This window comes from Dendronephthya gigantea, unplaced genomic scaffold, assembly GCF_004324835.1.
Source record: "Dendronephthya gigantea isolate DGI-Jeju-01 unplaced genomic scaffold, DenGig_1.0 000007F, whole genome shotgun sequence".
Taxonomy (NCBI): Eukaryota; Metazoa; Cnidaria; class Anthozoa; order Malacalcyonacea; family Nephtheidae; genus Dendronephthya; species Dendronephthya gigantea.
In genome coordinates this window covers 3,395,089-3,453,180 of record NW_021163017.1, presented here as the reverse complement: position 1 = coordinate 3,453,180, position 58,092 = coordinate 3,395,089, and the positions used below count along the sequence as shown (strand labels likewise).

Genomic DNA, 58,092 nt, shown 5'->3' with positions numbered 1-58,092 from the left:
GATCTGCCAAGAAACACTAACAAAAAACCTTATTTTGAAATAATATAGAGCCGATCGCGCGTAGAAAAGACAACATACCTATTAAAGCTCGAGTAGCCAGACTTCAGCGAGTAAATTTTCTCTTCGCGTGTTTATATTTCGTCACATTCCAAGCGCATTTTCGCTGTTAACAATACACTAATCGGCGTTAAATTTTCTTTACCAGCAGAAAATAATCTAATCTGTCAAGCGATGTCAAAGAAAGTTTCGACCAATGTCGACAATAGAAGCAAAGCGAGAATATCTTTTCCAAAACGGAACAGTTGCCACACACGGGCATCCATTTCGTTCGAAAGCAACTTACAGCCTCCTACCGTCATACATCACAGCCATGCACTCATGCACGTGACGTCATAATGCAAGTGAATTTTGAAATTTCATTACACCGGGGGGGGGCAATTTACCACCTCCCCGGTTTCACTTCCGATAATTTTCAGTAACGTGCAAAAAATCCTAGATCCGCCCCTGGCACTTTATAGAAAGAACGGCAACTTTAAATTCGTCATTATATAACAAGAAGAGACGCGGGTGAAGTTTACAGTTTATATTGTATTTCCAAAACATTAATGAAACAGGTTTTATGATACTAATTAGCTAAAAAGAATCATGCGTTTATGAACTAAACTTAACTTTGCTATACACACAAAAAGATGCGCTTGTGTCACAATTAGCCCTTCTCACGATTACGAATATGCCGCCATTTCAGTTGGGTTACTTTTCCTCAAAACTGCAAGCGTGAGACCTCATAACGGCCACAGTCCTCATTTTAGACTGGAGTTATTCTCCCAATGGTGTGTTGATTCTTTTTTAAATAACCCTAAATACCACTAAAAATGCTTTTCATGTTATTATAACTTTTGAAACCCCTTTCAAAAATTTGAAAAAAGTACCCCAAAAACGTCATCGTAAGAAAGGCTAATACAACTGCTTTTTTACTATGTTAATTGCCAACTGGCTAGAAAAAATCAACTTTATCAACTAAACTTAACTTTGCAATACACACGACAAGAGACTCTCTATTCATCATCGTTCCCCTCACAAACGTTTACCAGAACACTAGAATTTGAATCACGTCGCAAACGCCTTTTGCGACAAAGTCTGGAAAAACATTTAAGACAAGCCCTGCTGCAAACGAAAAGAAAACGAGCGAATATCGAAATAATTGCAAAGCATACAAGAAGAACAAGAATTGCAGGAAACATCCCTAAAATAAGAACCTCCAGCCATTTGAAAGCTTTGAAAACTGGGACCAAAGGTCCCTCGATGCTTTGACGAGAACTAGAAAACACGGACCTAAACAGGTTGATCTGACCTAAAACTATCAAAGATATTAATGAAACGGATTCTAGGTTGTTCAAGAAAGAATTTTGAAATGGTTTAATTTTGAGATGAAGACAAAGGATGAAAAGGCAAGCAATCGTCATGCAGAATAATCTGATGGATGGCTCGGTCACCACGCAAAAGATTACAACCAAAATAAATCGACGAGCAATCAAAATGCTCTGCCAATACAAAGCTCCTCGCTTGCTCGTTTCATTTGGCTGTGCATATGGACCTAGAAGCAACTCTTTCAAGGCATTCAAATTTTCGCTTTCCTCGGCATGTTCGTCTTCAGATCGACAAACGATGCGGACAAGCCTTTGAAACAAGAACAACAAAGGACAAACAACAGCTAGGAGGAAATTTCTGACGGTTATTTCATCTTTGTAAAGCTTGAATGGAATCCAAGCAAGAGCGAATATGAATGGGACGACAAAGATGGCATTGAAAATGAACGATGCATATTGCCACCATTCGTAGCATACGACGTTTCCGTTGTAAAACCATCTTAGCTTGCCTTCAACGGGCACACAGCGAATTAGCGAAATACTGACAGTGGCCAGGGTGACGTAGCCAAGGAACACTGTTTTGACACTGGCTTGAAGGTAGGGAGAAATGTCAGGTCGAAGAGAACCTCTTTTGCAACGTATGAGGACGTGAAAGGCATAGAGAAGAAAGATTGCAGCGAGCGTCCCGAAGACCGGAGCAACTTTAAAAAGAAGCTTTGTCTTTGGTGTCAGACCTGGAATGGGGCAGACAAAACCACGGTTTGTTACACCTGGTTGGAAGTTGAAAAAGCCAAGGATGGGCATGAGAAATTCAGTTTCAAAGAATTCGGTCAGTGAAGTCGACCAGAGAAGCAGTTGTGATATTTGGTAGAAATAAAAGATGATCTCCAATAAACCCGAAAATTGTCTTTTATCTTGTTTTGTTTGCTCTGATGAAGACAGCGATGGATTGTTTTGTTCAGTGTCGTCCTCAGGAACCAAAGCCGTTTGCCTGTTTGCGAAGCGACTGCCATCTATAAACGTTTTAAACCAAAAAATCTGTCGTAAAGAACATTTTATGATTGGAGGTTTGAAGACGAAGAGAGCTGCCATTAAGAAGACATACACTAGAAATACAATCCAGAACCAATAGTTGTTGCATTTTCGTGTTAAAGTACAGTTCGTTGACCAGAGAGCCTCTGAATAGCCAGATGAACACATTCCACACATAAAACCAGTACGTTTACCTTGACATGCATTGTATTCAGTGCTGTCAGATGGCGGGGACTTGCAGTAGCCAAACGGGCAAGTGATGAAAGCCAACGTAGGTGGATTCGAACTTGTTTTATATCCCCAAAAGTTCGATTTTGATCTAATGTATGGAACACATGCTGCGCCTCGCGGGCATGGAAGGCACTGGAAACGAGAGTCTACATTCAATCCTCTCCCCGTTCCTCTTTGCAAAGAATAGAGATTGTAGTCACATTTCCTGCATGAGAAAGTGAGTGCGCTGTAACCACGACTGTTCAGGCTGAAGTATTTATAATTAGTCATTTCAATGGTGTTAGCCAAAGGACAGATACTAAGGGAAGAGTTATCCAATGAGATTTGCTCTGCTTTCGGTATCAGGATTATTGGTTCGTCGACAGGCTCAGTGATACGATTAAATGTTGTATTATTTATATCCACCTTTCCAGTGCCATAAAGCCTTAGGAATGAAGAGGCTACAAATTCCATCCCATTACTCGTAGTGATCTTCGGAATAGTTTGCCTAAACACACAATGGTTTAAACTCAAATTTGATTGTTCACGATTAACAATTTGGCTGCCTTGGAACCGGGCAAAATTATTTAAAATTGTGCAATTTGTTAACTTTACTTCCCCTCCTGTCACCGCCAAAACGCTGTAAACTAAAGCGACATTTTCTTGGAACAATACGTTGACAATAACAGCCTGAAAAGTCCGGTCAAAACTGTTATCTTTTTGCGGCTTATAACCGAACAAACCGGGAAGAAATGCTATCTCTATTGCGCCTCCTGAACTGACCAAATTCTTGTTCCGGAAAAACGAGGAATCTTCTATTCTTAGCGTGGTATTTCCTCCCAATAAGACTAAAAGTGCTTTGCAGAAATTGTTCTCAAATGTTGTATTCGTAATCAGAGTCTTTGAATTCTTCAAAAGCAGCATCATCACGGCCGTCGTGCAAGGAATAATCCTGTTTGAATCGATGATAGAATTTTTGCATGTCAATGAAGCTTGACCCGTGATCACTATTATTCCTAGAAGACCGAAATTCTCCCGAAATGCACAGGTATCCAGAGTTACATTATTTAATCCAAAGTTTTTTAAGGAAACAAGAATACTACAACCAGCCATATTTAGGTTCCCGAGAAAACGTGTGTTTTTTAAAGTGACATCAACTGGTGTTCCTCTAAGTCCTAAAAACAAGACACCAAAAGCACCATTCCCTAACAGTTTGTTTCGAACAAAGCTAACGTTGTTGGTTTGAAGATGAAATGTTGACGTTTCAGATGAGACATTTGCTTGCACAATACCAAAATCAATGGCGCTATTTTCAAGAAAACTATCATCTTCAAGACGAACAGTAGCAGTATCGTTGATAAAAAAAGCCAAAGCCCCGCCAATATTTCTCAGAAATGAGCTGCCACGAACAATTGCAATAAGATTTTTGGCAAAAATGAACACCGCAGAACTGCCTCCCGTCACGATTCCTGAAAACGATGAATTAATTATACTTAGAAAGACGGAATTCTTCGACTCTGGTTTTTCTGGCTGATCAATATATACCAAGTCACCGTAATCTGAGGTCAAAATGTTCTCAAAATTTGAATTTTGGATGGTTAGCATCGAGAATGATGCGTTGATTATGATTACACCACCCGAACCAATGTTTTTGCCATTACGAAAACAAGAATCACGAATGAGTACGTAACAAGCAGTGACACGCACATCAAATACGCCACCCTCGGGAATGATCGAATTATATCCGTCCAACTGAAAGTTTGAGATGTTGATATGCGCTGAACCTCCATTCACAGAAAGAAAAGCAGCAAATGTTTTGTAAATAAACCCGTGATCCAATTTGATGAACAATTCGTCGGTGAAAAGAGTAAACATGCTGTCATATTCGTCGCTGGGGTTTGTGTGACTATTTTCGTCCATCCTCAGTCGATTGACTGCAAGCTTCGTCTTTCCAAGTTTGTTCATGATTGAAATCATTCCGTATCCCTCAAAGGAGTTTCCCTTAAAACTGCAGTTTCTCATTTCAATGCTGACCGTAGAATTTCCCTCGCGGCAATTTAACAACAGAATTGACGAAGGAGAATTACCATTTTGAAGGAAAGACGTATTAGTTACGTCAATAGAAACCTGAATCCCAGTGTCGACCTCGATTCGTATGCACGCTTTATTCTGTTGGAAGATAACAGAATCCAACGTCAGATCAAATTGCCGCAGGTTTAACACTTCAATACGCATGCTAGTAAATTTCGTCTCCACAAATACGGTGTCCTTTGCAAATGCAGAGGCGTCAAAAAAGCGAAGAGATGTATTCAAAAAGGTTAGACCGGAGAAGTTAACTTGTACACCGTTCACTAGCTTAGTCCCGTTCACCAACCAGGGGTTTCCATGGAGACACGAGATGTAAGCACGTGATCTGATGCTGACGAATGATATGCTTTTATTAATACGAATTCCCGGTTGTCCAGAATCTTGGCTTTCGCATTGGTAAGGGTTTTTAGCCGTTTCTTTGCCATCAAGGTAGATTACTGACCCTTCTGTTAGTTGTAGAATACCATAAGATATACTGCGACAAGGGAATATTGGAGTACCACAACTTGCCGAATCTTTCCCATTGAAATGCGATACATAGATTGAGTGTTGAAACGACACACGACACACTGAAAAAAGAATGCAAGGACTTTAGCACGGAATAGACATTATATCAGAAGCCTCACTCTTTGCATTTTGCTCATGTTTTCGTGTCCGAAATTTTTTAGAAGCGCACGCGTCATTCTACGCAATTCTACGCCATCCTGGTGTGTCGAGGAAATTTGCACCCCCATGAAAACGTTCCTGCACACACCAGGATTGCGTGAGCAAGACACAAATCGAATACTAAGCGCCACTATGCTTGCGTGTGCTCTCGTGTAGAGATCTTTTGCATGACGTTCACGGCAAACGCCAAACCGCTAACAAAGTTTGTGTTTTAACTCTACAAATTGACATTGTCTGCGGCAATTTCACTAAATCACAAACGTTCTTCAAAAAACTTGTGATGTTCAGCAGTAATGTAAGAAAGCAAGAGGCTATTTCCAATGTATTTAGAATAGCAGCTAATTCAGTGCATGAAAGCTTGCTTATATATGCTAGAACTAAAATTTTCACTTCATGGAAGAATGTTAGGTGTGAACAGGAAAGTAAAATTATATTATTCATCATGAAATGTGTAGTCTTGGTTTTATCAGTGTGATAGTGTTATCTGCATAATCCCACCTCCAACCCAGTGAACATGCGCGCTCAATTTTTGACTGCTTATAAAATACACCTTGGTCAAAAAAATCATGTGAAATCTCTAATCTTATGATCAGAGATGTCCTCTGTCAAATCGTATGAAATCTCCGATCATCGGCATGAAGCTCAAATGACAAGGTCGATTACTTAACATTTCGAAGTGACATTAAAAATAAAAAGATATGCTTCTTACCAGGGGCCGGTTGTTCGAAAGGCGTTTAACTTAAACGGCGTTTAACCACTATCCAGCGTATAAATTTATTATCCAGCGTTTAGTTAAACGCGCGATAAAATCGCGTTGCACAAAGCCCGTTTACTAGCGCGTTTAACTAACCGCTAGTTAAGATTACTTTAACCGGCGAAAACCGGTTTTTACCAGTCGTAGTCGTGTCAAAATGGAGGCTAAAAAAGCAAGAAAACCTAGAAAACCAAATTTCTCCACAGCTGAGTGCAATTTAATATTGCAATTAGCCGAGGAAAATATAGAGACTATAAGAGAAAAGTTCTCAAACACATTAACTAACCAAAAAAAACACGCAGTTTGGCGGTCTATTTGTAATAAAGTGAACGCACTAGGCGTCGCTTTGCGCTCGGAGACTGATGTTCGCGAGAAATGGCGAGCAATGTGTGGAGTGGCTCGGAAAGAAATGGGAAAAGAAAGGCAATCGATAGAAAAAACGGGAGGAGGAAGACCGACTGCACCGCCCACTTCAACAAGCCAAAGGATAATTGAGATTTTTGGTGATGAGCCTGGATTTTCGGGTATCCAAGGTGGTATCGAGTCAGGTAAGTGTCAAATTGCTCATGCGCCTTGCCCTTAATTATATATTCTTTCATTCACTACAAATTTCAAGTGACGAACTGCGAAGTTTTATTCGGTTATCGTGCTGTATTTTTCTACGCTTTCGTCCTCTCGACGCAATACTTCGCACGATAAATGATAGTTTTGTTTTCGAAAGAAAAAGTATCAATGTCGCTATGACTTCATCTTTCATTGAGATAAGTACAGCTTTTGTACAGCTTTTAATATTATTATGTACGCTCGTGTTTGAAATGTCTCATGACATACATCATGATACTATTTTTATTGTTTGAAGGTCTTTAAATGTGTAATATAATTTTCTATACTCTAATATAAACATAGTATAAACATAGTAAACCACTATATTTTTTACTTATTTTCAAAACGTTGACCATTTTGTGTTCTGTATTTGTAGGAACCAGTTTTACCCCTGAGCCAGAAAGTTTCACAGTTGATAGTTTTGATAGTGTTGGTGAAGAGCCATTACTTCAAGGTGAGACAGTAGAAGTTGAGGTGGAAGTCACTAGTCTTTCTAGTGAAAGTACCACTCCCAAGTCCTCAGATCATGCTGCTTTTGGGGGGCCGAGGAAAAAGAGAAAGATAACTAACCAAGATGTGCAATCAATGCATATTGATGTGCTCCAGTTGGAGAAAAGAAAGATAGAGTTAGAGGTGGAAAACCTAGAGTTAACAAAAATAAAGCTACAACTGGAGATAGAGGAACTCAAAGCAAGGGTTACTAATTTGCATTAATTTCTTACATTGCTCTCACATCAGGTCATTCAACCACCTCAAAGATAAAAAAACAAACAAACAACTTTTTTATATACATGCCAGTATATTTTCCATAGAAATACCCAACCATTAGCACTCTTTAAATGGATGCACATGTGCGACAACTTAGGTAAAACCTTTCCTACGTACATTTCAAGAGTGGTGATGCCACTATTGCTCTAGTGTGATGCAATACATGCAAATCAAAATCCTCACTTGATCTAAAAATTAAATTTTGATGAATTCACAACAATTTTAACATCATGCATTCATAAATAATCTAAATTATTCTAAATGCATGTACACACTTGTGTATCAGTTATTTAAATTTGTTCTAAGAATATTTACAGAACCATTTTTATGACATGCTCATTGCATGATAATTTAAATTATATTAATTTTTAATTATTGTTGTGCATGTATAAGTTATTTATATAAATAATCAATTATATTAATGAATAAATATTTAAATTTTTATCAAATACAGTTGTGTTAATGTACATATGATTAATTTTGGAATTTTATATGAATAGAATATTATAGGGATACAATTTATGTTTACACTCAATGTACAACAATTTCTAAAATGTTGAACTGCAATAAAGTTTTAAAAGTATGTATTTGCAAGGTGATTCCTCACTGCCTGTCCTGTCTCGACTCCCTCAAAAACTACATTTTCAAATGGCTCTTCTTCTTCAAACTCTGGCAGAGGCTCATTGTTGTCAATGGCTATATTGTGTAGAATACAACATGCAATGGTGATGGTGCAAACTCGGTCTGGTGCCATTCTCACCTCGGAATGTAAAACATGAAACCGACGCTTCAAAATACCAAATGATCTTTCAATGATCGACCTTGTAATCTTTAAGGCCCGATTAAATCGCCTTTGGGATTGTGTTTGTGGATCAAGGTAGGGTGTCATGAGATACGGTAGGCATGCATAGCCACTATCACCTATGAGCACACCATTTTCAAAATTGGTTTCCTCCAGCTCATGGTTAATATGCGAGGTACGAAAGATGTGACTGTCATGGGTGGATCCAGGCCATCTTGCAACAACATTTGTAAATTTTCCTGCAAGAAAAACTATGTTAAACCCCCTTTATTTCTTCCCAATATGGTGTAAAAATTTAGTCTCTAAATGTCTTGTTATTCTCTCTTGCCCTGCCATTACCCTGTTGCCCTTTTCACACCCTTATGACAGACCCCTATGAGGAATTTTAAGGAACTGCCCTCTCATAAACGAAAATTATAAGGAATTCGTTTGAAGAATTTTTTTTGTTTACACTTTACAGTGTTTACATACTGCAGTGATATCAGTCATTGACATTCAATATTAAAAATTTATGACTTACCTTTGTAATCACAAATGCCTTGAACATTGATACTATGGTACCTCTTGCGATTAACAAAATCCCATTCGTTGTGACTAGGAGCAATTATTCGGATGTGCGTCGCGTCAATACAACCGATCACACATGGAAAATTAGCGATCTCGTAAAATCCTTGCTTTGTAGCATCGCGCTCTTCTTGCGAATTAGGAAATCTTATGAATTGATCTATTCTCCGTGACAAAGCTACGGTAACCCGACGAATTATTCTACTCACAGTAGACTTATCTAAACCGGCGACTGTGTCCCCTGTAACTTGCTGGAAACTTCCCGAGGCTAGGAATCTAAGTGTTATCAACACTTGTCGTATGGCGGAAACAGGATGGTTACGGTTTGTTTGAGGTTGTATGTCATCTTCTACGAGACGAGTTATATATCTAATGGTTTCACTACCGAAGCGATAGCGTTGTCGTAACTCATTATCATTATAATACAATAGTACGTCGTCTATTTCACGTCGGAAATTCCTATCAGCGTGTCTATTTACTCTTGGAAGCGCGTAAATATATATGCCTGGTAATCTATACAACGCCATTTTATAAATAATTTTTATAAAATTTAAAAAACACAACAATTTATCCGCCGTATAGCGACTTAAACGGTCTCGAGAGACCGTTTAAGTTTATACAGTGGATAGGCAAAATTTAATCGCTGGATAGCGCTAAACGGGCTACGAACAACGCGATTTTTCAAGCGTTTAAATTTTATACGGTGGATAGCGAGTTAAACGGTGGATAGCGACTTAAACGCCTTTCGAACAACCGGCCCCTGAAAATAATAAAGTTACTCGAAAATTATTTCTCGCAATAATTATACTAAATAAATATGTGCCTTAAAGCATACCGTTGCAATCTATATCGTAGGTGAAGTGTTTTACTTTCTCAAGTAGTCCCTCCGTATACGGATGAGACAAACGACCCTCCCTTGCTTATATATATATGCTTTGACGTCTAACACAATTCACCCTATGAAAGAGTTAAAGTATCACCTTTGTCATCAAACGTGTTAGAAAGTATTTATCCAACAATTTAACACAAACTTTAGTTCACGCCTTTATTACTGGGTGAATGGACTATTGTAATAGCCTCCCTCTCTCCCTGGGAATATACGTGCTGAATTGTCGCATAAAATTCACCGTTGCCAAACAAATCGTATGAAATCTCCAATCATCAGCTTGAAGTTTAAATGATAAGGTCGAAGTGACATGAAAAAATACAAAGGTATGCTTCTTACCAGATGAATATACTAAGATTGCATACAATCCTGCTAACCAGATCAACGCCATCTTCTGATTAAAACAAGCGAAAAAACAATGACGAGCAATCCAAGTTATTGTGATATAACCGACAGCTCAATTGTACAAAGAGCTTCTAATAAGAAAGTGAAGAAAAACAAGCCGGACATCACAAGACATAATAATATTCCTTTTCAAACAGGATGCCCGTTTTGCTCCTATTGTCAATTTTATTTTTTGCTTTTTCTAGTCTTCATTATAAATCCACGCAGTTTTAAACTCACGCACGTGTTTGGGTAAATGCGCGTATCAGTATTTTCTTTAAAATCGACTTTCACTAAAAATTCAATGTCGTGTTCTAACATGTCGACCTTTCTTCGCAACGGACGACAATATTACATCAAAATCGAAATGCCCTTGCCGGATATGATATTTGACTCGCTTAATATATTTCTGTTTTACCGAATTAACTGGAAATTCTGATCAAATACAATATATGTTGTTTCCTCGTATTTCTCCCAGGCTGTAATCTGCATTAACCACACTCATATGACAAATAATTTTGAAAATTAAAAATATGAAATCAATTACGTCAACTGCCTACTATTATTTTGAAAATTATTAGCAGCGAAATGCATCATATTTTTAGTAGTTCAGAGTGATACTTCGGCTCTTTGCCCTTATCTCGTCATTGTAAAGCATATGAATTCTCAATGAATACTTGTGTTGGGTAATTCTTAAACATTTTTTCTATATCATCATTTTGAGGGATTTTACGGCCAGAATCGATAGCAAAGTTGTGGCATTTCAATTTCTTTTCCACTTTACAAAATGTCCATTTTCGCAGAATTTTTTTTTATTTTAGCTTTTTTTAAGCATTGAGTTCTTTTCCTGCAAAAAAATCTCTGTCAGTTTTCTTTCTTTCTTTGTTCTAAAGCAGAAATGAGAAAGAAGTTATAAGAGGTGGTATTACAACAGATTCTGTAACAAAGCTGGCAAATTGATAACGAGAAAATGCTCACCTGGTCGTGAAGAAACAAGTACGATCGTACTATTGGACCAGAAACTGGTGAAGTATAGATTCAATCTTTCTCTCCAGGATGAATTTTCAAATATCTATGAACCTAGGCAATCTTGCGAACGTTTATGTTAAAATTGTCGTTTTTCTACATTTTCTCATCTGCTTTCAATACAAAGACACTTAAAATGTGCCGAGTTGCACATCTATGTCCTAATCTATGCCGCTGTAGCTGGCGAGAAGCTAGCGTTGCGTGCACCGTGCCACTGTCTTTATAGTCGTTTCTTATGTATATGTATGCTGGGATTATCGTTTTCATGACGTTTGAACGTTTTGGTGGGGAAACACTTTTTAATCAATTCATCATGCAGTGTTATTTACCTCTTCCACTTTGACCAACTTTTTCGATTTATAAGTTCCTGAAACAAATGAACAGTATATAGACTCCTTGATTGGGCAACATGTTACTTTCCTAGTTTGGTTTCCTTTGCATGGAGATATTAGAGTTTAACTCGATCATACAATGGTCAGAATTCCCAAGTAGGGCTAAAACACTTGGCTTCTCAAAGGAATGATGTATGTTGGCAAATACAAGGTCGAGTGTCTTCCCAGCTCTTAACTAGTTGTTTTAACTGACATTGCTTACTGATTATTCTCTTTTGAAAACCATTTCATGTTCGGTTGAAGTCCCCGGAGACGATTACGGCAATATTTTAAATTTCAGAAGTTAGGGTGTCATAGCAACAGCGAAAATAGTCGTATAGAATTTATCAATTGCTCATTCTATATAATTGTAGATAACATGGGAAAGTTCATCGGTTTTCCTCAATATCGATCGGGCATTTAGGCTCAAAATATTAGGCAAAAAAGGTTTTGTTTTAATGTTTCTAATCGTACGTATTTTAATCAAATTCGAAGCACTTCTTGTATTTGCAGGGCCACTTTTATTACCAAGCCGGTATACTCTTATCGGTCTTGTATTACAATTGCGAGGAGTCATTCTAACTGTGATTTTTCTCTCCTGGCATTTCGCGGGAAACTACGCTTTGAGTTCTAATAGTTATTGTTTTGTGCTTTTAAACACGGTATTTTGGTTTTGTTTTGGGATGAAATAAAGACTTTGCATTGTTAACTGATTGAGTTGAGTATTTTAAAATATAATTTGAAATTTGAAGGGAATAATTGGAAATTTGAAAGCGTAATTTCAAATGAATATTTAATTTAGTATTAGTGATTCCCTTGTGGGCCACCGTAAAGTGAAACTTGGCTGTTTTTAGTTTACTTTACCTTCCGTTATTTGTTGTGATTTTGGAGCCGTTGCGCTCGCACTGACTTCTCTATCCCCGAGCCAGCGCGGAGAGCCGTGCGAGGGTACTAACTCCGCCCGGATATTAGAAATTACCCCCGGGTATTGTGACAGAACATAGCGGAATCCAAAGTTGTTTTCACAGAGGAGAATATGTACAGAGAACTACTCTTTGTCTTTTCCTTTGAAAAACGAAGAAATTTTTATAAAACGAAATGTATAACCAATAGATTTTCCAGTATACAAATTTCTTACTTCGCTGAACAATCCGTGGATATATGAAATCGGGCCATCTACTTAGGGTTTGTAATCGGTCTCAGTTGACTAAGAAACGCTAATCTAGTTAATGACCATATATAATAAAAAACACCTTCCAATATGTTCTCTTTCAAAATTATTGCTAACGATAGGTAAGAGCTTACTTCCTGGCAAAACCGATGTGATATTTATTGCTAAATAAACCGAAGGTACAGTGTTTCATGCACAATTGATTGGCCTGTTACCACACCGTATGCATGAACTTTTTTACTTTGGTCTAACAAGGCCGGCTATCCGGTTATCCGGCTATCCGGTTATTCGTTACCCGTGTTTTCTACCATGCCGAAATACTTGGCGCAACAGATATCGCGGAAGCTCCATTTTTTAATTGATACGTTGACGATTGTTCCAAAGATGGCATATTGGTATCAATAGGAATGTTTGGCATTGGCGTTTCGGGTGAAGAGATCGAAGCATTTGAAACAGGTGTCTGCACAGGTTTCTTTGACGGCACAAAACCTCCAAATGATATCTATGCTCCAAATCCTTTCGCTGCCAAGGAACAAAGTTTTGACTTTTCCAATACAAGACCCCCACAACCAGGTGGATCCGTGTGTGTAGCGTTAGGGTTTCTGCTGTTCTTCCTCGTTACGATGACCACATCATAGCCTTTCAAGTGTAGCTTAGCTGCCTAGTTAATTTTATTAATAATGATGCGAATATCACAAAGTGAAAAAGGTTAAGAACAGGTGGTACAAGCAGGTAGCGCACTGCCGCTCACTGTTGGTCCGGTCGGGGATGGTTAGTACTTGCCTGGGTGACCATATGGTAATATACGTGTCCAGCCACCATGTCAATAGGGTTTCCGGTTTCCTCCCTCACCAAAATCAAAATTTAGGTGACAAGTGTTAACCTCGATAAATATATACTGAAAGGTTATTAACATAATAATTAATTTTGTTATATAGGTGCTGTGTATTTTAAATGTGTTTGGTTCACTCGTAGTCACATGCATGACTTTAAATAAATGCAATGTTTCCCGCCAGGGAAACAAGTGAAAAATTGTTGCAAATTGTCATAAAGTTTTTTGAAATGAAATTGTCGTGTAACATGTATGTTTTTGTTCCTATATAACAAAACACTTAATGTTTGCTACACCTCGGGAAATAGTGAGTTTGTTTCCCCTCGAGTTTCAATGTTTCCCCCGACTTCGTCTCGGGAAAACAAAACTCACTATTTCCCTCGGCAGCAACATTAATTGTATATTATATTGAGGTCTGGCTAGCTCAGGAAAAAAATTTGCTTCGTTTAAAATGGCGAGGGGTTGCTGCATGCATGTACTTCTATAGTTAGGCACCATATATCAAAATACTCAATTTAATCTCAGTGTTAATAGTCAAACTGAAACGGAGCCATTCTGCTCGCACTGATTATTTATTTACAATAAGTTAGCCATAATAGAAGCCATAGTTAATATAAAATTTTGTAGTTGTAATTCGAGAATACTGCAAATTTTCCGCCTTCGTTCGAGACGGCCCCACCTCCTTACGAGTTGTGTTGTATTCGAGACAAATATTTATTTGGTGTGTTGTATTCGAGACAAATATTTATTTGGTTTGAATGAAGCAATTAATAGGCGCCTGTTCTTCTAGTGGAAATGTTATAAACAACATTCAAATCGCCCCCCGATTACAGCCCGGCCGTTCTATAAAAGAATGAGATGTCTCCAGGCAACCATGCTGAGCTTGTAGCCTTGTATGCAAATTAACATTCAAATCGTAATTGTTATTGCCGACACTTGCTTTTTAACATTAAAATCGAGGAGACCTACTATATATAAATATCTACCTTACGGTTTCGGAATGAAATCAAACTTGTGATTACAAACAGCACCTCTAGTAGGCGAAGTTTGGTTTCACACGATAATTGGACAGAAACGAAATTACTACAACAGATTGAAACAATTGTGTGGGTAACGCGAGGGCAATTGAATGCTTAAGACTGGAGACACAAACCGAGATAAACGCTTAATTCTTTTTAAAATTTGGTGGCTCTAAAAAGAGCCGTTTTGTTTGACGTCTTTGAGGCGTTTGTTTATTTCTTAGCTTTAGTTGCCTTCTTTGCAGCTGGCTTCTTCACGCCTTTCTTTGGGCTTGGTTTCTTCCCCGACTTCTTGCTGGCTGATTTGGCGACCGGTTTCTTTGCCTTGGCTGGGCTCTTGGACTTCTTTGCCGGGGATTTCGCAGGCTTCTTCTTAGGTTTAGGCGACTTCTTGGTGGTCTTGGCTGTCTTTGCTGCTGGTTTCTTCGGCTTCGCAGTCTTGGCGGCAGGCTTCTTTGCAACGGGTTTCTTCGCTGGTTTTTTAGCGGGCTTCTTAGCCGCCGTCTTTACTGCTTCGCTAAGTTTAAATCGTGAACTGCTTTCTGCTGACAAAACAAATATTCCAGCTGCCACACCTTTCTTCAGTTGACCGTTCACCAACTTGGTAGCGTTGTCACCGACTTTATAATTCGTTATGATATACTTCGCGATAGCTTGCCGACTCGCTCCCTTTCGTTCTTTTAGTGCCAGGATCGATGCGATGATCATATCCTTATACGAAGGGTGAGCTGGTGGCGCAGACTTTGTCTTTTGGACAGGCTTTTCAGACATCTTCGACTCGAACTTTAATTCTTTCTGGACTCCTAAATACTCGACCACTTTCGATAAAAGATAAACAGTAGAATAACATTCGAAATTTCCGCGCTGTTTATATCCCTACCAGTCGGACGTCTGCGAAAGCACCACATACAAGATCAACATGGCGGCGAATATCTTCTATTTGTGCTTGTTTTGCCCTGTTTATGATCAATTTTTCCTCACTTATAAACTACGTATCTTCACCTATATTTGCGAAACCAAAGATCCGAACATGTAGACTTTAGGTATGTATTTAGAATTGCCATAATACGATTTTAAGGCAAGCCTTTTGACGTTTAGGATATATTTTTGCCATATAGCTTTGGAGATTTTTTTCTTTAAATGAGTTGTGGAACTTGTTGGGACCTTCCAATACTCTAAAAAAAGCTTTAAGTAATAGCTGAAGTTCTAATATTATATGCCAAGTGGTCTTGAGCTAAATTGGGCCTTTTTTCATGAAGAATTTTTAGTCTGAATTTGTTGAGAAAACACAGCGTAGAACCTGCCATAATTTGATCCGCGACAAGTTTTACTACAAAACCACTTAAAATACAAACGATTGTAATGAGTTATTCCAGCATTTGAGTGGAGAAACCTAAGTTTTTTATGCTAAATAATCGCAGTAAGAAAAAGAAAATATAAAGAAAGAACTGAAAACTGAAAAATTGTATTTGAATATTTACTGTAATTCGACCATTCAGCAATTCTGCTTATCCAATTATGGAGTCCTCCTATTTTATGTTCGGAGCTTTTAAGCATTGTTATCCCTCCAATGAGGCAAAATTGTTTCAGTGCCATGAAAAGGTAAAAAAATCCTAAAAGCAATCTTACATGTATCACTTGAAATTATGTACTTGGTTTGAAAATTATAGCAAGGGGTAATGCGCTGGCAGCTGCATGCATGTATTTCTAGTTATTCATAGTATAGACATTTTATTATAGCCAATCACTGCAGGGAAGTTTTGCTAATATATTTAAACAGGAATCTATACACATTTTACATTTTATATGTCCTTAGCATTCAGATTCAAGTGGGGTTTTCTAACTGAGTTTTAGAAGCTTAAACTTCCAAATAAGTCTTTAAAGCAGTCATACAATGGAACTACCATGTAAGTTATTGATTATTATGTTGTTAGATAAACTTCAGACTAATTGAATTATGAATTTTAACATTTAAATACCTAATTTTTAACTTCTTATAGCTAACTAATTCTAATTAGAACTATAATAATCTTGCAAAAGCTTATAGTTTTGTTTCTGTGTTACAAAAATAAAATTTCAATACTGCATTATGCAGCCCAAGTATCACCCCTAGTGAAATTTGCATTTCAATTATTTAAGTACTTGTGCATTGGTGAAAATGACATTCCCCCATGAAAATGGCGTTCCCCCACTATTTTGAAAAAGGGAACAGCATGCCCCTTGTGAGAATCACAAGTGTTATAAACAAGAATTATAAAAGTATAGAACTCAGAAAAACAGTTCAAAACACTGTTGTGATAATTATATTTTTGTTGGAACTTATGTAAGCAAATTCTTGTAAGTTGTAACTGCCATCTAATAGTTATAATTACGGGAGACAACTCAGACAAGTATTTATGAAGTCAGTAGAGTTGGTAGAAACAAGACGTGTTCAGTATATATTAACCACTGCACCCATATATAGGCCACGCACATTGGACCTTTAATTATAATGTAAGCATTCCCCCACTTCCAAAATTTGCAAAATATCACCACCCCTCACTATATTTCAAACCATTCATACACAATTTCCTCAGCTAGTACTATCTATCTAAGCTTACCTATATCATAAAATTACTCAAGTCTATATATTATTGAGATGGTACATACATTTAAAGCTAATGTTTCCATTATTTCGAATGGTAGCATAGTATTCATAAAGTGTAAACATTGGCTGTTCGGTTTTTGCTGCATTATGTCATAACGCAGGGAGTTTATGGACTTTGGTAGCAATTAAGTACAAATTCAACCTTCAAGCTTAATTTATATAAGTATGGCTAAAACATGGATTTGGACCAAATGATGTCTCTTTTAATTGGCATATGCATCTTTCTGGCATCTTCACCCGCTTATTCTGGACCCCTTATTACTCAGTCTAAAGACCTGTGCTGCAGCACATCATTTGGCAGCATTACTAATATTTGCTTATTAAATAATCCTGCCACCACATTTAATCCTGCCCCTGAAATCCATCCTTCCAAATCTAAACGTCATAAAATGCTTTCAACTTGGTTGCAACAATGCTTTCTTGGACTTGATTGAGAGGCCAGACTTTGACATTACTTACATGCATATACAGAATAAAACACCATCAAACAGTTAATTGAAGTGATCTTTAATACATATATATAACTATATGATGAAGATCTCTCTTGGAAACCAACAATTCCTTGTTGATTATTTCATGAACAATGATTGTGCCATATATGTGGCAGTTTAATAATAATTTATTCTTATTATTTTACAGTACATATTACAGTTTATTTATAGTTAGAAATAAAGTTATTAATCTGTAATTATTGGGACTTAATCCATTTCCTGTATGTAATCATTATCATTATATATTTATATGATTCAATTGGTTACTTATTGTCATATTGGAAGCCATGTCTTAACAGGAATATCTAATTGAATATCATCTCCTGGTAAACATCTATGAAATCAAAACAAAAATAAATTGTTATATATATATATAGACAGTTTTTTAGAAATTTCATCTTACCTTAATTAGCAACTACACAGAGAAGTTTAAACTAAATGCATATACACACAGATTTGTAGATCCAAATTAAAAGAAGTTTTAATGCTAAGAGCATGCAACATATTATAATTTATAACAAAGCCAATATGTTAAAATAAGGTCAGTAAACCTGTTATATTGGCAATATGGAAGAAAAGGGCACACAACCACTACCCCTAGCTAGGCCCTAACTGCAGGGCAGTAGAGGCAGCTGACCCAAGAGTGTGGGGTCCTTTTCAGGATTCAGGCCATAAATTAAGATATCAAATTAAACATAATTACTTTGTTGTCATGCTGCAGGAAATAGTTGGTAACAGTTGATTACTGTCTTGTTTTTCTTTTAAGATAGCACTACGAAAACAAGAGGATAAAACCATGTTCAAAAAGCCACACATACACCTATAGCATGCAGGACATCTGCCTATACAAAGCAAGATTATGCAATATAACAGCTATAAATGGAAACTAATAATTGACTTATGGTAGAAAAAGGGGGAAAAAGGTAAAGTAAAGGGAAACCAGTTTGCAGTAAAACTGATACCAGTCTACCAGGTAAACTAAGGGCCTAGAATTCTTTATCCTACAGGTGGGACCAGTTGTAGGAAAGCTGGATGGCGCTATCCACCGGAAAGTGATTTTTTCAGTTGCTCTGAAATTGGCTGTTGTTTGGTATGACTTTATTTAATGATTGTTAGCTCCAAATCTGTAGTTTTATTGCTTTTCAAGCAATTTTCCACAACTGTTGAAAAATCACACTATGCAAGTGGATAGCGCTATCCAGGCTTAGTACAATCAGCCCCTGGGAATGGATCAATTGTATTAAGCCTATATTGAATTTTGACTTATCCACCGTTTAACCTAAACGGGCTTGATACGACCGGTCCCCGGTTATATGAAAGCAGGATAGCGCTATCCACCGGATAGTGGTTTTATCAATCGCTTCAAAATCGCCCGTTTTCAGTTTGGTATTTATTAAATCTTTATTATTAAATCGTTATGATTAAATCTTAGTATTCTTAAATCGAGGATCCTCTTTAAAATCGTTGGTTCCAAAGCTGGAATTTCATTGTTTTTCAAACATTTTTAGAACGGTTGAAAAAATCATTATCCGGCTTTCGTACAACCGACCCCAGGCCCAGGTCCTCCGTAATTTTTTAATGATTGTGGACACTCTTTTGTGATTCAACAAACCTTAACTTCTTCGATTCAAATTTAAAACAATAATCTATTAATCCAATAAGAATCCAATGGTTATAAAATTTCTTACCTGATGTTGAACTGAAGATGCGAAATATCACTTTTTAACAGTTTCACTTCCTTTTTGTGAATCTCAATTTCCTGTAAAGGGAATGACTTTATATGGTGACGACAAATTTTACCTATTTGGCTATTATGGAATGGAAAGGCGGTGGGTGGAGGGTGGTAGGCTGCAGCTAATAATAAAGAGTTTGATGTGTAATATGGCCTTAGCAGCATTTTACTGGTTATAGGTGTTTTAAAAATACCGGTACATAAAAATTAGTAACGTTACTTTATTGCTTCGTAAGCCAGGCTGTTGTAAACATTCATGCAAATCTAAAAACTATAAAACTTTAACCTTAGACTCGGCCCGATGTTTTTTTCAGTTTTTAAAAATATTTTCTTTTTGCTGAGGCCTTTACCCTGTCATTTTTTCACCTAATAGAAATATTATCATTTCGTTTCAATATATGACCAAACATTTAGAGTTAAGTATTTCAGTTTAATAACTAAAAAAACCTTTTTAGCTGCAGGAAAATGTTGGCACATCACAAATTAGCTAGCTTGTCTCCAGGCGACTCCTATATATAGTTTAAGTATAGACGGGTTTGGGACCATCTACATTTTTGCCACAGGCTGTGAATATTTGTATTTTAAAAGAGAAATTACTGTTAAAACCCCGTTTAGGATGCAATTTTTTGCAACTTGCAATCTAAGGGCTACCGGGCAACTCGGGCTACCGTAGGTACAGCGAGTTGAAAAATGGGCTCGGTTTTTCCTTTTGCTTTGCGAGTTTACCAAAATCGAACGAATCAAAATCGTCCAAGGATCGTTTCTCGCGCGGGTGTCACGAACATGCCATAACACCAAAAATTAGGCGTTACAAGCTCAAGCGAGATAACTGTAGCCCGAGTGAACGCCTGAATGAGCCGGCGTCCTGTTCAACATTTAAATTTGGAAACTGGTGCTTAATAGTAATACACTCCATGCACGGATATTACTCTACCTACATTTTGATATCTCTCTAAAGTAGAACTGCATTGCAAGTTGCAAGAAAAATTGCATCGTGTAACAGACAGGGCTATTAGTTCCTGACCTTCTTCATTATCATATTTTGTAGAGCAACTTCTTTGATATCATCATTCATCGAAAGAATGGCTTCCTGGGAGAGTCGAAATATATTTACAACAATCAGCATCGTAAGACACGCTTGATGAAAAGCCCGAACCGAATAAAAACTCACATCGGTGAATGAATCTCGAACGTTGTTGTTAAGAAGTTCCTCCTTTGCAAGGCTTGTGGCCCGATCCTCGTTGATTGCAATTAACAACTCCTCTAGTTCGTTCTGGATAACAGAAGAATTATATATTTAAGGTAAAATTACCATTTGAGAAGACAACTAAAGTACAGTAATAAGTTCTTTGAAAGTTTGCATGGCGATAATATTAATTCTGTACGTGAATTTGGTTTTGCATAGCTTTCGGATCCGTACTATCATCAGTGCATCCAGGATTTGCAGATGATAGTCCGGGCTTACAGTTACGCATTCAAAGCTCAGCAAAACTAAATTCACGCGGTCAAACGTACAAAATTAAAGTACAGTACCATGCAACTTTTGCCAGGCATTGGACTTTAAAAACAGTGTCAATGACCTTTTCAAATTGGTTGTCTCACATGCGTTTTATTTACAAAGTTAGGACAAGCATGAAAATGGTTATTTGTATCCAACATTTCTGATGCATTGACAAATAAAAATGGTATAAAATGAATGCATTAGAAACCTCGATTAGCGTATAGATTATTTCTAGCCCGAACCTTCAAAGCATGCAAGGTTCAAACCTACATCGGTTCAAACTATACGTTTGAGTGAATTGAGTCAACCCAGGTTCGACCCAAGTTGGTTCTCGTAGTGCAAACATGCCTTTTGAATTAGTCAATGTAACTGAATCAGGTTTTCATAATTGAATCACTAGCGATACGAAGAGTGCCTAAGAAAAATAATAGTTTTAGTCCATTCAAAATTCTCATTATTTTTTTATATACCCTCTGGCTTTGAGATAGTTGCGATCAAATATGCATGTATTATCTCGCCATCTTTGAACCTCACAACGGTTGAAAATGACTATCCGGTGGATAGCGCTGTCAAGGGGTACAGCTTTCGTACAAACAGTGTCTGATCCAGAGCAAGTCGAGCAAATAAGCAAGGTTTGTTCACCCCCTGGGAATCATTGAAAACCCTGGGGTGTCAAATTAATTCCTAAAAACCTGGAAAATTGATTTTCTATATCGAAACTCAAACCCTTGTTCTTTTAGTTTAAATACGATTGAAAAACATTCTTAAAAGGCAGTCATGACATGTAATTCTTGAGTATATTGTGTCAACATTTTGTAAAATAGCTTCGGTAGGATCCGCGTAATATCGATCTTGTCACTAATGTTTGTCATCGGTTGTGGATCGAATAGTCCATAATAACTCCGAATAGTCGTGAGAAAGACGAAGTCCTGATATTTATAAGTTTCAAGGTGTACGAACCATGAATAAGGTAATCAAAATGTAGGACGTTAACTTTCTTCCATCAACTAATCATATTATGACGTCATAAAAAATCGGCAATCGATAATAACCGTCTGTTCTCTTTAATTTATCGATAATCCTAACGTCATACCTGATGCAATACACGAAGTCTTTCTCGCTGTCGTCTTAACTTTGCTATTGCCTGTATCTTTCCAGGATATTCTTTCTCCTACAAATGTATAATATTTGATTTAAAATGATGCCTTCATTTCAACGCTTGTGGATAAATTTAACAGTCGATCCCAATGATTCTGACCGTAGTAAAACTATACCTTATAGTTCAGTAACGTTTTAACTTCGTTATTTTTCGTTGACACAGCCACATCCAAACGTTCTGTTTGTTGTTGGAGTTCTAGTAAAGACATTATTATATTAAGACATTGGGAATTGAGAGAGGATATAGTTTTTGGGCAGAAAACTCTTAATTTCGGTAGCGAAATTTAGTACTAAAAATGTCAAAAAAAAACTGACATAGACCATGCTAATTAAGCTATATTTCCAACACTTTATATTATTTTATACCAAACTTTGGTAGTTTACCCAAGATGCTTGTATGCATGTTTACTTTGCCGCTTACGCAATTCAGGATATGTGCACACGAGTGTCGTTTTCGAGCGTTTTCAAAATCGTTTTTGTCTATTTTTTTGTTTAGACGCTCTGTCAACACGATCCAAAGAAAAATTTGCTCAATATGTTAAATTATCTTCAACTTCTATTGTAAATTGACGATGTTTGAGACCGTTTTGGAATGAAAACGAATGTGAAAACGTTACCGTGTGCACATAGCCTAAAAGACCTAAGGCTAAGGCCGTTTTACGCAGTGTAATTTTTCTTGCAATCTGTAATGCAATTCTAATTTTAATGGGAATTTTTGTGTTTTTGCACTCCCACGAATGTTTTCTTTCAAAAACCCCTCAGGCTCATTAAAAAGTAGAAATGCATCCTATAACAGGCACGGTTTTTGTTTTGTTTACGAAGTGATTTGTAGACTTGAGCCCGTTTACAACGGAACTTCAACCTTTGCATGAAATTGGTACCCGACCCAGTACCCACTTTTATCCATGTCCAGTACCAATACAAAGGCAGAGCATATAGATTAAATTTGGTATGAGTGCTCATTTTTGCCGTGTTGCGTGCCAATAACGTAAGTCTAGTGTGAGTGGGGCTTTGCCAGCCTTTGGTATTCATAAGAGGTGCTCGAGTCTCAGCAAACAAATTAAGTTGGACGATTTGTCCTTTTCAAATCGAAATATTCAGTCTCATATATTGACAAAAAATTGTTTAGATAACAGGCTAATAGAACTGATCGAGAATTTCATCGAACCAAGTTCAGAAACCAATGTGGTCATCGCCACTTTCACTACAGCCTGCATGTGCGTTTGTGTGGTACCTTGCAAAATGTAATGTCAAAGACAAAGACAGGTTAAATTTCAAGCTAGCATATCGTGCACAATGACCCAACAAGGTGAGCACGACACACAGCAGCTTATAATATCAGACAAAAGCATGAGGGAAAGGCTGCATTAATTGGCACCGACCAAGCAACTAATCAAAACTGGTTTGTTTGCTCGTGCATAGGCCTTTAGTTGTCTCAGGCTCGGTGCCAACTGTTAAATATTCTTTTTAAAAGATGTGGTGCCTCTTGAGGAAGCGTTTTCTTTTTATTCCTAATCTTGTAAATAATTTGTAGAGGATCGCGGGTGCTGGAGGTCAGATGGTAAGGATGCGGTCTGTGGTCCGGGTTTGGAAGTTTCATGGGAAGTTTTGGATAAAACATAGTAGGCAGCACATAATTTTCGTAACATTTGCGCACTTGTCATTGTGCTAATACTATAGTTTAATTTGTATACACCGCGAGAATTAGTGCAAGCAAGGTATATATATTTCATATAATATACTCGCTAATCCCGTTAAGCAAAGCTGATTTGCCTGAAGGTAGCGCTAAAATAAGGAACATGCATTGTTTGATTTCCCACTTTAATACGGAAATAGATTTTTTATCTCTTTTATCGATTTAGAAGAACTAACTTTTGTTGTGATATTCAACATTTGAATTTAGGTGAAGTAGCTATATAAACAACATCTAGTCTAAATATATTTCGATTGTTTAAGGTGATTATGACCAATTCCAAAAAAGACTGAAGACCTGTGTATCGATGTATATCGATACTGTATACTCTGAAACTTTATACATTACTCTGTACACCCAAGGTAAGAAAAAAGTGTGTGTTACATTTTATTAATATATAGATCTCGAACCGTCGTGAACATGCATGTCAGACATGCATTTAGTGAGTTACATTCTGACTCACATATATATGCCATCGAACATTCGAACTGCATATTCCGATTTAGGACGGTTCTATGTAACGCTTCTGCAGACGTTTTCTATATTTAAATGATTCACATCATTTCTTATAATCTTTTTAGTTCGGACAAAGTCAGTAAAGGGAATGGTGAAGTCATGGTCCCAGATGGTTAAACAATTGTTCGAAAAGCTGGACAGTATTCAACACACTTTGAACAACATTCTTAAAAAATCTTCGACACAATCTGCTCCTTTGTCATGGGATCACACTTTCACCCCTCCGAACAAAAAAAAACGAAATTGGATGACGAGAACAGTATGGAGCTCAACAAAATATCTCCGAAATCCTCAAGCAGTCAAAAAGCAAGATCATGCATGCATTGTTACGTATGTTGTATTTTCTGCCTTTGAACTGTAGTTCTCGTAAGAAAACTACTATTATAATATTGGATCAGATACAGACATACAGTGTCACATAAATACCTCAACTAATTCATTTATTATTTTGCAGGTGTCAACTATATAGTTCCATGCAAGACCTAAATTCTCCAATCCAAGTTTAAGATGACATAGATGATGAAAAATTTGTAAGAAACCACCACTTACAATGTGTTTACCTGGCTATACCGGATTCGCGTGGTCACGATATCAAAACTATTCCATGTCAGGGGTTTTACCCCTATAGTATGATAGCATGATTGCTTTAACATAACCTGCAAAATGAAAAAGTTCTGGTGATCACAGAAAACCCCTACCGTAAAACAACTAAATTCATGTCTTGACCACGTGAATCCGGTATATAGTGTAAACTAGAACGTTATCGTTTTTTTGGTTCATGGCCGTACTTTATTACCAAATTATTTACTGCATGGCTTGCAGATAAGAAAAGTTGTAAACCCAGCTAGTCTATAAAAGACATTTCTTTTAATGCATCGGAATACAAGCGGAATAAATCTGTTGACGGATGTTCCTGCGAAGTCAAAGAAGCCGAATTTATATGCAACACAGCTGCTTTCGATCCTGTTCACCAAGGAAGAGATTAGAAATGGATGTGTTGAACCAAGAGACGGGAAAGGGAAGGAAAAAGTCCCGAACCAGGAAAAAATAAATTTAATAAAAAGTAAGTTGAATTTTTCAATTATTACTAACTGTTGACAAATTATTGTATCGTTTTTAACACATCATTAATCGTAATGCATATTTACATCAAAGCAGTATACCTGAAAAAGGCAGCGTTAGAAGAGAATGATGCATGATAAGCAGGAAGATCATAAACAGCCAGTCACCGTGCGGTGTCAGATAGCGAACATAATGTTTTAATCATAGACATAGTGGATTTGATGTAAATCGGATATCAGATGAATTGTTAAAGGCCGGATTAAGGATACCACCTAACAGCTATTTTACTTATCTCTTTTTATACATATGCTTCAAATGTACAACAATAATTAATTTACCTTGAACTTCCTCGAGAATTTGTTCCTCATTTTTTCCATACTCCTCAGTATAAACATTATGCTGGTATTTATATTGTTTTTGTAAACTACCAATAGCACCCTAAAATGTGGTAATAATTATGATAGAAACAATGTCACGATTGTGTACAGCACTAATTAATCTAATATGTATACTAAAAGAGAGTTTATACTTTATAGTATAAGAACTAAGGAACTAACTCTCCTGATGAAAAGCAAGAGTAATTGTTTTGTCTATTTTTAGGAAGATGTAATGTTATGCCACATTTGATGTGAAGTTGTTTAAAGACATATTGCCATGTGACTTTTTGGTTTTAATTGGTATATATGCATCAAATAAAGGTGCTTTCAGAAAATTGCATGTGGGATCGTTCATGCTTTAGAGTTTCCTTTTTTTAACACAGAAAAATTGTCATACTACTTCTATCTCTAAACAATTAGGCTTGTCTCTAAATATATTACACTGTTAATTGAATTACCTATATATAACCTGAAGTGAAAACCTAAAATCTTACTCTTCCTAGCAATCTTTGGGACATTCATTGGTCTTGGCCCTGCATGGACCTGGCTATATAATTAAATATAAATATTATAAGCATTGAACTCCACAAGTTGCTTACCCGAAACCTTTCATATTGTTGCAACAGTGACTTTGCTTCTGAATGCTAAGAAAAGAACAAACTATATTAAAATTAACACCTTGATTTTTTTGACAGATTTTGCAATTTACATCCAATAATTCTAGAAATAATTATTCCAAACTGCTAGCTTTACAGTCCAACACTTCTATACAATCACACAACACCCTTTTTAAATTTAACTCACATTTTTTTCTTCTGACTCTGCAATTTCATCTTTGATTTTACTGTTTTCAGCCAGACTTTTTATGAAAAGGCTAAGGATTTATATATATGGTATAATAACATTCGTGAGTCAAATATATGTTTTGAAATATGAGTATATATAGAAGATGAAACAGATAAATTCTTGCACAAAAATCTTTGTCTCAAAAAAATTAGTGAATTTAAACTTTATACAGCCTTGGAATAACTGTAATTAAGTTAATCTATTAATATAATTAAGTGACAAAAAGATACAGCTTTTGGAAAATCTTCCTATATTCACACAGCGACAATTCTTTCATTTTTATCTGCATCTAAAACAAGTAAATCAAAATAAACAGATTACATAACCAGCAACACTATAAATGTACTGAAGAACTAACATTCGATCATCATGCAGGGTGGATCCAAGGCTGTTTCGTATTTAGGGGGAGGTGCAGACCTGTTATGGGTTAAAAGCACCAGCTGTCAGGGATATTAGAATGGTATATTTGTTTGAAAAATTAAAAATGAGATATTTAATAGAATATAGTTAGTTGGAGCCTCAGGAAAGACATACTGTGTAAAACTTACTCTAAAATACACTGGTAGTGCTTATTGTGCACAACCCCCACCCAAATTTACACCTGCACCCCTCACGTAAATCCATCTAAATGTGGGTAAAATTTAAATTCTGACATGAGTAACACTGCTTATCTATAAGAACACATGTATGTTATGATGAAAATGAAACAGAAACATCAACTGGAAAGTTTTGGTGAAAATTTGGATCCAGGCCCTATTGCAAATGGCTGGGGAATAATCAAGCACATCGTAGCATATTTCTGGTTAATGGTTTAAGGTATCATACCTTCAAAGCACTCAAAAGTTTGTGTTTCCTTCTTTCTTCCTCCACATTGATTGGTGGCACAGCGCTGCATTTTTTATTCCAACTATGTTGACATTTTGAACTACAAGCTGTTCGAATGGTCCCAACACTTAGAGGCCTACTTTCAAGCCCAGATTTACAAGATGGTGAACTGCTGGAGGCTCTTGATTGCCCACTACCTGCTGGTCTTCTTGTCCGTTGCCATGGGAGATAGTCTTGCTGCGATTGTATAGCGTTTTTCGCTGTGTTTACGGCATGATTTCGCCGAATTTCCTGGCTCAACTTGTCAGGGGTATTTTCCATTAATGCTCTTCTAGATACACGGGAAAGCCGCTAAAAATACCACAAAATCGTGCAGTGAAAGAACATAAACCAAAGAGAACAATAATGACATGGTTTCCACTTTCAATCTTTCATATCGGGCAAAGTCGTTATATAATCGGAAATAGCCGTATCTCGGACTTCCACTTAATGGCAATGGTTCTTCTGAAAACCACGTATATAGATTTGATTTTTCGTCATGTGGAATGTGGCATCATGGATAATAAAATCACTATCCATGATTAACTATCCATGATCCATCTTTTAACTATCCATGGTGGCACTATTGGGGGAAAGTTAGAGTTGATGTGCTATGTGTATTGTCACTAATGTGTGCTACACATTCATGCAGAAAAAACTTTTCCAAATCAGCGTGAAAATAAATATTTGAAAAATGGAAGCACCTCAAAGGCTCGGTTACCCAGCCTACCAGCATCACTGAGCTATATAATAATTCCTGGAGGACCGGTTCTTGACCAGAAAGTGAAGCAAAAAACATGGCGGATTTCGGCGTTTGCTGACGCCACTTGGTTCCTTTTGCTCATGGTAGATACCACTGACATACCGCGATACAAAGTGAGAAATTGAGTCCATCTCCCTCCTGGATTTTATGAAAATATTTTCAGCTTTCCGTATATATTTTTTTGTTTTTCATATAAAATGGATAAAAGTGTTTCTTTTTCCCTGTTCAACAAATGGAAAGGACACATAGCTTCGTGCTCTGCGTCTGACGTTGTGAATGGCTTAATTCACTTATCGGTAAGGTAAGGCTCTTATTTTATAACATCCAGGTAACTGAGGTAAGCCGTTTTCAACTTTTTTTACTGTAAACAATTTCGTTTTTGGCCTTTCGAGTTGGACTATAGTATAAACTGGGTACCAAAGCTTCTGAGACAGTAAATCCATCAAAACGTGTGGTACAAACAATAAATGCAATGTTATATACCCAAATTTTATCATTTTTTCTTAACTTGTGTGGGGAAAAAATTATATTCCTGGCAGTGTCAATCTTTTGAGTTTGGTCTATGTTGTTTTCATGATAGCAAACATCAATGCTAATAGGTAAACCATTCCCCCAGTGAGTCTACTATAGTCACTCTTCTATTGATCCCACCCAGCATAAATTAACATGATCTGATGGTGCTAATATACAAAATAATAAGATGCTGTAAACAGTGTAAATTAATTCCAACCTCTGATAGTGAGCTCTGTTAAAGCCTAGTTAATATATTATCTTGTTTACCTTGTCAAATCCAAAGTGAAATGATCAATTATCATGGCTTTTAATTTATTTTTTAGCTTCTTGCACCTTGGGAATAAATCTTGATCATATCTCCATTTTTATTTTTTAGGATGAAGTTCATGCATTTTATGACTGTGCATTGTTGTTCCTCATTTCCATGTTATCTGATTTTGTTGTTGGCTGGTGGTTATACCATTTGTCATATTTATTAATTAATGAAATAAATATAAACATGCATTGACTGAGCAGTGTGTCTTCAATCTGCAGCAACTTTTGCTGTGTATTTTCTGTGTATGGTATCAACCTCCAAGAGGACTATATTCATTAGGCTAATCAGTGGAGCCTATGGAAGGTTAAAGGTTTTTCTTTACTATGACCAGGGGTCCAGGGATGCAATTAGAGAATGCTGAAAACAGGTTTATTAGGGTACAAGTTGATGACTTGAATAAAAAGTATATTATGCAAATATGATTCTTGGTTGAAACTATATTCCTGCACTTAGTATTCGTCAGCTGCGCAGCATTTTGCCTGAGCTATGGCCTCTGTTTCTTTGGATTTTGGATTGTGCATAGATATGAAGTCTTGAAGACAGCATCACATACTGAATACTGTCAGATTACATACTTCCTGCGAAATTCATCAGTTTAGGGTTTAGAAAAGTCAAATTGTTGCCTATAAATTCCTAGTTGTCTTGCGAGGATAGTGCCAAAACATTCAAACATTTGTAAACTTTCATATTGGAATGTATAAATAACAAAAATATTATTACGAAAATAAAATAATAAACCTGTCAGTTCGTGTCAGTATTAAAATCTTTAGTTTGTCCACATTTTTCGATATTTAAATATATATTTGCTCCCGCACTGGCAAAAACAGCGTGTACGTATGACTTGTATTCATCTTAAAATAAAACTTTATTAGATGTCAGTGCGAAAAATATCAAAAAAACCAAAAAATATTTCAAAAACAAACAAGATTTCACGGCAAAAAAAATATAAAAACCAGGGGGGAGAATTGTTATTTACAAAAACCAGGGGGGAAAATACTGCTGTAGCGGGCTCATTATTGAGCCTGGTCAGTGGTAAATACCATGGCCAAAAGGAACCAAGTGGCGTCAGCAGAGCTTCTGCGGTTGCGCAGAAGGGCGAAGTCCGCCATGTTTTTTGCTTCACTTTTTGAGAAAAAAACATTAGGCGCCGGTCCTCCAGGAATTATTATATAGCTCAGTGACCAGCATTTAATTTTGGGAGCCATATTGGCAAAGTTTTTTCACAACAATTTGTTCATTTTTGAACGTTTAAACTGCAGTTTTGTCCACGAATAAACGTACAATGTCGGCCTCAAGATTCCTCTTTCGTAATGGTCTATTATCCAGAATCGCTCGTCGTACGTTTGCGACGGAGGTAGCCATATCAGGGGCCCCTAAATTCGAGCCTTACAGTCCAGTGGAAGTGGAAAGAAATGATATCGCAGAGAGTCTTCTTGAAAAGGCCAAGAAACCCTGGACTGAGCTTAGTAAAGATGATAAAATAGCAAGTAAGTCTTAACCTGTAAAATAGAGTTTTACAGTAGTTATTTTTTATTTAGAATGGTTAAGGCTTGGCCCTGGGGTTTAGATATTATTAAAACAATAACTAGAATATTAAGTATTTGGAATGATAAGTTCCAATATGACCAAGGAGCAGCGTGGCTGCGTCTTCAAACAACTTAGCATAAAATGTGGTATAACAACTGCCTAAATAGACAAAACACTTCACGAAGTTTCGACCTGAGGGCCTTTGTTAGTAACCGTCCTGACGAAGGCCCTCGAAATGTCGAGAAGTGTTTTGTCTATTTAGGCATTTGTTATACCACATTTGATGCTAAGTAATTTGGAATGATATTTCAAAAAAATACTAGTAAATAGATATGTAGAAGGCATCATGCAAAATCGTGCCCAATATATAGGTTGTGCGATACATATTTTCCACACTGACATCCCTCTGAATTCTGGTTGGCATATTTGGCCGATCAATTGTCATGTCAGCATGCCCAGAAATTTTGGATTTTTCAGTGCTATCTTAAAATTCTTTTTTGAAATTTGCTATCATTTTGTGGTGCTGTGGAATATGCCATGTGTCCTCTTTGTGCAAGCCCAGGTTGACAATCTTGGCAAGATCTTAACGATGCAAAACCATGGCAAGATCTTACAAAACCATAACAAGATCCTGCAAAACCATGGCAAGATCTTGCAAAACCATGGCAAGATCCTGCAAAACCATGGCAAGAACTTACAAAACCATGGCAAGATCCTGCAAAACCATGGCAAGATCCTGCAAAACCATGGCAAGATCCTGCAAAACCATGGCAAGATCTTGCAAAACCATGGCAAGATCTAGATTGATTAGGGAAAAAACAGATACACTCTGTTGCAGTAAAAAAACTTTATTAACGTTTAGTTAGATTAAGGGCATGCAAAAGCATTAAATCATAGTATTGCTTTGTTTCTGTTCTGTTTTATCATCTGTGGTGTTTATTACATCGCTTCAGGTTTCCTCCATTTTTCTTTCTCCATTTTTCTACCTATGTGAAGTATCCATGATGAGTTTTTTACCCTGTCCTCGCCAAACTTGATATTGCATGAGTACATCTAAATGTTAAAAAATATTTTCTTATAAGTTATAAAACATAGTATGCTGTATGCATATATTTTACCCTGTGTCTAAGGCCTTGCCATGAATTTAGGTAAATTTATTGGACATGCATTGATCAGCAGCATAATATAACTTCTTACCAAACAATTTATTGACTGTTTTGGCAACCAAATGTTGCTTGCTGGACTCTGTCACATAGGATTCTGTCCCGCATCTCAGTTTCAGCCTTCAGTGAAGATGTGGCTCAGCAATTTGATTGCGCACTTTGATGGCCTTGATATTCATCAAGTTAATACGGTTGTGCCACTAGAAGAATATTTGATCATTAAAATCATGATACAAGACCATAATAGATCATTTTTTTAATACTTTACATCTGCTTTATGCCCTATTTTGTTACAATCTGTTATTTTGTTATATTTTGTGATTTCAAGAAAAGTTCTCTAATAACTTGAGAATGCGTGAACATCGCGAATCTTCTTCGCTATGAAAATTTTTGTGAGTTTTCCGTAATTATGTAAACCTACCAATATTCATAATGGATCCAATGAGAAGAAGTGAGTCCTTGTCGGACTCAAATGTCTAAAATAATGAAGGCTTTTTTTGAGTGACAATCCCGTCCAGCCAACGCTAAACTACATCTTGCATTTATAGTCCTATAGTTTCACGATAATGAAAATGTTTTTTTACGAGATAGTGTGGTCCGTTTCCTTCACTGCCGCCGTTAAACCTGTACAATTTTAAATGTAACTAAAACTACAAAACAAAAGTTAAAACCAGTTTATGCTACCAGCATACAAATCCGCAGTAAAGGGTTAATTTTATCGTGTTTGTACTAAACGGCTAAACCACTTACCCGTTGTTACAAGTTATTCCTCCTCTTCTTTTCATACCAAAACTAATTCACTTCAGTGTAGAACCATCCGTATTTTACTTTTCTTTCGAATGGTACTTTATGTGCGTTGGTTTGTAAATCCGTGCTTCTTGCGCCTTTGCGCCAACGGTAGCAACGGCGTGAATATTCAAATTTCAAAATATGTGCCGCCGCAGGCGAGGTATGTTATCAATTTAACTAAAGCGTGCACGAATGCAATTGATACCAGTTGTGATTATTGACGTTCGTGGTACTTAGAATGTGATAATGAAATTAAACTGGCTCGCAAGAAACTTGCTCCATAAGATTTGTCCCATGCAAGATGATGGAAGAATCTTCCATCACCGTAAAATCTTTGCTTGATCACGGTAAAATCTTGACAAGATCACCATGAAATCTTGGAATGATCGCCGTGAAGTTTTGCCAAGATCATAAGGAAATCTTCGCAAGATCATGCTGGATTATTGGCAAGATCACGGGGATCATACCAAGATCTTAGCAAGATCATACCAAGATCTTAGCAATATCACACCAAGATTTTGTCAAGATCATACCAAGATCTTAGCAAGATCATACCAAAATCCATACCAAGATCTTGGCAAGAACTACCAAGATCTGAGCAAGAACACACCAAGATCTTGGCAAGATCATAGCAAGATCGTAGCAAGATCGTAGCAAGATCATAGCAAGATCATACCAAGATCATACCAAAATCTTAGCAAGATCATAGCAAGATCATACCAAGATCATACCAAGATCGTAGCAAGATCATAGCAAGATCTTAGCAAGATCATACCAAGATCTTAGCAAGATCATACCAAGATCATACCAAGATCTTAGCAAGATCATACCAAGATCATACCAAGATCTTAGCAAGATCATACCAAGATCTTAGCAAGATGATACTAAGATCTTAGCATGATCATACCAAGATCTTAGCAAAATCATACCAAGATCTTAGCAAGATCACACCAAGATCTTAGCAAGATCATACCAAGATCTTAGCAAGATGATACTAAGATCATGTGTAGCAAGATCTTAGCAAGATCATACCAAGATCATACCAAGATCATACCAAGATCTTAGCAAGATCATACCAAGATCTTAGCAAGATGATACTAAGATCTTAGCATGATCATACCAAGATCTTAGCAAAATCATACCAAGATCTTAGCAAGATCACACCAAGATCTTAGCAAGATCATACCAAGATCTTAGCAAGATGATACTAAGATCATGTGTAGCAAGATCTTAGCAAGATCATACCAAGATCTTAGCAAGATCATACCAAGATCTTAGCAAGATCATACCAAGATCTTAGCAAGATCATACCAAGATCTTAGCAAGATCATACCAAGATCTTAGCAAGATCACACTAAGATCAAATGTAGCAAGGCCATACCAAGATCTTGGCAAGATCATACCAAGATCTTCGCAAGATCTTAGCAAAATCAAGGGTTTAATGTTTATAAAAACAATAGTTTGTTTGCCTGAGAAAATTTTTGTTCTAATTACATATTATTTATTTTAATACAATATCTGGATATTCATATCAAAATCTTGCCAAGATTCCTACAGTGTCACTTAAAAATATTATGCAGTTTCTATGCCTGGTTAAGGAAATGATTTTTTGAATATGTGATTTTACCTCCTTTAGACTGTGTGAAATTATCATTAATTTATTTTGTTGTTTTGTAGTATACCGTGCTTCATTTCCTTATACAATTGAATCAATGGCACAACAAGAATCTCACACCAAAGAAATTGTTGGTGCTGTCTCTATATTATTGGCAATCTCCTTGACATTTTTCTTATTTTTAAGAAAATATGGTAGGTTATGTTTCCATGTTCCCGAGAAAGAACATTTTTCTTACATTTTCAATAACATCCAGACATTCAAATTGTCACAATGGATTACTGACACCTCAACCCCAGGCCAAAACCTTTGAAGAGCCACTTTGAAAATTTTGAGGTTTTTTCTTATTCAAGTTTCAGCAGAAGCTCCATCAACTATCAATGAAGAGTGGGAAAAAGCAACGGTAGAAAAACTCAAAAAGAACCGAGCCAATCCAATAACTGGTGTCTCCTCTCAGTGAACTGTTTCATATTTATTTGCAATAAAAATGCATGCAAGTATTGCTTATAGATAAAAAGATGTTCTGTATTTAGCATGTTTGACATTGAATATGCGTAGCAGCGTGGGTTAAATCTTTATCTGTTAAATGAATTAAATATTTCTTTTTTGATACAGTTTAGTTACATTTTTTTACATTTTGCGAAGCAAAAATGTGTTGTCTAATGAAAACCATTCTTTATTTCGTAGTACCGTTACCAATCAGTCCATAAAAAATAATCCCAAAGAATCTACTAGTCTAGGGTAAACGCACTGCATTGATTAAAACAGGATATATACAGGATACAACGACGTGAGAACTGAGAAATAAAGCTTTACGAAAACAAGGGGTTATAGGGTTGTTGGTGAGGTCAATTACAATAAGGCTCATTTATCCTGGTATATTATATGGAACAATAAATCAATAACAGTAATGTTGACAGGGGCGTAGCCAGGGCCTTCCTTCCAAGCGCATTTAAAGGGTCAGGAGAGATCACCAGAATTCTAGGGATTCGAAAATTCTGAAAAATAGGGTTCTCCTATGCTGACTTGGGCAGGAATAATTTATGAGACCATCAAGTTAATAAAAATAAATATTTTCATCTTTTCGTCTTTCCCTATGAGATTTTTTATTCCGATTTCAACGTTTTGGGAAAATGATTTCTTTAGCACGTAGCACTGGCTTTCAGATCACGTTTAAGTCATTGTAATTGTAAAAGTCTAGTTGTGAAAAAAGCATTGAAAATGAAAAAGGTAAATAAGTATAGAGAAAAGAGAATCTCCAATTTAAAAATGCCAAGTTATTAGTTATACTCTATGGTTTTGCCGAATAACGTGCAATTTTACAAATAAAACTAAAAAAATAAAAAAATCATCATAGCGCTGCGCGGCTTTTGTACAACCAGGCACCAGCAAATTGTTTGCCGTTTTGTACAACCAGCAAATTTGCCGCGTAAAAAGTTGCCGAAGCCGAAAGCTAGTAGTAATATTACGCAATACGTCTTCCAACATGGCGAATGTTTTTGGCAGAATTCTTTCAATATTTCAAGGCAGATCATCTGTTCATTCGCTTAATTCTGCTTCAAGGACAAATTATCCAGTTTTTAGGCAGGTAAAACTCAATGACACGCTACTATTTTCACGTAATATATCAGTAATATCACAGTTATTTCCAAGAAATAGGAATGATGCCAACAATATAGAGCTCTATGATTATGAATGAATGCAATCAACACATGACAGTGTTCTGCATTGAATGTGAGGCTGTGAGGCTCATTTCTAAATTTCCATGTAACTTTGCACATAGAAAATGGATAAAAATATTTGTTTTTGATATATTTGGTTCAACATATTGTTGATTTGCTGTTGTGTGAATTCAGTTTTGTGTGTTTATAATATATGTATATAAACAGTTGATAGACTACAGCATTCTTAGTGCAAGGGAGGGGGGATTACCCAAGGCCTTGATTGCTCATATGGACTTGAAACCTTTGGAAAAATCAGGAGGCCCATTTTCCATATCATTGGGGCCGGTTGATATCCATATCATTGTGGGGTTTGTGGTTGGCTCTCACTGGCCTTGGTGCTGGCTGAAAGAGCAAAACCTGTAAAAGTCTAAAGTAACCTAAAGGTGCACAGCCAACAGGATAGTTGTAGTGATGGGGTAAAATTTTTCTTCTGAAAGAATGTGGTGCCAATCATTCAAAATGTACATGCATGCGTGCACTAACATTATAAAAAATTGACATTGTACATGCACCAAAAAATAGACTTTAATATTTCTTGTGGCCCTAATTTAGGTGTTGTATTTACCAAATGTTAAGAGAAGCTCTCGATATCAGTGCACTAAAGTGATAGCACAATCAGAAGATGAAAAAAGAATTGCAAAGAAAATTCAGTCAAAACTTAGCGTGTCCAAAATAGAGGTTGAAGACATATCAGGTATGATCACTATATACAATTTAAAATGTTGTTTTTATCTCTTAGATCTTTACTGGCCTATTTATATCAATGAAAATGTTATTGACAATATTTGTTATCTTTTTTTGCTCTGCTAAACTTAATTTGCTCTGCTATTTGATAACACTATAGAACTTTAGATTAAGAGAGAGGTTTTTTATTTGTTTCTACCTTGGAACTATCTTTCCAGTATCCAAAGCCTCTCTATGTGAGTTGTATAATGGCTTCAAGCCATTTATCAATTTATTAAAACTGGTCAATTAACAAAAAATCGTGAAATATAGGTTATTTGATTTGACTAGAATTTATAGCCAGCTGCATGGTTTTCATCAGAAACATTTTGTGATTTATTTTACAATTAGGTCAATCCACCAGATTAATCAAGTAATTCAAGTTGTTGTACATTTTAGAAAAAATTATTCAACTTCAGTATCTTACCTAAATTACTGAGTTGGTGCTTTAATTTGTTCTTAATAACGGTGCAATATGTATTTTAGTCATATACCAGTAGGGCACTAGATTTCAAATATGTGTAATAAATTCATAGTACAAGGTTTGGAGCAACAGTTTTGTACAAATTGACGGAACGATACAAAACTGAAATATTAGATTTTCATCAGATGATTTTTTCTTACGGCTTATTTGAATACCCAACAAAAACTCCGACTAAAACAGCGTCTCCTTCCTTCACAATGCGCATTGTTAACGCGTGTGTCCCAGGTTGCACGTGTGTCCCCACAATTGCAACAGCAGTCTGTGAACTCTCGCTCCGAAAAGGCATTCTAACACGCTGATTGTAGAGATCGTCTAGCCATGCTTCGACTGCCCTAGCTGCTCCACTGCATCGTGCCGCTATACCAACTATTGCAGATGAGTTCCAACCCACTGGTTGCTGTGGTGCAACCATAAATGACACCGTCACCTCGGAGTTAACTTTGCTCCCAAAAAGACCCCCAAATGCGTCCGTACGGGACACACTTTCTGCCGAATACGAAGTTCTACCTATCTTATACGAGCTAAGATATCTGAATCCAGTGTTTTTTGCGATCGTCAACCACAACGAGTTTCGATATGTATCTGCTCTGAAGTCCGGTGTTAAGGTCGCCCAACATTGTTGAGATGTAATAGGACTGTTTTTTCCTTTGATAAACACTGGTGAAGGTAACGGAGGAATATTCGACCAAGCTGCGTCGAACCAAGAAAGATCGTTCAGCTTAAATGATTTCGCATCTTTTTCAATCTTTGACATTGCCGTTGAAATCACGTGGATTATCATGAGCGCTATTTGCGCATGTCCTAATAACTTACTGTGCAATCCTTCGTGAACATCATAAGTCCTAGGGGTGGCATAAAATTTGCCTTTATGCAAACGACAGCATAAACACCTTAAATTGAACGTTGTAATTCCGTAGCTATCAGATATCAAATCTTGTCCATAGTCTACGAGATTTAAACATTGGGAATTATGCTCGCTGACCAGGAAGAGGTTTACATAAAATACGGCTGGACTATTGGGGCGGCTTAGCAACTGTCTGGTCAACTGCTCGAGTGGTAGATTATGATTGATATTTGACATTCCAATGACTGTGTTCATAACATCGTTAACAGCTGTTTCCAGGATCACCAGATCGATGTTTTCAGCTTCTTTCATGTATATTTCATGGCAGAACTGATAGTACCCGCTTCCCGTGCCACCAATGCCGATGATCTTCAAGTTTAACGGCGATCCAGTGGCTGGCGTGATTACTTTACTCCACCAATTTTTTAAGATGATCGGGAACATGGCTTGGGCGCAGTTGGAGCCGCCATATACAACAACATTGATCGCTTCCCCTCTTAAAGCCTTTGACAGTACCAGCTCAAATCGGAAATTATTTTGGTTTTTAATACATGAAGACATCTTGCCAAGATCCATACGCACCCCATTAAACGTAGAATAGTGATCTTTTAGTAACGAGATTGACAAGGGATCCTCTGATGCGAGTCTTTCGTTAAGCATTTGAACGATTCGAGTAAGTTGAGACGATCCGTTAAATGGATATAATTTTGGCAGATCATTAGCCGTTGTGAGTTTTTCTTGTTTTGAAAATATTGAAGGAACGTAATATAGCAGAATGAACAACTTCAATACCTGTTGCATACACAAAATTTGTGGCATGTTGAAACACAAATATTATCGCTAGTATGAAAACAACCGTATGCAAGACCATAGTTATTAGAATTAAATCTTTAAGACAATTATCGCTTTTAACATTACGGGGCAGGTATAATTCAGCGGGTCAAAAACACTCAAAGCCAAAAGCGACAACCGTAAAAATCGTCACACTAACTGAAGAAAGATCGTCCACAATAAATGACCTGCCTTTTTTTTCATTCTGGCAATGGCCGTTGAAATCACGTGGATTATCAAGAACGCTATTTGCCCATGTCCTATAAATAACTTAACAATGCAATTTTTCGTGAACGTCATAAGTATTAGGACTGGCATAAAATTTGTCTTTATGCAAACGACAGCATAAACATCGTAAATTGAGCGTGGTGATTCCGTAGCTATCATATATCAAATCTTGTCCGTAATCTACAAGATTTATACACATTGGGAATTGTGTTCGCTGACCTGGAATAGGTTTACATAAAATACGGCTGGACTATTTGGGCGTCTTAGCAACTGTCTGGTCAACTGTCTGGGCATTCCAAAGACTCTGTTTATAACATCGTTAAAAGCTGTTTCTAGGATCACCATCGATTTAACAACGGGTCTTCTGATATCAGTCCTTGGTTTAGCATTTGAACGATTCGATTAAGTTGAGACGAATCGTTGGATGGATTTAATTTTGGCAGCTCATTCACTCATTCTGCTTTTGAAAATATTAACGGAACATAATATAGCAGAATGAAGAATTTCAATGTTTATTGCATGGGTAAAAAAGCCAAGCGAAATTTTCAACACAAATATTCTTCCAAGTATATGCAAACGACCGTATAAATATAGGTTACTTCATGGTTGGCGAGTGCGCATAATAAAAATCGTACAAGCAAGCCAAGGAGAAATTCCTTTGTGGAATTATTCATGAGAATAATTAATATACCCAACCAAATTTCGTGAATTATGTCACTTATGCCAACCGTGAGAAAATCGTCACACTATATACCATATATATAGCTGAAAATTATATTGTCTAATTATAACAGGTTAAATCGACAATGCATGTTGCTATTCTAAATGGCTTCACAAGTGTTTTATAGACGACGAAATAGACGACGTGAGATCCATTTAACAAAAAGCATTGTCATTTGGTAATGTTAGTTTAAAAAAAGCGTCCAAAGCGGCAGTGTTTTAGGTTTATTCTGTGTTTTTATAAAGTAGTTTATTCGAAGGATCTTGTCGGTGGAAACCAAGACAAAGGTTTCAATAAATTTTTATACTCTGGACCAGTTTCTTTGGTATCTGTGTACTGTACGCTTTGTGATCCTAACTCAGTTTGCTTCATATAATTAATCACGACCAATCTGAAGGCCAAGCAAAAACTGCAGTTAAAACACAACTTCCTTTTTTTACAATGCGCATTGTCAACGTGTGTCTACCTGGTTGCACGCCGACATCAACCATAGCAACAGCAGTTTGTGCATAATAACCTCGGAGACGAACTCTCACACGCTTGTTATAGCCATCGTCCAACCAAACTTCGACTACTCCTCCAACGTTACCATAACGAGATGCTATACCAACTGAACCTGTTGTGACTGAAGCCTCTGATCTATGTGGCGTAAATGTAAACGCCACGGTCAGTTCTGAATTTACTTTCTTTCCAAGGAAACCACCAAATGAGTCTGTGCGTTCCACTGATTTCGCGGAATACGATATCTTCCCTATTCTAATTGTGTTGGCATATTTGAAACCAATGCTCTTTAAAAGAGTTAGCCGCAAAGAATTGCCGGTGTTTGCATTTTTGTAGTCGTATCTTAAGTTTGACCAACACTGCGGTGAGGTAATCGAACTATTTTCTCTGATATACATTGGGAAGGGTAGCGCAGAAATTTTCGGACGAACTGTGTTGAACAATGAAAGATCACTTAACCCCTTTTCTGTAGCATTTTGAGTCATCTTAACGATACTTTGTGAAATCGTGTTAATAATCATAAAGGCAATCTGCGCATGCCCTAACAGGTTACTATGCCAACCATGTTGAACTTTACGTGTCTTTTCGTACGCGTAAAATTTACCGTCACGAAGTTGGCAAACCAAACATCGTAAGTTGAATGTTGTTATACCGTAGGTGTTGGAAATCAAACGTTGACCGAAATCTACAAGGTTTAGGCACTCGCCACGTTCACTAACCAGAAATAGGTTTACATAAAACACGGCCGGGTGATTTGGGCGGTTTAGAAACTGTCTAGTCAACTGCTCGAGCGGCAAATTACGATTGAGATTCGACGAGTCAAATGCGGTGTCGACAGCATCATTAACGGCCGTTTCAAGAATCACCAGATCAATGGTTTCATTCTGTCGTAGATATACGCCATGACAGTACTGATAGTACCCGCTTCCGGTACCACCAATGCCAATAGTCTTTACGTTCAACGACGATCCGGATATTGGCGTGATTACCGTGTTCCACCAATCCTGGAAGATGACCGGGAACATGCCTTGAACACAATTGGAACCGCCATACACGACAACGTTGATGGATTCGCCTCTCAAAGCTTTTAACAATACCAGCTGGAATCGGGGATTTTCCAAGTTTTCAATGCATGGCCACATCTTCTCGAGATCCATTTGTAAAGCTGCTAACGTGGGATAGTGGTCTTTGACCAACCAAACTGACAGTGGATCCACGGATGTCAATTTTTGGTTCAACATTTCAACGCTACGTGCATATATAAAAGTATCGCCACTCATATCACGTCTCATCGTCGTAGATTTTGTGAAGTTATCATCTGTGTCAGATGATTGTGCCGAGGATTGTAAATAATACAGCATTATAAACAAATGAAATACCTGTTGTTTACCAAGGGACATGCCGGGGTTTTTTAATCAAACAGAGGAGGATGCAAAAGTAATATAATTATAGCAAAGTCGTTTAACAGCAAGATCTTGTTTATTTATATGATATAAGATTGGAAACAACGGTTTAAATCTGATATTGTAGTAATGTAACAGTATGTGAAACAGGTCAAATAGCAGGTTAATGTATTGTTGCCCATTTACTAGCAGGACTAGGAGGAAGCCGGTGGCCAAAGTTTCTATAGAATTTTGCATGTTGATAAATGGCGAAAATTTAGTCAGTCATAGTGTAAACTCTCCGGGGGTTTATATCTGCTCTGTAAAGGTCGCGTCGATCCTGCAATGCCTAAATCTACACCTAAAAAACAATTCACTAATTCACATGTGAAACGAAACACGCTAAAACATAGTTTTTGAGGTACGTTCGGGTGTTTCTCTCAAAATTCTTTCTTTGTCGGTTGCATCTTCCTCATAGTCGCTATTATAATTATCGGGGCCGATTGCACGAAGCAAATTGTAACTCTACGGTCGGTTGTGCGATAGTTTTTTTCACCGGGTAGTTTTTCAATCTCTTAAATTGAGTAATCCAAATCAAATTAGGCCATCAATTCCCTCTAAATTTACCCATTGTTCGGGTATAACTTTGATTAGATTGAGTACCGTCTTTATAAAATTTTTTAGCTGCATAGCTGTAATTTTATAGCTTTTCTGGCACTTTTAGAACGTTTGGATAATACAGCCTTCGTACAACTGCAGGGCTCTGCCCTTTTTTATTACGAACTTTCGGACCGTATTTATCGCGGGCGCACTAACAAACAGAGCATGCGGTGCCAATCTTAGTCTCAGAAAGTAACATGCAGGGTTAGGTTCAACTAATTATTGCTATTGGTTAGTTTGGCAAAGTTCAATTGATTTGCGACGGGATAGACCTATCGTGTATATAGACCAAAACATATAGCTACAATAGATTGCCAAACAAGATATGTTAGTATAACCGTAGATTTGAGGGGAAGATAAAGCTGTAAATCATGTAAACTGAACTTTTATTTTCATCTAGGCGGATGTGGCTCGATGTACAGAATATTTGTTGCAGCTGATGAGTTCAAAGGCAAGCGCACGATACAACAACATAGAATGATAAACGATGTAAGTATTTTCTTTCAGGTTTATAGGAATTTTATCTCCTCTCTGTCCGTTATTTAAAGAGCTTGGAAAACCACGTGTAATTAGTTAATGGCTGAATATCATAAAACTGATTTTTCAATGACAAGGTTAAGATTTAGGACGCTGACGCTACGATGGCAAAAAAATGCTTCAAATTGATAGTCGAAAAGAAAGCTAACTGTATATTATCAACATTTGAAGTACAAGACTTTGCATCAAGATTGAACTAAACCGAACTATAAGTTGCACCTTTCATGCATGGCTTTAATATCCTGTCTCACGTCGAAAGTATGTTTATGCTGCTTAAATGCTATTGTCTTAACCACGAAGTCTCGCTTTGAACATATGTTAACTTTTCACCAAACTTGACGCTTGATAGCAGTAGGGGTTATGGAATGGGAATTTGCATAAGTTGTGAGTGCGGAGACTAATCTGGGGCCAACACTGCTGTAGTGCTTAAGTAGCTTAAGGAGCTAAAGCTCTGTCCATATCTACCGCGATGTTCGGCATGTTTCGTGGGCTACTCTAAACTCCCAGCCACTGCAAGGAAGAGATCGGCTGCGTCCTAAATTGAGGAGTTTTTTTAGAGCGATGTTTCTTAAAGTGAACGCACTCACAACGTGCACAATTAGCCATTTCCCAATCGAGCAGGGTACTGGGACTAGTCGCGAACGTAGCGAAACATTGCAATTGTAATCATTTGTCCTTCCAAACAGTCCATAGATGCTTTGCGGTTAGCGACTAGATCCTGTACCTTGCTCGATTGGGAAATGGCTAATTGGTGGCTAATTGTGCATTCATTCCACCATTTAGGTTTTGCGGTTCGCGACTAGACCCAGTACCCTGCTCGATTGGGAAATGGCTAATTAGTGGCTAATTGTGCATTCATTCCACCATTTGGGTTTTGCGATTCGCGACTAGACCCAGTACCCTGCTCGATTGAGAAATGGCTAATTGTGCATTCATTCCACCAAGTTTTTTCTGGCATTTTTTAGATCTTGCAAGACGAAGTAAAAGACATGCATGGTTTGACGTTACATACCACGTCTTCATTATGACGAAGCCTACAATGGTGAAAATGTTGATTGCTCTTGTATAACTGATGCAAACGAGTAAACATTGGGGAACTGCTTTTATTTTTATCAACAATAAAACCACCTCCTCTTAGTAGTAAACCTTGTTTGCTACCGAGGAATTTTAAGATTAAACTGCAAACAAGGTAATATCTTACCTTATTCTAGTGGCGCGTGCAGAGGTGGCGGAACATATTTCATTTGGAAGGATCAACCTTGTTCCAAGGGCATTTCCCTTTGGCAGTTTTTTCTATATAAAGAAGGGCAAATTCCACAGGCTGATGTTATAGAAAGCACTGTGCTTGAGAAGGAATCAAAAAACGCATTTGGCATCTATATCGTAAAGATGGACATTAAAAGATACTTAAAAATTCATCATTACCAGTACAAAGTGAAATCTATAGAATTTAAAAACAAAGCTATGATGGGATTGTACGTTATTAGGGAAATGGGATCATAATGGACTTCTCTTCATCTTTGGGAAAAATGTGTTATACTTAAGTTTAAAAATCAAATCCAAATTAATTTTGTGCTTAAATGATTTTGTCCTCCATTTTAGTAATTTAAAATAAATCTATTCTATTCCCCCGGTATTCTTATTTTTCGATATGTGATTAATATAAAACGCATATATCAACTTATTTTGTATAAAAATGTTCAATTAATACGTAAATTTAAGTTGAACATTCGTGGATTTAGGATACGGTACTTGAACCACATGCACGGCCTCTTTCGGTTTATAGTAAAACAGTTTAAAGAGGGGTAAAATTACTTTGGGCCACCCGATAATAATTTGGTAGTAATAAGTAATTTGTATTTTTAATACCCGTACAAAAACTCTTAATATGTTCAATATAATAAATTACGATTTTAAAATCCATTTTTCGTGCTATGCCGTCGTGATCAGTCTCTCAAACTTGAATTTTCCTCGAGCAATATCTGGAAGAAGAAACGAAAACACATACAATAATTTGTTTCCCATTTAGATTGAAAACAGGGCTCAATCGCATCCTTAGTTTTCCCGGGTGGTCCAACCCGCACACCCTTGCAATTTCCATATTTAAACCACTGAGTGTGATTTAAACATTTTGAAACATGTGGCACAAATGCTAGGCACAAATGAGCCGTATCAAAACAAGGCCCACTAGGCGGAATTTTTCGACCGAACGAAATTTTTCGCCTGATATTCTTTGGCTTGCAATTGTGAGAATTCGACCGTAGCTGATTCCGGTCACAATTGAAAAGAAAATCGAGCGAAACATTTTGTTCGATCGAAAAATTTCGCCTATATAGTGGAAAACCGGCTTTAGCGAAAAGGATCTTTGATGAAAGTTTTCGTGGACCTGCCTCCCACACAAAGCAGTCATCTCCAGCCCAATGCGAAAGCTTTGGTAACCGGCTGACTGGCTTGCCATCTTGCGCAAGATGTTTGCCAATGTCTCCGCGTATGTGTTTATTTGCTCTATATAGGCTTCTTCTCCTTGAGAGATGTAGAAATTCTAAGTTTCCAGAGGCGGGGAAAAACTTACAAAGCGCAGAGAAAAACCAACAATCTTATTATCACTAACAAGCTGCATGCGTTCAACACAGAGTTTGGTGCACTAGTAATTGAACACAGGATTTATGGTGGGACCTGCATGTTGGTCGTATGTTATGTTACATACCTCTTGTCTTTCGCTGTAACGTATGAGGTATACAACATTTTTCTCTATTTATGCATTTTCTCGAGGGAACTAGAACACTGCCTTTATGACAATACAATGGCGTCGTACAGAAACCAGCGTTGTCCATTTCACTGTCAGTTAAACTGAAACATCGTTTATTGCTTGACCTTGCAAAAGTGTATACAATGTTATATATAACACGAACCAAAATTTACCAAACATGTTTCTTAGCACTTTATGCATGCATTTATCAAGACATCGAAAATGTTCCCAAAGTTTGAGTGTTAGCCTTAATAGTCTTGAATGTTGTAATTAAGTAAGTAATTTGCATCCTGTTTATGTCAATCTGGATTTAAACTGTAATTAAACGGTCTATTGACCTCATTTAAAGAGCTTTTTTGCGAATAATTATCTTTTCTATCGCATTATATGACCGTGTAATGTGAAATATTAGTGCTTAATAAATAATTAATACGCCAAAAATCTCCGACACTTTTTGTGTGGTTTGTTTATAACAAAAGTTTTTCATGAGATTTAAAGAGAATTAAAGTGAAAATCTATTCATGGTCGTCATAATCCTCTTATCTCTATTCCAGATTAACACTGGATTCTGACAGTCGAGTTTTATGTTGATCATTGCTACATTCATTATCTCTAATCTTGCAAGTCGGCTTGTCTTGCCTATTTTCTTCTTCAACTATTAATAACTTTGTGTTCGAACCCGACATTATATACGTTAAATTAGTTTCTTGTTTCTCTTTCAATTTACCATTCCCGCTCTCAAAATTGCAATCTCTTCATTAATATGGTTAGTATAGTGTGTGGCAATATTAATTTTGTTGATTGATTGATTCTTTAATCTTGAGTTTATCTTATGCAAGGGCATTTTCGAGTTCCCTCGATTGTACTATTTCCTGGTTAAAGACATTTCTTAATTCTCTTAACTCTTCCTTGAATTTATTATATTTTGATGCAATTTTTTTTCAAGTGCTGATTCGGCATTCAAATTAACATTCAAATAGGAGCTATGTCACTTAACAGCATACGCGAATTTTCAGCCACAGAGATTTCATCAAATAAACAAGTACTGGAGGCCATATTGGCTTCGAGAGCTTCTTCCTCCTCGGCGTATGAGTCTTAGCGCAAACGAAACTCTGTAGCATAGATTTTAAAGCGCCATGTTTACTGTCTTTAATCAAAGCTATTTTCTTTTTAACGAGTCCATACCATTTGAAGACATAGCCTCCCGCTGTAAATTGCTTAATATCGCCACCAAGCCGAGATCATTTCCATCCAACTTTAGAGACGTCTGTACAAACTGTTTCAATTCATTTAAGTTCCACATCCAGAAGAAATCCTCTCTTCCTAGATATAGAAATCTGTTTCTTTTACTTTAATGAACATCATTTACTTCATAGCTTTGAAAATTCGTAAAATTTGAACAGCTCAGAAGTTCATGTCCGTCAGCCATGATGTCGTAAACATACCGCAGTAAGCCATTTTCAGTTCACGAACGATGGAGACCACACCCACAACGTCGCTGACAATAGACGTTAATTTGTCTATCTTTGCATTAATTCTACTTTCGAAATCGTCCACTGCGGTTTGACCTTTTTCCGAAGCGTCCAACTCTGCTCTGCGAGGTCGTTTCACACTCGCACAGAAAATTTCCGAAGATTGCTCCATGAGAGAGCAAACGGGGGGGGGGGGGGGCGTAAAGTTCTACGGAAAGTTTTACGCAAAGTTCTGCGTTCAACACGCAAAAATATCATTATAAAGAGAAAAGACATACGGCTTTTTGAAATTTACCGCCGTAGCATACATTAACTTCCCGCTCTCTCCGTGGTGACGAGGTTCTCTGACATATCTGAAATAGCCTTCTTCTTTTTTGGGTGTACTGTATGTTTGGCTATTCTACAAGCTCACAATATTTTTTCTGTATAATATATCATCACTTCGGAAAAAATTTCGCCGAATCCCCCTCACTCCAGGTCTATAAATGGTAAATATAGCTCATTGAAATTGTTAATTAGTCATGGGCTGAAGAGAATTGACAAAGAACACTGATTATTTAAATTGAGGAAATTGAGGTTAATTGTCCGTGTAAAGCTAAACGACGCATTGTATGGGAACTTCAGCGTGGCGTTCTCTTTATTCGTTAAATGTTTTCAGTAGGAGTAATTCCGTTAGCATCCTGTTGGTCAATTAATATTGCAATCGTTGTGCGATTTCTCTGACGAAATTTGTGAATATTTTAAAGATATCTCAATCTGTAAGTAAAAATGTTTTCTTTTGTTTTAAGGTTTTTTTCTTTCAAAATCGTATTTGATTTTCGTGTGCCTTGTACTCAAGTTTTTCATTTTTTATTTATAGATCCTTGAAATGATTCCTGAGTGCGAGATCGAAGCTGCCCTTAATATATTCCAGGAAAAATTTGAGCTAACTGGTGAGGACAGTTCTCCATGTAATTTCTGGCCATGGGTGACAGATTAGAGCTACCGAAACCAAGGCGCGAGCACGCATTAAACTGCTGAGTGCGGAAATTTGAAATGGAAGGAAAAATGAAGGCCTGGAAAATCAGGGCGAATGGATAAATCTCGTGAAGAATATACAAACGGTTATACACTGTTTGTGTTCGATCTCACTCCAGACCTGTGCCCTGGTCATGATCACAGTCATGCTTAACCAATTAGAAACGAAAATGTCTCGATGAAATGTCGGTTTGGAACGGCCTCGGAGACGGGTAGCAAAGTATAATAATAACAACAAATACATATTCACCGTGAAAAAAAAAGAAATACATTTTAACTTGTACTTAGCAAGTATGCGTGGGTTGAACCGATAAAAACAAAGACGGGGGAAAATCTAGTCGGTACGTTTGAGAAAATTCTAAAAAGCATCCGGCAAACCTGCAACTTTTTGCTCGGATGAAGGTACAAAATTTACCAACAGGAAATTTTAAACCTTTCTAAAAGAATAGGGCATTTCAAACCAACCTCATAAAGAACTAAATGTTGCATGTTTAGCATGTCTAAATAAAGTCTATGTAATGTATTCGGTTCTTTACAACGCAGAATGAAACGAAAGCATCAGTCGTATAGAAAGATGCAATCGTATACTTATTAGGGAAAATGTGGAAATACTTTACAGCAAACAGCACATTATATAAAGTAGCAAATTACAAAACTAAATTTGAGTACAAAGTTTTATTTCAGACGGAGCTTGAACGCCAGAAACAGTTGGATTAAAACAGATATAGATTTGCGTTTTTAACATTTATTCATCTAACGATTAATTACAGCAATAAATTGCAATACATCAAAATCTCATTTCGTATCGCCAGGTTTCTTATGTACTAGGTCTTTCTTTCGTTTTTTCATCCACAAAAGGCGCTCCAAATAAATATTTTCTAATTCTTTCTGAAGGTTATAGGCATGATGTTCGAGAAAGCTTTACCTTTGCCAGAGTGCTCATCTAAACCAGTGTTTATAAGGCTTACTTGCATTTCTTCGAAAGCTGTATTGCTTCTTTACTTTGCTTTTTCTATAAGCGGCATCCATGGATCCATCTTTCCTTCAGATTCTGAATCAATCGTCGTCGAACTTTCAGGCTCCTGACTGGAAGCGGTCGAGACATCGTCTTGGAGATCTCCACCTTCGCTGTCAGAGTCTGTTTGAGACATGTTTCTTTCTTGCTCTCGTAGTGAACAGTATTCCTGTTCGTGATTGTAGCCGCGGCTTAAGTGCCTTCCGCAAAATTGGCAGCTCATTCCCTTTGGACGGGCAGTGTAGAAATTCCTGTATATTGAGCAGCAACGCAGTTTTATGAGCAGATGAGCGAATCCTCATGAGCAGTTGTGAGCATGTGCTCATAGCACAGAATACCTAACAGAAGTAGAACTCCTGGGGCCGGTTGTATAAAAACGCAGTTAACTTTAACTATGATTAGCGCTAATCACTGTAGTTAAATCCTTAACTATGATTAGTTAACTACACGACTTAACTGCGTTGCACAAAATGTAGTTAGTCGGATGATTAACTAATCACGTAGTTAACTTGCGTGGAGCTTGCATGGGGTTGTTAAACAGAGAAATAGCATGAAGTATCAGGAAATTATTGACCGCTATTACTGACTTAGAACAAGACTGTGGACTCGTATTTACAAAAATTGACAGTATTTTGATCTAAAATATTGGAAAAAATGCAATAAAACAAGGAAAAAATTCAAAATAATTCAACAAAAAAGGCGCTCTTAATATAAAAAGGTCCCTTGAGTCAAAATACCGGGTGCAGTTGAAAATGGAGATGGCTAATCTTTGCTAGGATCGTAATTTGGCATCGACACGTCTCCCGAAGCAAAAATATACTCCGTTGCTGCCCAAATGAAAAAATAAAAGCATATTGAAAGTTTACAAGCTTCAACGGGGCCTTTTCTGAGTGGATAACAGTTCACAACCTTGGTATGTATTGATTTTAATGCGTTCTCACTCCTCAAAATCTTAAGACGCCATTTTTAACTACGATTTGGAAAGTTAACGATGCCCTTGAGGATAGTTAACTTTAACTACTTTTTAACTGCAGTTAAGGCTAACTACACTTTTATACAACCGGCTTAACTGCGTGGTTAAAGTTAACTACTTTTTAACTACTTTTTAACTGCAGTTAGCGCTAACTACGTTTTTATACAACCGGCCCCTGTACTTTTTTCGTAAGTGTGATTCGTCATGATTCGTCACTTAGCAAGTGCATTTTTTTGAGGTAGTCACCCCCCTGCCATTTTTAGTATTGGCAGGGGGGTGACTGCCTCAAAAAAATGCGCTTGCTAAGTGACGAATCATGACGAATCACACTTACGAAAAAATAGTATAGAGTTCTACTTCTGTTAGGTATTCTGTGCTCATAGGCTCATTGCAATAAATTACCGACATTACTTTCAATCCTAAAACAGCAATGCACTTTAATGAACCGATGAGCAAATCTTCATGAGAAGTTGTGAGCATGTGCTCATCTGTTAATCCCACTAAAATCTAAATTATTACTAATCAAATTATCAAAAATATCTACTTTTGGAATTTTTGCCTGAAACATCTCAATGAGCAGATAAGCATGCATGCCCTCACGGGCATTATAAGCAATCTGCTCATCTGCTTATTGCACAAAATTGTGCGAATCTGAGGGTAAGAGCTACGTGGTTAAATGTCAGAGTTTCGGGCCACAAGGCCACAAAAATGGCCCGTAGGGCATTTTATGCGGCCTTGTTGGCATATCTGGTATTGTGCGAATATGGCCCGCAGGGCCTTAGCGGGCCTTTTTTGTGGCCTTGTGGCGCGAAACTGTGAAGCCTCATCTCATTTCTTCTGAAGAAGAATAAATGAAAAAAAAAAATAAAATAGTCGGTGATCTACTTGTCCAAAGATGGCGAATGGGAGCCACCCATAGGATCCAACCTTGCCGAGCTTATTGATGAGTTGGATGGGGCTTACATTACCACCTTTGTTAAATGTCAGAGTTTCGGGCCAAAAGGCCACAAAAATGGTCTTGATCCAAAAATGATTTTGATCCAGAAGAAGCAATAGAAGCTGCTATTGATAAAAGAAAGTTTCTTGTCAAAAGACTTTTGAACGATTACAAGTTGAAGATGAATAGTAAAAAAAAGAAAGTGATTTAAAAGGTTTACTAATTTAAGGTTTACTCTAGTCTTTGTTGAAGAATCCATGGCAAACGAACAGGAAGCGATACGAAATGAGATTTTGATGTATTGAAATTTATTGCTGTAATTAATCGTTAGATGAATAAATGTTAAAAACGCAAATCTATATCTGTTTTAATCCAACTGTTTCCGGCGTTCAAGCTCCGTCTGAAATAGAACGTTTGTACTCAAATTTAGTTTTGTAATTTGGTACTTTATATAATGTGCTGTTTGCTGTAAAGTAAGTATACGATTGCATCTTTCTACGACTAATGCTTTCGTTTCATTCTGCGTTGCAAAGAACCGAATACATTACATAGACTTTATTTAGACATGCTAATCATTCAGCATTCAGTTCTTCATGAGGTTGGTTTGAAATGCCTTTTACAGGGCCGTAGCTAGACCGCTTAATTGGGGGGGTGTATATTCATATATTCATGTTTATATACCATAGGAACAATAGCATACAAAAGAAATCATTCGGGCATAAGACGAATATATGAATATGCACCCCCCCAATTAAGCTTCTAGCTACGGCCCTGGCCTTTTACTTTGTGAAAGTTTGAAATTTCCTGTTGGTAAAATCACGTTCAACCACACTGAAATGTAATGATTGTAAACAAGAAAAAGCATATTGCCCAGACCTACATCTTATACTTTAAGGTAATAAATATTAGTGCCATTACTTAGATCAATTATATTTACGGTAACAAGAATAGTCGCGAAAAAAATCGCGTTGTTTGCGACAGAAGTTGTTATCAATACATAATAAACTCCTAAAAGAGTGGGAACGATAGTCAGATCTATGTCGGGTTGAATAATAAATTAAGGTTAAGGTCTTAAAAGAGCAAGGCAATAATTACGCCATGAATACATCATAATGACGCCGCAGGGCTTTGCATACTAATTACGTTCAGCAGGCCTTTGCATAATAATTACTTTCAGCAGGCCTTTGCATACTAATTACTTTTAGCAGGCCTTTGCATACTAATTACTTCCGTCCCTGAAGTGGGGGGTATCACTACCATGATGTAACCGTGTTATACTAGGAATTTCCCATGTCTTTCCTGAAAACAGCAATTGTTATTATGCAATGTGCGTGAAAAGCTACAACAGCTCATTTTAGTACCTATTATTGACATGCCGTGGCCAAATGAATTACTGCGCTATAAAATGGCAAAGTACAATATGAGAGTCTAAAACCAAGTGAAATAAAGATGTTCCCACTATATGTGAGCAGTTTACCAAGTGAAATTACACTTGAAGACTTGATTATATATTTTCAATCGTCGACAAAATCAGGCGGAGGTGATGTTGATCATGACGCATGCAAATTGGATGGCGACAAAGGCAAAGCTCTTGTAGTGTTTGAGAAAAGGGATGGTAAGTAGCCTATCATAATATAACTTTAAACCCCTGTCTCGTAGCTTTCATGTATACGTTGGGGACATGGACTTCAAAAGCACACCTGTTTCGCTGAAATTTAAGTTTTTATTCTTTTAAATTTGCGTACAAGAAAAGAAGAATGATGACGTAAAAAGGTAGCTCTCGTGTCATATGATTTTAGGCACTGTATAAAATAAAACAAATTACTTTCACTTTAAAATGTTTTTAGCAGAGTTTGCAAACAGCGACACCCTGCGGAGGATGCGAGGGCGTTGCACAGCAATATTCTCACAATTAACAATTTCCTCTGGAATATGCCTTCCGTATTTCCTTAAAGTTTGTACAATTATTACAAAGCCTAGTCACCTGGTTGCAATAAAAAACGTGGTTTCGTGCATATACGTATTGTTCAATCAACAGGAGAAAGTTAGATGTATACATTAGATCATACTAATATGTGTACAATTGTGGGTGTATTCTTTGAAAGAATTCAACATTAAAATTCCTTTCATTTGTAAAAGCGGAAGTGCTGTGTCACGGTATTTTCACGTGATATTAACTTATTAATAGGGTCACAGAATGTCTATCAGGGGGAACACCGCGGAAAAACGTCTGCGCACGCGCCGAAATATCAAAATATTATGGTAAATCTAAATATCAACTTTTGGAACAAAACATGCCCATTATTTGATAAAATATAAGTTAAGAAAAGGCAAAAATATACAAGACGGCCAGACAGAACATAAATTAAAAGCCTTCTAGCATTTAGAGTATCGAACGAACTGGAATTCACGGTAAATTTTCCTTTTTTTACGGGATGGCTTTAAAATATTTTTCGAAAACAAAAGTTTAAACCTAAAAGTTAAGAAAACCCGCGGAAAGTTAAGCTTTCTAATATATTTAAATTGTAAAATACATCTTAATTTTCAATCATTGAGAACACGCAAACGTCTCGTATCTGGCGACATATTTTTTTTTAATAAAACGTGTCTTAATTAAAAGTTCGGAAACTGTCTTTGCTTATTTGATAAACAAAATGTTTGAGACGAAAAATTTGTCAACAGTCACCTTTTACAGGTGTTTTTGTAGGATGCCACTTCTAGGACTCTCTGGACGTTTTTTTCTCTTAGTTTCTATAATGCAGTGTTTATTTATGCCCTCGAAATATGGATTTGAAGACACGAATGAAATCACTCCCTTTTACCGCCATTTTTAGCCTTCGGAAACGTTCGGAACCGCTTTTTAATTATTTTTAATCTCACTTACAGGCAGAGTTGACGCATGCGCAGACGTTTTTCCGCGGTGTTATCAGGGGGCGGTTGTATCAAGGGAAGCCCGTTCTGCGCATATATTCTGCGCATAACAATTTGTTTACGTTGGTTATATAATCTTTACATGACGTACAAGTCGTTTTTATTTTCTTCTCGCTTGACCGGCTGTTATCTGTGATGAATATGCTTATTTTATCATAGGCGGCCCAGAACTGATCTCGCTGACCACGCGCGACGCTCATGTTGTCTGAACAGTCTTATATTATGACAAGGTTGGCAACTCTTACGCCAAATAAACTAAAAACGCACGACGGTTGACTCACACACCTTCACAAAACCGCAAATATTTCATAAAAATATGGCGAATAAGAAAAAAAGTACAACACATTAAACTTGAATAATTTTACTACATTTATACTAAATTTTTAGCATTCAAATGTATTCCTATGCATGTAAAAAATTGCTCTTTTTAAACGACAGCCAATCAGCTTTCTATTTTTAATTTAAAAATATGACGAAGGTATAGGCAAGGTGTCCCCAGCATAGGTTTTGAAATATATTGCCCAAAAAAACCATGCAAAAAACCCAAAAAACATTCGCGTTTTATACATGCATAGGAATACATTTGAATGCTAAAAATATAGTATAAATGTAGTAAAATTATTCAAGTTTAATGTGTTGTACTTTTTTTTCTTATTCGCCATATTTTTATGAAATATTTGCGGTTTTGTGAAGGTGTTGAGTCAACCGTCGTGCGTTTTTAGCTTATTTGGCGTGAGAGTTGCCTACCTTGTCATAATATAAGACTGTTCAGACAACATGAGCGTCGCGCGAGGTCAGCGAGATTAGCGAGATCAGTTCTGGGCCGCCTATGATTTAATATTATATTTTGAAGAAAATGTTATTATATTTTGAAGAAAATATAAAGCGAAGCTTGTAAATAAAACTGTCGTTATTTAAAACTTTATATATTTGTAATTGTAGGACAAGCGACGACAAAAGCCTCGCCATCTCGTGTCCTCCTTCAACAAATGAATTCTCGCAGCATTCCTTTCAGCATATTATTGCTTTTTTCTAGCAGTCTTATGATAAGATAAGTTATCTTCGTCACTCGCAATCGAGCCTCTTCGCCTGCGACATAAAATAAAATAATTGTGCTCCCGAACTGCCGTTTGTAATACAACGCGCTAATATCGCATATCATTAACATTCCAAAAGTTGCTCCCCCACTGATGGAATGTGTTGCTGCGCGGAATATATGCGCAGAGCGGACTTTACCTCATCTCTAAACAGTGGTTAAGTTTAAAATGGAAAGCAAGTCGATCGTTTTATTCAAGAGGCAAACTAAGCATCTTTTTAACCTTAATACAAAGATACTGTTTACTTTACCATATATTTAGGGCAAAAAATTCAAGTTGACTCATTCAAGAGTGATGTAAGAGTGTTATTTAATTTGTTCACATTTCCTTTCAAGATGGCGTCGAAATATAGGGGAGAGATTCAAAACATGATTCTCATATTCAAGATATTTTTACATTCAGTCTCAAATCTTTCGGAAAGAATATTTAACTTCTATTGAACTAAATTACAAAGAAACTCAACGGTATATTAATATGTTTTGATGGATAAAATTTTTATTTTTGTTGCTCGCTGTGTTTTTGACTTTTGTATATTAAAAGCGTGTCGTTGTCAAATTGATCTCTATATACATGAACTCGTGAATAAAAATCGTACGCACTCGCCAACCATGAAGTAATCTCTATTTAACTGCTTTTTAACTGCAATTAAGGCTAACTACACTTTTGATACGTACAACCGGCTTAACTACGTGATTAAACTACTTTTTAACAAATTTTTAAGTGCAGTTATAAAGTGCCCTAAATACGTTTTTATACAAACGGCCCCTTATAGGTATTAAATCTGTGGTAGGGTGGTGGTCCTCTGACTGAGTGTTAAAGGAATACTAAATTATTTTCCGTGCAGGATTGAGTGATACTGCATACGAGAAACTGTGAGACTTTAGGGCAGTGAGCCTCTTTATGTGCAAACAAACGAGAAGATATTATGGCGGAAACCGAAAATATTCGAAGACTACGAGCGATTCGAGGCGTACATCGAGGTGTTGCCACGAAATTATTGGAAGCCGACGATATTTTATTATCTACAAATTCGAAACATATGCATTCAGCCGTAGTGACCAGCTGAAGCTGAAAACGAAGTTAAGCATATTGTAGCAAGGCATACTTTTCATGCATTGTACGTTTAGAGTCGACAATAAATCGTTTAAAGCGGCTATTCACGACAATTCCAATATCTCGAAAGTCAACAAAATAAACTATCGGTATTCGCGTCTGGAGGGCGCAGCTGCTAGATCAGTTCAAGGATTAACGTTATCCGAAGCAAATGATGACGCCGCTATTGCCATTCTGGGGCCGGTTGTATAAAAACGTTGTTAACTTTAACTATGATTAGCGCTAATCACTGTAGTTAAATCCTTAACTATGATTAGTTAACTACACGACTTAACTCAGTTAACTGCGTTGCACAAAACGTAGTTAGTCGGATGATTAACTAATCACGTAGTTAACTTGCGTGGAGCTTGCGTGGGGTTGTTAAACAGAGAAATAGCATGAAGTATCTCAAAATCATTCACCACTGTTATTACCTCGCGTGCGTAAGCACAGCGAGGTCTTAAATCCAGTAGCGTTATTTTCCTATGGGGTCGAGAAATTTACAACACCTCGCGGGCGTACCCAACGATCGGGCATTGCGGGAAACGATCGGGCAGCGCATGCGCCATGCGATGCATATGCTCGACAGTCGACGGAGCAACGTTCGATAAATCGATGAAGACGATTAAAGACGGGAACTCTTTGACGATTATCGTCAAAATAAGGGGGTGAGGGTATGCTGGTGGAGCCACGCGAGGTTAATGCCTAGCGGGCATCTTGTTGATTTTGAACAAGACTGTGGACTCGTATTTACAAAAATTGACAGTATTTTGATCTAAAATATTAGAAAAAATGCAATAAAACAAGGAAAAAAATTTAAATAATTCAACGAGAACGGCGCTCTTAATATAAAAAGGTCCTTTTGAGTCAAAATACCGGTTGCAATTTCAGATTATGCAAGACCCGTAGGGTTACAGTAGAATTTCATAAATGGAGATGAGATATAACAATGCTTTATCTTTATTACTTCGCTCAAATACAGCATTTTTAACGTTAACTCAACATATCAAAACAAAAACTGGGCTCTAGCCCCTGCAATTTTCAGCGTCCGCCCCTATTCCTCGTCTTTTTGCTGAAGCGGAACCTGAAAAGGAAACATAACAATGTAATTATATGGGGGGTGAGGGAGGGAGCATTGTTATATCTCGTCTCCATTTATTCATGCAAATCATCTTATACTGTAACCCTACGGGTCTTGCATAATCTGAAATTGCATTTCATAAATGTCGCTTCAATATAACAATGCTAGTTCAAAGCAACTTTCTCACCAAGAACAGTCCGTCCAAATGTTGGGTCATGGACTGGTTTGTAATAAAAACGTCCAAAAGTATTGTCGTTCGTCCAATTAGCCATCTTAATAATATCCTCTACTGACAGGCCAGCTCTAGCTGCCGTAGATGAGGCAGCTCCCCGTGTGGAGTGAGCTTTAAATATATTGGAGTCAATCCTGCTAGGCATAAAAAATCTCTTATCCAATGTGCTAGGGTTGCTGCTTGTCCTGGTTTATGCGGTTTTACTAGAGCCAGAAAAAGTCTATTGGTTTGTTCTCGATTTTGTGGCCTTAAACTGATGTGCCGTACGAGTCTCATAAGCCTTAAGACATTCACAAGGGCATAATCGTTTGTCCAAGGGGAAACTAGCATGAAAGGAGACTTTCAGGTTTTTACCCACTCGAACGGATTTTGTCAGTTCTGGCAGAAAAAATTCCACTCCTTCAGGACGGGCTCTTTTAAATCTAAGGTCATGTGCCACTAGTTCTGAAACCCGCTCCGCTGATGTGAGCGCAAACAGAAGTGCTAAATTTGCTGAGAACTGTTTGATTGTCAAGCTCTCGTTATCTCCTAATGATTTAATGTAAGCTAAGACACCCGATACCTCCCAGGAAGAACAATATTTTGGGAGTGGAGGTTTATTTTGAAAAATGCCTTTCATAGTTTGGCAAACCAAGGGGTGTTGTCCTACACTGACTCCATCTATTTTCGGAAGTGTGGCAGAGAGTGCTGAACGATAAACGTTGATGGTGCGATATTCTTTTCCTGTTCCAAAGTGCGTGGTGAG

General features: G+C 37.1%; 8 protein-coding genes across 16 annotated transcripts; 4 read left to right on the top strand and 4 right to left on the bottom strand.

Moving 5' to 3' along the window:
* Nucleotides 1–6,274: 6,274 nt before the first annotated feature.
* LOC114517229 (t-SNARE domain-containing protein 1-like) lies at nucleotides 6,275–7,434 on the top strand. The gene is made up of 2 exons (XM_028536885.1): nucleotides 6,275–6,665; nucleotides 7,097–7,434. The coding sequence occupies exons 1-2, from the start codon at nucleotides 6,275–6,277 to the stop codon at nucleotides 7,432–7,434; spliced, it is 729 nt and encodes a 242-aa protein (XP_028392686.1).
* Nucleotides 7,435–13,985: 6,551 nt separating this feature from the next.
* Nucleotides 13,986–15,368, bottom strand: LOC114517078 (histone H1-delta-like). The gene has a single exon (XM_028536722.1). It carries the CDS (start codon nucleotides 15,312–15,314, stop codon nucleotides 14,757–14,759), a length of 558 nt encoding a protein of 185 aa, XP_028392523.1. The 5' UTR covers nucleotides 15,315–15,368; the 3' UTR covers nucleotides 13,986–14,756.
* A 100-nt stretch (nucleotides 15,369–15,468) lies between these two features.
* Nucleotides 15,469–25,675, top strand: LOC114517049. Of its 8 annotated transcripts, none has more exons than XR_003686356.1 (7): nucleotides 15,469–15,586; nucleotides 18,448–18,604; nucleotides 20,462–20,715; nucleotides 23,202–24,127; nucleotides 24,347–24,611; nucleotides 24,736–24,811; nucleotides 25,169–25,675. XR_003686356.1 is itself a non-coding variant. In XM_028536692.1 (5 exons), the coding sequence occupies exons 2-5, from the start codon at nucleotides 23,369–23,371 to the stop codon at nucleotides 24,785–24,787; spliced, it is 429 nt and encodes a 142-aa protein (XP_028392493.1). In that variant the 5' UTR covers nucleotides 20,633–20,715; nucleotides 23,202–23,368; the 3' UTR covers nucleotides 24,788–25,651. The 8 variants fall into 8 exon arrangements, 1 of the variants encoding a protein (XP_028392493.1); XR_003686353.1 differs by having other exon boundaries at nucleotides 25,104–25,675; XR_003686355.1 differs by having other exon boundaries at nucleotides 24,029–24,127; nucleotides 24,736–25,675.
* LOC114517048 lies at nucleotides 17,698–27,840 on the bottom strand. 2 transcript variants are annotated; one of them, XM_028536691.1, is made up of 13 exons: nucleotides 27,392–27,480; nucleotides 27,115–27,190; nucleotides 26,797–26,855; nucleotides 26,525–26,579; nucleotides 26,320–26,364; nucleotides 25,682–25,781; nucleotides 22,189–22,268; nucleotides 22,008–22,085; nucleotides 20,585–20,686; nucleotides 20,438–20,503; nucleotides 19,370–19,440; nucleotides 18,385–18,453; nucleotides 17,698–18,015 (listed from the first exon to the last, which is right to left on the bottom strand). In XM_028536691.1, exons 3-13 carry the CDS (start codon nucleotides 26,853–26,855, stop codon nucleotides 17,955–17,957), a joined length of 786 nt encoding a protein of 261 aa, XP_028392492.1. In that variant the 5' UTR covers nucleotides 27,115–27,190; nucleotides 27,392–27,480; the 3' UTR covers nucleotides 17,698–17,954. The 2 variants fall into 2 exon arrangements, with proteins under 2 accessions (XP_028392492.1, XP_028392491.1); XM_028536690.1 differs by lacking the exon at nucleotides 27,115–27,190 and having other exon boundaries at nucleotides 17,700–18,015; nucleotides 27,392–27,840.
* A 2,354-nt stretch (nucleotides 27,841–30,194) lies between these two features.
* On the top strand, nucleotides 30,195–34,726 carry LOC114517091. The gene is made up of 3 exons (XM_028536735.1): nucleotides 30,195–30,509; nucleotides 34,179–34,310; nucleotides 34,470–34,726. The coding sequence occupies exons 1-3, from the start codon at nucleotides 30,305–30,307 to the stop codon at nucleotides 34,574–34,576; spliced, it is 444 nt and encodes a 147-aa protein (XP_028392536.1). The 5' UTR covers nucleotides 30,195–30,304; the 3' UTR covers nucleotides 34,577–34,726.
* An 871-nt stretch (nucleotides 34,727–35,597) lies between these two features.
* Nucleotides 35,598–44,674, top strand: LOC114517232 (bolA-like protein 3). Its single transcript, XM_028536889.1, has 4 exons — nucleotides 35,598–35,704; nucleotides 36,393–36,534; nucleotides 42,615–42,703; nucleotides 43,717–44,674. Exons 1-4 carry the CDS (start codon nucleotides 35,603–35,605, stop codon nucleotides 43,777–43,779), a joined length of 396 nt encoding a protein of 131 aa, XP_028392690.1. The 5' UTR covers nucleotides 35,598–35,602; the 3' UTR covers nucleotides 43,780–44,674.
* LOC114517230 lies at nucleotides 36,545–39,295 on the bottom strand. Its single transcript, XM_028536887.1, has one exon. It carries the CDS (start codon nucleotides 38,708–38,710, stop codon nucleotides 37,184–37,186), a length of 1,527 nt encoding a protein of 508 aa, XP_028392688.1. The 5' UTR covers nucleotides 38,711–39,295; the 3' UTR covers nucleotides 36,545–37,183.
* Nucleotides 39,321–42,183, bottom strand: LOC114517231. The gene has a single exon (XM_028536888.1). The coding sequence runs from the start codon at nucleotides 41,570–41,572 to the stop codon at nucleotides 40,052–40,054; it is 1,521 nt and encodes a 506-aa protein (XP_028392689.1). The 5' UTR covers nucleotides 41,573–42,183; the 3' UTR covers nucleotides 39,321–40,051.
* Nucleotides 44,675–58,092: the final 13,418 nt, after the last annotated feature.

Bases quoted from the DNA above. Each gene is read 5' to 3' on its own strand.
- LOC114517048 (XM_028536690.1), bottom strand. From the start codon at position 27,712: ATGGAAAATACCCCTGACAAGTTGAGCCAGGAAATTCGGCGAAATCAT. The intron at 20,504-20,584 runs GTGAGTTTTTAT...CGACTCTCCCAG, and splicing joins TTCGAGATTCATTCACCGAT to GAAGCCATTCTTTCGATGAA. The intron at 19,441-20,437 runs GTCAGGAACTAA...TTCCCTTTACAG, and splicing joins AAAATATGATAATGAAGAAG to GAAATTGAGATTCACAAAAA.
- LOC114517091 (XM_028536735.1), top strand. From the start codon at position 30,305: ATGTCGGCCTCAAGATTCCTCTTTCGTAATGGTCTATTATCCAGAATC. The intron at 30,510-34,178 runs GTAAGTCTTAAC...GTTGTTTTGTAG, and splicing joins TAAAGATGATAAAATAGCAA to TATACCGTGCTTCATTTCCT. The intron at 34,311-34,469 runs GTAGGTTATGTT...TTCTTATTCAAG, and splicing joins CTTATTTTTAAGAAAATATG to TTTCAGCAGAAGCTCCATCA.
- LOC114517078 (XM_028536722.1), bottom strand. From the start codon at position 15,314: ATGTCTGAAAAGCCTGTCCAAAAGACAAAGTCTGCGCCACCAGCTCAC.
- LOC114517230 (XM_028536887.1), bottom strand. From the start codon at position 38,710: ATGCCACAAATTTTGTGTATGCAACAGGTATTGAAGTTGTTCATTCTG.
- LOC114517231 (XM_028536888.1), bottom strand. From the start codon at position 41,572: ATGTCCCTTGGTAAACAACAGGTATTTCATTTGTTTATAATGCTGTAT.
- LOC114517049 (XM_028536692.1), top strand. The intron at 24,128-24,346 runs GTAAGAAAAAAG...TAATCTTTTTAG, and splicing joins CATTACTCTGTACACCCAAG to TTCGGACAAAGTCAGTAAAG. The intron at 24,612-24,735 runs GTATGTTGTATT...ATTATTTTGCAG, and splicing joins GATCATGCATGCATTGTTAC to GTGTCAACTATATAGTTCCA.
- LOC114517229 (XM_028536885.1), top strand. From the start codon at position 6,275: ATGGAGGCTAAAAAAGCAAGAAAACCTAGAAAACCAAATTTCTCCACA. The intron at 6,666-7,096 runs GTAAGTGTCAAA...CTGTATTTGTAG, and splicing joins CCAAGGTGGTATCGAGTCAG to GAACCAGTTTTACCCCTGAG.
- LOC114517232 (XM_028536889.1), top strand. From the start codon at position 35,603: ATGGCGAATGTTTTTGGCAGAATTCTTTCAATATTTCAAGGCAGATCA. The intron at 36,535-42,614 runs GTATGATCACTA...ATTTTCATCTAG, and splicing joins AGAGGTTGAAGACATATCAG to GCGGATGTGGCTCGATGTAC. The intron at 42,704-43,716 runs GTAAGTATTTTC...GGCATTTTTTAG, and splicing joins AACATAGAATGATAAACGAT to ATCTTGCAAGACGAAGTAAA.